A 71,752-nucleotide genomic window follows, 5' to 3' on the forward strand; every position below is an offset into this window, starting at 1 on the left:
GAGCCTCCTGGCTGGTTAACGCGCTCTCCTCGGTCCCTCCTGACACATCCAGGCTGCAATTAGGCCCAGTCGAGGAGAGGGAGAGGCCTCTGTGCATCCGGAGCTGGCGGGGGACCTGCTTGTCTGAGCCAGCCCGGAGGTGAGGTGCACCGTGGAATGTGGAGTGGCGGCGGCCGCAGGAGCGTGCACCTGCCTGGCCCAGCCCAGGTCAGGAGGCTTCAGGCTGCAGGTGTGTTTCCGGGGGCGTCTGGCAGGGGCCCCGGCATTTAAGACACCTGGGGTGAAAGAGGCTCCTACACCAGGGGAAGGCGGAGGGGGAGGGAGGCAGAGATAAGGGCAGTGACGCCAAGGCTGGGAACAGAGCTTCCCTCTTAGCACAAGCCGGGACCCCCAGAAAGGGCTTGGGGCTGTACAGGGTCATAGAGAAGCAAGTGTGCAGGCGGTCCCACCTGGAGGGTCCCTCTCAAAGGCCAGGGCACACCCCTGAGCTGATTTCTTGGTCCTCATGATTTCCTGGTGGCTTCAGGGTTGGACCACTTGGAGTGCCCGGTTCTGCCTCGAAGGGAACTCACGCCCCTCTCTCCTGGAGAGGCTGGAGCGGGAGGAAGACTGCAGCTGGGAGGCAGGGAAGGGCGGCCATGAGGGCCTGTCCGAGAAGATAATGAAAAAGGAGGAAAGCGACACCTCCCTGCTTCTGGTTCCTGGTACCACCCGCCCCCTGCCCCCTGATCCCCCCACCCCGGCCCCGCCATAACCCCAGCCAGGAGGATCCAGAGACACCAGGCTTACTGAGGACCCAGACCCCTTCCTCAAAGACAGGGGTGGGAAAACAAAACTGAAGTGAATAGGTGTTCAATTATACATCTATGAAGCATCCTTCACTCTAATACTTATTGACAAATGTGTTCCAATGTTAGCCAGGGATGAATTTTAATCTGCTTGAGAGAACAGGGAATGCAGTTCCCAAAGCGAGTGCCCGGGGCACCGCAGGCCCCATGGCCTTCGAGGGGTGCCTGGACTGGGCCCGACCCCAACCCGTGAGTTTAACTTTGTCAAGGGGACCCTTCGAGCTCACACCTGACACTGGCAGGTTTCCATGCACCTGCCAGGTTCCAGGGGAGACCTGCGCTGCAGACCTGGGCTTTTTCCTTCCAGAAGCAGGCTGAGGGGGGTGTCGGGGAGCTGGCTTTCTGCTCTACTCGGATCTCCGAGCAGCGGTTCTCTGCCCGGCTTGCTCTCCCGGGTGGAGAACACCCTCTGCCCTGCCTCTGCTTCTGACCCAGGCTGCATCTTGCTTCCACTGCGCAGGGAAGGAGGCCCTGGGCACAAGGGAAGCCGGGGTGAGTAGACACTCCCCGTATTTGTATTTCAAACAAGCATTGACTAGATGCCGACCGCATGCCTGGCAGCTGCCTTTTTTGCGGTGCTCAGAAGCTGGCAGGGAGACGGTTATGGCACCACAGAGAAAGGCCCAGAGCAGGAAATGTACAAAATGCTGTGAGGCTTGGGGAACGTGAGAGTGATTCCCACCAAATGTTGACCGCGAGGAGCCGACTGCCGGCTGCACCTTGGATGATGACGGAATGCTCCTCGGTCTGGCTGTGAGGGGCTGGGAATGAGAGGTCAGGGACTGGGATCTGGGGCAGGGGACTTGGGCTGGAGAGATGGGACCTAGCATGCAGCCCAGAGAAAGTGGGGAGGCCCTGCCTAGTCTCCAGGAACTCCAGAAAGCACCCAATGAGGGAACGTTTTGCGGTTTCTGTGTGGCAAGAGTAGAGGCTGGAAGACAGCAAAGAACCAAGGGAGCCTCTTCCACTGCTCGCTGTGAGCGACGTCATCGCTACTCATGAGCTGCAGCCGCGGATGTGTCACACTGCTGGGCGGGCTGCCTGTCCATTCTACCCCACGGCTCCTGTGTAGCTCTTCTGCCCAGAAACCAGAGACATTTCCACTGAAGTTCTAGCTGGGTTTGGACCTAGATCCAGAGCCCGCCGGAAACCTCCAGGCCTTGAAACCCAAGGTGCGGTCTAGGATCTGGCAGCCTCAGCGTCCCCCGGAAGCTTCTCAGAAATGCAGAATCTCAGGCCCTGCCCCAGACCCACTGGGTCAGATTTCCTAGCTCCCCAGAGCCAGGCACCTCCAGAGGGTTCCTGGACCCGGAGTGGCCCCTGCCTGGGGCACTGTGACCTCTGGGATGGACCCTTCCACTCTCAGACTCGGGCCATGGAATTCAGGGCGGGAACAAAACCAGGAATTCTCTCCAGGTGCTAAGCAAGGCTTCAGCTTCGGGTTTCACTATTCCAGGCGGGAGGCCAGCCAGCAGGGGCTCAGTCCCTCTCAGGCACACGGCGTCAGGAATCAAAACAACCCAGGAATGCAGGTGAGCTCATGCCGACGCCGAGCAGCCATCATTCATGCCACGGCACGTTACATGTGTTGCGTCGAGGCGGCGGCTGCACAGGTGGAGCCATGCGCCCGTACCTGTCAGCACTCACATTATCCACGATTATCTGGATTTTCTTTCCTTTTGGCCCCAGAGGAGGAGCTGCCACACAGAGTTTAGTACAGCAAAGTCGCTGGCCTCGTGCTTGGATAGAACAGTATCCAGAGATGCAAGGACTAACCAGCTAAACGTGCCTGGGTATATGCGTATGTGTGTGCGTATGTGTAGGAGGTGGGGCTGCTGACACACGAGTGCCTTATTAAAGGGGAACTCATGTCGAGGAGTCGCTCTCTGCTTTTCCCCAGGTCACAGCGTGAGAAAAGCTTCTCATCACATGCAGGGCCTTGAGCATTTGAAAATAATAAAAAGGAAAAGTTTTGAATTAAAATTTATGGTTGAGCCTGCCTGTCTGGGGGAAGCTGGCTTAGTGGGCAAAGCTGACGCCAGCCAGGCTGCAGGGGCTGGCAGAAATTGGACACCAGCGTCCCTGGAAGCGGGGCGGGACGACTCTCCCAGTGGCCCGCACGATGGCCCCTACTGGCCAGCCACCGCCTGCTCCTGCGGCACACTGGACCCCCGGGGAACGCTAAAAGTGCGCAAGCCCGGGCCACGTGACCCGCCCAGCCAATCTGGATCTCCGGAGGCGGGGCCCACGCCCAGAATTAGTTTTGAAGCTCTCCAGGTGATTTTAATGTGACACCAGGGCTGAGAAACAGCACCCTCAACCCCAGGCTCCAGAGCTGGAGGACGATGCGGGTGGGGGGGCTATGTTCCTCTTGGTGCCCCTCTCCCTTCCCAGTGCTGGTAGGGGCAGTAGGCCTGACTCAGCGGTGCTGGCGGGGTGATTTGAGCACCCAGCACTTGGGCAGTTTAATGCACCCCTGAGAGGCCCAAAAGAGAGAGGGAGTCGGGGCCGTGGCATCGGTTCAGCGGCCCTCCCCACCCCACCCCAGTGTGCCCCTGAGCAACCGAACGCTTCCGATGTCCACCTAGGCAGCTGTGGCAAAGAACCTGGACATCGGTGGTCTCCTTTAACCTGTGCATTAGTTTCCTATTGATGATGTAACGAATTGTCACAAACGGCGAAACTTGAAACAACACCAAGTTATTATCTTACAGTTCTGTGGCTTAGAAGTCGAACACGGTCTTACAGGCTAAAATCAGGTGTCCCAGGGCCGCGTCTCCTCTGAAGGATAGAGGGACAGTATTTCCCCTACTTTGCTGGCCCCTGGTCCCTTCCTCAAGTCACTCTGATGGCTGCTTGTCTCCTCTCCGCCAACACCTCCCCCCATCTGGCCGTCTGGTCTTCCTCATCGCAGGCCTCCGTATGATGAATTGCGTGCGCCAGGCTCATCCTCCCACCTGAAGACCCTTAACTGAAACCTATCTGCAAAATCCTTTTTGCCAGGGAAGGTCGTGGTCATAGGCTCTGTGGATTAGGACATGGACATCTCTGGGGCAGAATATCTTCCCTTCTCCCACACCCTGACCACAGCCTGATGAGTCAGATGTGCATCGCACCCATTCAGCAGATGAGAAAATTGATGCCTGGAGAGGAAAGGTGAAACTATATTCTCCTCGCTCCCTACCTTGTTGATACAGCATCTAGCAGTCACCTCAGGGAATCATCCCCCATCTTGATCCTCTGGCCACGGTCTCCCTCTTCCCTCCATAAAGCACAAGGTGCCCCTCGCTGCCCACTTTGGGGCTGGTCATTCCCACCTTTCTGTCGGACAGCTTCATGGGCACCCAGCTACTGATACAAAAAGGTGTTAGAGAGGAACCTGTGGCCACAACCGGGTCAGGCGTGTGTCACCCTGCGGCCCAGGAAGCCAGTTCTCTCGGGGGTGGTGCCGATGGCTCTGGGCTTCTCCGATCCCCCTGACGAGGCCGTTCCATTGTACACACAAGTGGCACCCCGTGCCTTTCCTCTGTGGCATTGGTCAGAATTCCACAGTTGGTTATGTACCTCTGTAATTAATCTCGGTCTTTCTCTCTCAGCTGTAAACTCCACAAGGGCAGAAAATGTATTTATTTTAGCTCACCAGGGCCTTGTAGAGTATATGGCATTTAGGGGTGATTTAATAAAAATCTGTTAAATGAAAGAACGTTTTCCAGTAGTGTAAGGCTTACAGACTATTACTGTGTCTCTGCCTTCTGGAAGCTGGGGTTGACTGCATTCATGTTCTCGTCCACTGCCTTCCCTGTAAGAGGACTACACGTCCCCATGCATTGACATGTGGCTCCTAGGGGACACTTGCTGGCTTGGCCGTGTGACTTGCTTTGGCCAATGGACTATGAATGGCCATGACAGAAGCTGTCTCTGAGAAGCTTTAAGAGCAGTTGATGGCATGGCTCTGCCTCTTGTTCTTTCCCTTTGTCGAGAGAACACAGCATCCCTACTGTAGGCCTCTCCTTCAGGACACGTACAGGAAAGAGACGATAAGTGGAGTAGAGCCGCAGGGTCCACCTCATCACAGCCAACACGGGCAAGAATGAAGCTGCTGTTCCTGTAGGCCAATAAGATTTGGGGATTTTTGGTATTGTGACAGAATGTGAACTCGGACCAATACAGTAGTCTTACTGACATCTCAGGACGCCTCCAGCTCACCTCCTCTCAAATGGAGAACATGTTCTGCCACCTAGGAGCTGTGTGATCTTGAGAAAGACACATAACATATTTTGGCTTCAAATTTCTACACCGATAGATAAAGCTTCCTCCCAGCTTTCTCATCATTCTGAAGAACTAGCCTATCATGTGACACTTGACCTCTGTTCTTAATAAGATTTCTTTGCATGTGGTCGTATGGTACCAGGGAAGTCACCCCAGATTTTGTGTCCAAGAGCTATGTGTTCTTAGTTAATATTTTGAAAATCTCACTCCTTATCTGTAAAAGTTTTCTTATCTGTAAAAGGAAATGTATCACACAGCACCAGGGTAAGTCCTGCAGCTCATAGTAGCGCTCTGTAAACTCGCGCCTCCTCCCTTCCTCCCGCCGTCTTGCTCAGACTGAGCCCTGTGAGGCGTGTGCTTCTCCCACGTCACATTCCCTGAGGCTGGGTGCTTCTGCAGGGAGCACCTAGTGAAATCTCCAGATAAAACCCCACAGGGGAGTATGCAGTTGCTCACAACATGATTCACAACAGCCCAGAAATGGAAACAACAAGGTGTCCATCAAACGGACAAGGTGAACAAAATGTAGCGTGTTTACGCAGACCAGTGTTAAGCAACCACCAAAAGGAGCAAAATACTGACTGTAGCAAAAGGAGCTACAACATGGATGAACCTTGAAAACATTATGCTAAATGAAAGAAGGCAGTTACAAACAGCCATGCATCATATGCCTCGGTTCCTATTAAATACCCCAAAGAGTCCATGGAGCCAGAAAGTCGATTATTGGTTGTCTGATCTCCTGGGAGGCTGGAGACGCTGGAGGGGTTGGGTGGTGATAGCTAATGGGTATGGGGTTTTGGGGGGAGTGATGAAAATATTTTGAAGTTACGCAGTGGTGATGGTTGAACAACTTTGTAAACATACTAAAGGACACTGTAGACTTTAAAAGCCAAATTATATCTCAACATAAAAAAAAACAACCTGCAGAGAGATGCCAAGGGAGGGGTAGCCAGGGGGTGACAGCTCGGGGGGAGGACATTGCCACAGCCACCCCTCTTCCCAGTCCTCTCCGTGTTGTTTTGCTTGGGTCTCCGAAATCTCTCTTCTGCTGCTGCCGCGGGCCCACACAAGGGGAAAATTCTGCTTAGCTCAAAGGAAATGGTTGAGATTTTTCAAATATCACTTTATTAAAAATTTTGAAAGGCATCATGGAGCAGGGAATAAAAATGTGAAGGCTCAAAATGTGAAGGAATTAAAGATGGTGGAGTTCTGGAGTTCAGGTCCCTTGCTCTAAAAAAGCCACAAAGACAGGCGAACTCCTGGGTCTCGAGTCCCCCCAGCCATGGAGCCCCCTTCGGAAGCTCTGGACAGCCTTCTCCATCCCTCCTTCCCCTCCGCCTTGGGCCTGAGCCCTAGCTGGTTGCATGTGGTGACAATAACTGGCAATTAGGTTGTTGGGCCTCCCAGTGCAGAAAGGCACCCCCTCCCACTCTGGACCCAGAGACCAAGGCACTGGTGGGTGGGTAGGTGGGAGAGAGCATGCAGGGCCCCTGATCTTCCTTCCACACCCGCACCCTAGGAGGAGACGGCTGTTTCCTTACTGTGCCCCACAACCCCTTGTCCATGGACCTACCACCCAAGGCCCAGGAAATGAAAGCTTCCCGTTGCTTTGCAGGAGACTGGAGGTTTTTTTAATCTTTAGATTCTAAGATGACCAAACGGATGGTTAGTGCACCCTGGCAAAGTGAAGACGCAGAAGTAATTATTCTTCCCTGCGTTTGCTGTGTATTTTTAGATTTCAAGATCAAATAATGACTTGCCAAGCCAAATCTTTGGGTGTGTTTTGGATTGGCCCGAGCTCCGCGGGCCCTCATGACAGGCCAGCCTGAGGCGGCTGGCCGGAAGACGCCCACACACGGGAGAGAGTGGGCCGCTCCAGGGGCGGTTACCCTGACCCGCGTGTGGGTTTCTTTTCTTTGCCAGTCTCCACTTACCTCGGAGGGGGTGCTGGCGTCACCTAGAGAGAGCTTGGAACATGGGAACATGACTTGTCTCTTTGCTCACAGCTTTAGAAGCTTATTTACCAAGCCCTCCAGTTTCTGAGTTGAAAGGCCCACCGAAAGACCTACGATATGCTCAGAATGACTCGGGCCCCAGTCAATATTTATAACCTGGGGTTTCAGTTCATGTGGCTTCATGAGACTATTTGAGCTCCACTTAACTCCTGCTCGTTGATCATCAGTGGGAGACCTTTGACCTGCTGGCCCCTCTCTCTCTATTATACTGCGCAACTGGGAATACACTTGACTTTCAAAGGCTCACCCTGGGCCATTCAAAGAAAAATGTCTACCTCATTTTTAAGCCCTATCTTGTTCCCTTGCAGTCTGAATAAACATTATTCAATACCCAAAGTTACTTAAGCATCAATCACTTCCACCTGAAGGAGGAGGTGAAGGGAACAAAGATGTTACAGCACAAGACGGTTGAAATTTAACCTCCGCTGCTGGGTGCTTTCCAAGCTTCTTCAGATTAGTTCTTTAAAACGAAGCCCCAGAGAACGGACGTTACCTCTAGTTCACCGCAATTCTCTTTCTCTCAAGAATTACACTTGAGCATGAAGCAAGGCATCCCGGAAGCCCCGGGCAGGCGGTAAACTTGGTTAGTGTGTCTGAGTATTTGCTCTCTCTCTCTTCTGGAGAAACTTCCACAGGCCTTTGACATTCCTCTTCTTGCTGCACCCTCCCTTGGGCGGGTTTCTGACCCAGCCCTTCAGCATCTCCCCCTGTAACACATCTCCCAGGTCATGAGCTTCATGTCTTTCTCTTTCTTCTTCCTTCCTTCTTCTCTACCCAACCCCTGAACACCCAATCACTCTCTATAGAAAGATTGGCCTCTGAAATTCCCATTTTCTCTAATGTCACTGACGGATGCCCGTTTTTGGCTCTGAGATGCAGAAGTCCTACTCTGTAGAGCAGAGGACAGTGGTTTTCCAGGTGTGGCCTCAGACCATGTGCATTGGACTCACCTGGTTTCATTGTGCATGGAAGCTCCCTGAACCCCACCGTGTCTACTGAATTGGACTCTGGGGAGTGGGCCAGGAAATCTGTATTTCTTACAAAGATTTTATTTATTTATTTGTAGACAGAGGGGAAGGCAGGGAGAAAGAAAGGGAGAGAAACATCAATGTGTGGTTGTCTCTTGTGCACCCTGTACTGGGGACCTGGCCTGCAATCCAGGCATGTGCCCTGACTGGGAATATGAACTGGCAACCCTTTGGTTCACAAGCTGGTGCTCAGTCCACTGAGCTATTCCTGCCAGGGGAAAATCTGCATGTGAAACAAGCTCACCAGTGATCCATTTTCCTAGTGAAGTTGGGGATCCACTGTTACTGAGAGCAGAGCATAGCTTTGGACTCAGAAAAACCCTGGCTGCATTCTTGCTTTGCTCTTCACCAGTACAGCTTTATTGAGACATAACTATATACCATGCAATTTGCCCATATACTTTGTACATACAATTCAGTAGTGTCTAGTAAACTCACAGAATTGTGCAATCATTACTACAATCAATTTTAGAATATTTTTATTGCCCCAAAAGAGAAACCCTGTATCAATTAGCAGTCTCTCCTACTTACATTTAACCCCTCAGCCCTAAGCAACCCCTAATCTGCTTTCTGTGACTGGATTTGCCCCTTCTGGATATTTCATATCAATGGAAACATAAAATAGGTAGCCATTAAAACTACAAACTCTTAGAATATAACGTATCTTAGATTTATCAATGAATTCTTAGATATGACCAAAAATAGCACAATCAACAAAAGAAACAATAGATAAATGGAATTTCATCAAAATTGCAAACGTTTGTCCCTCAAAGAACCAGCAAGAAAGCAAAAAGACAACCTACAAAGTGGGAGAAAATGTTTGCAAATCATATACCTGATAAGAGTCTAGTATCCAGAATATGTAAAAACCACTCACAACTCAATAACAAAGAGAAAATTAACCAATTAGTAAATTGGTTATTATTAACCAATTAATAAATGGGCAAAGGACTCAACTAGGCATTTCTCCAAAGAAGACATACAAATGGCCAACAAGCACATCCTTAGTTTTAGAGGAATGCAAATCAAAACACAATGCGCTACCACCTCACACCCACTAGGATGCTGTAGTCGAAACCAAAGGCCAATAACAAGTATTGGTGAGGACGTAGAGACCGTGGAACCCTTGTACATTGCTGGTGGGAATATAAAGTGCCACAGCCATTCCCTTATGTAAGCCAGCTTGGCAACTCCTAAGTAAATTAAACAAAGAATTACCATATGACCCAGAAATTCTATTCCTAGGTAGAGAACTAAAAGAATTGAAAGCAGGTGTTCAGATACAAACTTGTTCATGAATGTTCCTAAGTAGTATAATTCACAATAGTCAAAAGGTGGAAACAACTCAAATGTACATCAATAAGTAAATGGATAAACAAAATGTGGTGTATCCATACAGTAGAATATTATTTGGAAATAAAAAGGGATGAAGTTTTGACACATGCTACAACATGGATGAACCTTGAAAAATTATGTAAAGTGAAAGGAATCAGACAGAAATGGCCATATATTGTATGATTTCACCTATAAGAAATGTCCAGAAAGCAGAAGCTGGGGGCAGGGGAGAATTGGGAGTCACTGCTTAATGGGAGCAGGGTTTCTTTTTGGGGTGATGAGATGTTCTAGAACTAGGTAATGGCGATGGTCCCACAATAATGTGAAGGCACCAAAGGCCAATGAATGGTGCAATTTAAAATGGTTTAAACAGTAAGCCTTATGGTACGTGTACAAAAAGTCCTTTTAAAATTACTCGAAGTGTAATTTCAGCGCTGCCAGGACGGCGCCCCGGACTCCACGAGCCCTCCAGGGAGCGGCCACTTCTGCCGCTGGCCCGCGAACCTCGGCCAATCCCACCTGCTGCGGGCACACCTGCTGTTCCCTCCTGGGAGGCTCCTTCCTGCAAGAGCACTTCTTCTGCACATGCAGATACGCCCTGCAGAGGAAGGTGGGCGCATCTCGGCAGCCGCTGCGGACCGCAGCATGGCATGGAGACCAGAGCGGGTGGTTTGAGGCACAGTTTCTAGAAGCTTCTTGAGCAACATCAGGGATAGACCTGAGGCCACCCAGGGGAATTTCTGACACCACCAATGGGGAGCTGAGGACAACCTTCTCTGTATTCTCCTTTGAGGTTGTGGGCAAGTAACCAAGTGACCTCACCTTATCCCAGAAAAACCTGCCCAGAGGAAAGGCTATTGGGCCAGAGATCGGACACTGACAGCAGGTGAGAGGCAGCCCTGTCCCAGAGTCCAGACTAACAAAAACCTCTGCCTTGTCTTCTAAGTTCTGTGGGTGTGTCCACAGCCAGGCTGCTCCCGGGACCCTCTCTCCACCACCTAAGAACAGCAGGCCCTTTCTGGCTGGTTGTCTGGGTGGAGGTGCCGGCGGCAGCCTGACATGGCCCCCCGGGCGACGCCTTCTCAGTCACCCCTCCTTCCTGATTTGCACACGCACTATGTCCAGAAATGCCCTCTCCTTGGCTCAAGCTCAGGCCAGCCTCCCCCGGTCAATAACATCACCTCCTGCCCCTCACGCCATCCTGGCCGCCATTTTCCCCATCGCTGTGATTTCTGACCTTAGCTGCATTTCTATTTCCTTGCTCCCTGGCTCTAGGGCCAGCCCCTCTGTTGGTCACACATGGGTCCTCCCAACCAGCTCCAGTATGTGAGCACCTGCTCTTAGATGTTCTCACAGCAGATAATTCATGTGTACTGCACAAGAGCCAATGAGAGGAGGCTATGGAGGGATTGGTTGTTTATTGTCCAGGACCGTTTATCACAATGTGACACAAAGTTCAAGGTTTCTGCCAGCAGGGCTATTTCCCAATGTGCTGAAGGGGGGGATGTGCATTTCACATGCCTAGGGAGGCCTCCAATTTATGGAGTTTAAGATCAAAACAAGGTCAGAAGAAAAATTGGCTGACCCACTGTGAGTACAAAGTGATTTCAACTAAAGTAGGTAGAGAACATGAAGATCATAGGAAATGGAATTTCAGATTTAGTGTCTGATGTTTCATCTCCCGAAAATGGGCAACCTCCCAGGTTCTAATCTTGGCTTTCTCTCTGTGTCATCTCTTTTGGAACTCACGGTGCAAATGGTTCTGTGCAAAATGGTTACCTGACTGCTACAAATACTCTATTTGGAGTCATAAGCACACTTCAAATGCAGTGCATCTCTAATTTCATTCATTCATTCATTCATTCACTCACTCATTCACTCACTCACTCACTCACTCACTCACTCACTCACTCACTCACTCACTGTGCTCCTCACATCGCCAGCATCTCCAAACCTCTCTGCGTTCTGACTTTCCACCCCTTCCAGTTCCCACTCACAGCGGACCACAGCCCCCACCTGCCTGCCAAACCCAAGAGATCGCTGCTTCTTGGTTCCGCCTGCTCCAGTCTACCCTAGACCCAGTCTAACTTCTCTGAAGCCCAGGTCCAATCTATCGGTCCAAACTATCGGTCCCTGCTAGACGCCTTAATTCCTTATCATGCAAACTCCCGTTCATTCATTCTGCACCTGATATTTCTTGACTGTCTATGATGTACAGGGCATGGGGTTGGGGACAGGGACTGTAACAGTAACTGAGACTCCTGGGCTCATGATCTAAGGAGGGAGACACCATGGAATGGCGTTACAGCGTGAAAAGTGCTCAAATAGGGAGGGAGAAAGAGGGTGCTCGGGGGCCACAAATAAGGACACAGCCCCAGCCTTGATGGCTCAGGGGAGCTCCGCAGCACTCACAGAGTCACATCTAGGGTCCTCAGCAACAGTGCAAGGCTGTCTTTACCAGGCTCGGATTCCCTTTCTGGGCCTCTAGATACCTCGCATGTCCCATGATGCACCCACAAAGGGTTCCTGGATCTTCCAAATAGGCCAGCGCCCTCCTACTTCTATACTTTTTTCGTTCATTCTTCTTTCTCCCTGGATTATCCTTGCTTCTCACCTTTAAATGTCAAATTAATATTGACTCTTCAAGAGCCATAGAAGCGCCACCTTCTTCCTGGAGCCTCCCCTGGTTTCTGATTCACTGCCCTTACCTGTTTCTCCATCTGCACTGGAGCGGTCTGCATGCAGCTTTGTGCCATTGAGCTCAGGGGCAGTCACCACATTTTGTTCATCCTTCAGAGCCCAAGAGGACTGCCCACCATAATGCCCTGCACTGTGGGGAAGCTGAAGGCGAATCAAGGAAGGGGTCCCCGCCGTATTTTTTGTCTCAGCTACATCGAAACACAGACGAACCCCACATGGTACCTTTGGACAGTTCTGTGTGCTCTGCTCCCTTGTACTGAAACCCTCCCAACTCATTTGCTCCAGCCCTGGTCTGGGAAAAAGTCAAGGGCAAATGGCATTCACCCATGTGTCCCTGGGGCCCTAGCACACACCTGTAGGCCCACAGTAAACCTTCCCTGACCATGACCAAGAGCTAATAATTCAAACTCTTTTATTTAACCATCCACTATCTCTAAGGCGCCCACGTTGAGACTGAAGTAAAGCTCTTGCAAATACATATATTCACACCTTTCTCCCTCACACTCTTGGTGAAGGAGAACTCGCTTTTATTCTGGGCTCATCGCTCTCTCTCCACTTTTCAACCCACTGGCCAACCTTCCCCTCCTAACCCAGTTCTGTTTGAACTGGCCACCCGCCCAGCCCACTCGACCTTCCTTCCCGCTCCTCCTCCTGCACTTGGGCCCCTCACCTTGCTTTGCTTTGGAGAAACTTGAAAAGGCTGGTTTCCTCCATCCCCTTTCATCATATTCGGTTATCTGGATCAGCATTTTTATTTTGCATTGTTAAGACACTCTGCCTTGACTTCGGCCTTCGTTCAGGGAGAGGAGAGAGTTGGCACAAGGATCGTTGACGATGACTACGTTTTATTATGTGTGATGGTCGTAGGTTAAACATGCAGTTTGTCAAGCTGGGAGCTGGGGGCGGGGAAGGGGGGAGGAGGACACGAAATACCATAAAGTCACAGTGCAAAATATTTTTCAAGGAGACATCAAAGCCTTTTTCCATGGTGTCTTGCCTTGACCCCATTTCACACTGGCAACACACAAACTCAAATTAAAATAAAAATACCAGGCTGGCTCCATTTCGCCAGTTGGGCTGCTGGGCTAAGTGACCAATTTTATTAAAGTCACCAAACGCAAACATTCCAAGATTTATTTTCCTTGCTTATAATTTTTCTGCCTTTCCACTGGTGGGCTGTTTATTCCTAATAATTTGGTAGGAAAAAACATTCGCTCATACCAGTGGAGGTCTTACATGCCAAGCTGCAAACCAGAGTGCATTTTATTGCGGAATAAAACCCCTGGAAAACAGGCTCCAGGGGGGCCCGCTGACGGCAAGTTTATAAGCGTAGCACAATTGACGCCATTATAATTAGTTCCCCCCCAAAGTCTTATTTTTTAGGGCAGAGATCTGAATCTTTCTCTTTGCACATGAATATCTCCGGACTAGAGCAAAAACATTATGGAGGGTGAGTCATAGACCAGCTCTGGGCTTTAAAGACTAACACAGATCCTATAAATCTAACTCACATTCTTTTACTGGGAATGACTGACTTTTATGAAAACCGAGGACTGTAAATCAGAAACCTAAATAGCTTGCTTTGCAGCGGATAAACACAGATTTATGTAGTGGCTGAGCCCTAACTTAACCCTTTCACGGAGCCACAGAGAACCGTGGGTGGGTGGGGGGCAGTACATGTGCTTTGCAGGGAGGGTTCCATCAGCACTGCTACTCCTTCCTCGAAGCTGGCGTATGGGGAGGAGACATGCCTCTGTCTATCTCCAGCGGCCGGAGGTGGGTGACGCGAGGACCATGTCTTTCTGCGGCCAGGCGTGCTTGCTACTAATCCATTTCAGCTGGGTGCACGCGGAGCCGCCATGAGTTGGCTCCTGGTTACTCCAAAGATCAGTCTCCAGCGTGATGGGCACACACACAGGAGCTAATCTAGAAGGGGTTTCTGTGTGGGTGCTTGTAGGTGAGCCAGTCCCTGCCTGGGCTACTAATCCCTGCAGGTGTGACCTCTTCTAAGGCACCGAATCCCCCCGGGCCTCAGCCTTCTCATCTGCAAAACGATGCATCCATCTGGCATGTCGTAAGTAAGGATTCAACAGAACAGTTACATAAGGTGCTAAGAACAAGGCTGGCTCATGAGAAGCATGCGACACATGTTACCCAGTGTCGGTACTATTGTTACTAGAACCACTGGTCATGCGACCAGGCTTCTTAAACTGTCACGTGCCCACCAGTCACCTGGGCATGTCATTGAAGCTCAGATTTTGATCCAGTGTGCCTGAGAATCTGCATTTCCAACAAGGTCTCAGGTGATGCTGATGCTGCTGGTCCCTGAACAGCACCCCTTCCCCAGCCCCCCCCCCCCCCCGCCACCCCGGACGTCTGAGTAGTGTAGATGCAGAATTCGGAATTTACCAACCACGCCTACCATCCTTCCTCATTCGGTAGAGACAGGTCAAGCGTTTTTCTTGTGGCTGAGAGTTACAGCCATCAATGTGATCCTGAGCAAAGATACCCCGGGTCGCGGTGGCTGCCCGGTTCCGGGTCCGATCCTCCCCGCCACCTCCCCAAATCTCAGCCCCCAACCCGTCCACCCCCTGGCGCTTCTCTCTGCCGGCCTCCAGCTCCCTCATCTCCCCCCACCCTTACCCCCGGCCTCCTGCTTCTGTGTTCCGACTCCACCTGTGAAAGGAAACGGGACCCACTGATCCCGGGAGAGAGGCTGGGGCATCTATCATTTTTATGTGGCATTTCAAAGGAGGAGGCTCCCAGGCAGCCCGGAGACAAAGGCCGGCCGCAGCGGGTTAATGGAGAACCTGCGATTTAATCATTAACGTCTAATACTAAAGCTGCCCCAGGAGGCCCCCCGAGTGGGGCGGAGGGTGGCGGGGGCTCCCACGCCTTTGGGGGCGGTGGGTCCTTCGGGCGGCCGCGGCGCCGGGGCCCTTGGCCCATCCTCGCAGGTGAGGCTTTGTGCTGAAGCCGAGAGTGCGCAGAGGGGTTCCTTTCTGCTTGGAGCCCCAGAGAATCTGGGATGGCAGGACAGAGGTGGCACCACACTGGGGAACTGAGTTCCTTCCGCCGGCTCACCCTGCCGCAGGGAGGCGGAAGATTATCAGCGCACTTTCTAGGCAGAGCTGAGATCCAGGTGAGCAGGCAGCTTGAAGCCACACAGCGGCCGGCTGGGCCAGTCCCCTGCGCAGGGCGAGGCCCCCAAGGCCCAGCTCCAGGAGCGTGCCCCCATCCTCCGACTCTCCCCAGCCCGCGCGGCTCCTGCCAGAGTGAGGGCTCGGCCCTGACATCTGCCGGTCCCCCCTGCCCACCCCCACCCACCTGTCCACCTGACCTTCTGCGCACACACTCAGCGTCCCCCCAGCCCCCCCACCCTTATCTCATTTTAATCATTTACCTGGAACTGGGAACGAGTCGCCTCCTTCAGTGTTTTCCCAAGTGCTTGGACAAAGCCTTGAAATCACACCGCGAAAAAGTCATTTCCTTTCCAATCTTCCTCCAAGCCTCAGACGAGGAGGAGCAGGCCTTTGACCCTCTCGAGCACCTGTTACACCCTCTTTTGAACAAGAGGGAGCAGCCCAGAGTCCTGAGCCCACCGCGGTTTCTCCCCAGAATTTAAGAAGCACCATGGTGTGTTCACTGAGTTTCTGTTTACTTTTAAGTTTTTTTTTAATATTGACGTTTAATACCGTTAAGTGGTGGTACACTGGGTGAACCATCGCAAACTGAATAACCTGTGAAACCAACACTCCGATCAAGAAACAGAATTTGTTAATTCTGAATTCAGAAAACAGACCTTCCTGGGCCCCCAGGAGCCCCCATCCACTGTCCCCTTCGAGTCCCTGGCCCCTCCTCCTCAAAGGGTGACCGCTCTCCTGACTTCTAAAAGCATCGGTTAGATTTGCCTGCTTTTCCATCGGCCACACACGTGGAGTCTTCGTGGCCAGCTGCTTTTTGTGCTCAGCCTTGTCCTCGAAATTCACCCACTGGCACTGCGTGTGGTAGTAGCCTGTCCATTCTCATCGCTGACAAGCATTCGTTGTATTTATTTTTACGGTGACTCGCCGTGTATAACACAAGGATACCGATTTCCCTTTACCTCTGCGGATACTTTTGAGGGTTAGTAAAGAAGAAAATAATAGACCTAATTTACAAATTAAGTAACAGCCGTGGTGGAATTCAGATGTGGCAAAACAGTGAAGACGGTGTGTGAGTTTGGGAGAGGTGGTATTTCAGATCTACTCGTTCAGGGTGATGGCGTTTCTGACCCCGCAGCCCAGCCCAGGGTGGGCCAGCAGGAGCCAAAGGCACTTAATTCTCAGCCGTCTTGCAGGCCAGGCCCCATGGTGGCATGTCCCACTCAGAGCTCCCTAGCAGAAGGACACGGGAGCCCGTGAAGCACGTATGTACACTCTGGGACCTTTGCTGTAGCCCGTCCCTGTGGAAGGGGCTGAACCTGCCCCAAGGCCCCGGCCACGCTGCTGACCCTTCCCACCTCCCTGTGGGAAAGTTCCCGAGGAGGAGGTAAGATCCACGGGGTCAGGGCTTTGTGGGGGGCCTCATGCCTCCCAGCTGGGTCATGGGTAACAGTTCAGAGCTGGTTTAAACTTAGTGTGTCTCCCCCCCTCCCCCCAGGGCTCTGTCTCTCCCTGCACTTCCTGCAGATCCCTGCTGAGGGGGAGAAGCTTCTGGAAATAGTCCCTGCCCCGATCCCCAGGGGCTGGAAGCAAAGGCAGTCCAGGAGAAACCTGAGCCCTGCCTGGGTAGGTGTAGATTTCCACCCTTCTCTCCCAGGGGAGGAAAAGTCATTCATAAACCCTAAGCAGGAGGTGATAGTGACTTGTTTACCCTCAGATGGTGCCTGGGGGGTCCTGTTGACTCATTAATCTTGGAGATCTGATCACCTGCCAGCGTTGATGGCTCACACTTCAGAGGCTGGGAAGGGAGGCCTCTGTTCTCTGCTGACAAACCCGAACTGCGTCCCAGCTCCCCCAGCCCTTCTGCCACATGACCTTTTGCGAATCCTTTAACCTCTCTCAGCCTTAATTTCCTTGTCTGTATTGGGAGGTAGTAATATCCTCTTCTCCGGGAAGTGGTGAGAATTACGTGGCCAGGGCCAGCCAAGCATCTCGCAGCGAAGCTCAGTAACTGGTGTTGGTCTCCATCGGGAAGAAAAGAGGAGTTGGGGGAAAACGTCTAACTTTGAAGCCAGTTGCTTGATTTCTTTTTTTATTGCAGTATAATCGACATACAATGTTATATTCATTTCAGGTGTACAGCATAGTGATTCTGATTCTCTCTTTGTATATATTGAGAAATGATCACCACAATTAGTTAACATATCTGTCACCGTATAGAATCACGGAATTTTCTGGCCTCAGGTCCTCCTTCAGGGGAGCACTGACTGGAGGGCACCGCGGGCTACAGCACCATGCCCCCCTTTCCCAGGTCTCTCCCAGGGTCCTGGGGGGCTGCCACATCTGGCGTGACTACAAGAGGGGGGTCTGATGAGACTGGCTGGGTGTGCAGTTAGGATTGACAAGCGGTCAAATCCGAGGGTAGCCATTGAACCCCTATTTTGCTCCTATATCTATAAAACGAGGCGGCTTTACTCAGTGCCCTGCCTTACCAGGTTATAGAAGATCAAAAAGAGAATGCACAGGAAAGGCCTTGGCAAGCCAGCCAGCTGTAGGCAGAGGGAAGCAGGCTGGTGCCCCTTCATAACTGGCCTTGCGGGGGCTAATTTTTTTTTTAACTGCAGCCTCATTTTTATCAACTTAAATAATTTTACATGCAGCTCAGTGCAATCTTTTTGGTCTGTCCTTCTAGGTGTACAATTGTGAAGCCACCACCACAATCAAGATACGGAACAAGTGCATGAAACATTTCCTCGGGCTCCTTTGTCGCCAGCGCCAGACGCTCTTCCGGTCCTGCGCTCTGGCAACTGCTGGGCTGTGTCATTTCCTTGCAATTTTGCCTTTCCTTCCCTGTTACGTAAATGGGATCAGACAGGAGGGATTGTGTTATACAAATGGAAGAGATGTGGATGTTCTATAAATGGAATCATCTGGTATATGGAGCCTTTGAGACTGGCTGTCTACACTTAGCGCTATGCATTTGACATCCATCCGAGCTGTCACATTATCAACAGTCCATTCCTCTCGCCCAGCAGTGTTCTATTGTATGGACATACCGCAGGATTTTCACCAGATGAAGGACATTTGGGTTATTTCCAGTTTGGGGTGATGACAAGTGAAGCTGCTATAATCTATGTCCTGGGTTTTGTGTGACCAGAAGTTTCATCTAATGGTGGTAAACACCTAGGAATAGAAGTGGTGGGTCACACAGGAATATTTAAATTAATGAGAAGCCGTCCCTTTAGCGATACATGAGAATTCCGGTTGCTCTGCAACCTTTCCAATACTTGGTATTGCCCATAATTTTTCTTCTCAGTTGCTTTAATAGGTTGTGTGTGGTCTTGTAGTGTATGGTTAGGGTGGTATATTAATTTGCTAGGGCAGCCATAACAAAGGGGCTTATAAAATAGAGGTTTGCTTTCTCACACTTCCGTAGCCTAGGCGTCTGAGACCAAGGTGTCAAGAGGTTTGGTATCTCCTGAGGCCTTGCCCCTTGGCCACCTTCTCCCTGCATCTTCACATGAGTTTTTCTCTGTCTGTAAACATTTCTTGTGTCTCTCCATATGTCCAAATTTCTCCTTCTAAGGACATCAGCCATTGGATTGGGGCCCACCTTAAATACCTGATTTTGATGTAGTCACCTCTTTTGAGACCTTATCTCAAACTGTGGTCAAACATTGAAGTCCTGGGGGGTTAGGGTTTCAACGTGGAAATTTGAGAGGGACATTGTTCAGCCCTTACAAGGGGCGTAGACACATCTCAGCCCAGGCACACAGAATGAAAACCCAGTGAGCAAGTGGCCTTTGTATGGGGAAGGTAGAGGTAATTCCTCAAGTCGATGTGGCTCAGGGTGGGACCCATTGCCTTGGGACACAATGCTGGACGCATCCTTCCATTGGAAATGTGAGAAGGGCATAGGCTTGAGAATTAGACCCCAGCCCTGGTCCCAACTCTGCTGTTTCCTGGCCATATGATCTTGAGTGGGTCACCTCTTGTCTAAGCCACACTTTTATCATCTGTCCCAGATGGAAAATTGTAACTGTCTCACAGCCTGACGGTGAGGAGTTAAGAGGACAATTCATGTGTAGGAGTTCCACAAGCCGAGATGTGTGAGAACTACAACTTCCTTCATTATTTTTTTTCTGATTCATTTTTGCTTGTCTTAACTGAGCTATAGGGAAACTTTTGGCATTTTCCCTACCTCCTGGGGTTGTGTTAAGGTCCAAGTGCTTAATAAATGTCAGCAGTTGGATTTAAAGATTCTTGGTAAAATTGGCTACTGGAGACTCGAAAGTGCTGGTAGATTTGTACAGGATTAGAAAACGGGCAGGTGCTGTGGAAAGTCAGCCTTTGGGATCATTTGCCAAAGGTCCCAGATGTCTCCACCTCATGCCCTTTCCGTGGACTACCCAGGTTCACACTCTCCCCCTGCATTTCTCAGGGACATGTGTACTTGCAGTAAAGACCTACACGTGCCCTGAGAGTCAGCATGGACCAGGGGGACAGGATGGGGACAGGGGGACAGGGGGACAGGGGGACAGTAGGGGAAAAAGCAAATGACAAGGCGGAACAGTCTTCTCAGCTGCTAAAAGCCAGGTCAGGGAGTGAGCAGTCTCAGAGGACAGCGATTTTAAGCCTTATTCCCAAGCAGGGACACTTGGAAGAAGAGGTGCTGCTTGAGTATCTCCAAACTGGGGGTGGGGAGTGGGTGGGAGCAGGCGAGGTGATGGAGGCAACACAGGTCACCTGGGGGAGGTGCAGAAGGGCAGGGCGTACCCAGAACCTTAGGCTGGCACGTGGCGAAGTGGGAGGTGGTGGAGAGGAAGACCAAGAAGTAGACTGTGGGAGACCTTGCATGCCAGGTGGAGGCTTCTGGGCATACTGCCTTAGGCAACGAGAAACAGTGTAAAAAAGTTTTAAGTAGGAATTTTCCTCATCTAAGTAAAGTCTTTGAAGAACTCCAGCATCCAGGAGGATGGACTAAAATGGGACCAGCTTTAGGCAGGTGGCCCAGGTGGAGCTGATACCAGCAGATCAGAGAAGAGGAAGGAAGGGCAGGTCTGGGTGCGGGGTAGGGATGGAGCAGGAGAGAAGCACAGAGACCCTGGGGGCGGGGGTGGGGGGGAGTGGGGGTGGGCGGAAGAGGGCAGAGCCTGAGAGGTTCCTTTGTCATTATATTAGCTATCAATTGCTGTTGTTACTAAGGACCACAGATGTGATGGCTTATGACAACACAAACTTATTACCTTATATTTCTGTAGGTTAGGAGTCTAATACGGTCTTACTGGGCTACATACAAGGTGTCCATTTCCCTGGTTTTTCCCCAGCTTCTAGAAGTCACCCAGGTTCCCTGGCCCATGACCCATTCCTCCGTCTTCAAGGCCAATAGCTCCCTGCCCCGTCTGCAGTCCCATCTGGCTCTGACCACCATGGCTGGGAAGGGTGCCCTGGTGTTAAGGACTCTCACGATTAGATTGAGTCCACCTGGATCATCCAGGCTAATCTTCCTACCTCAAGGTTCTTAATTCAGTCACATCTGCAAAGCCCTTTGGCCTGGTAAGGTGACATGTCACAGGCTCCAGGTATTAGGCTGTGAACGAGTTTGGGGGCCACTATTCTGCCTGCCACATTCATGCGGCCCCGAGCTCTGAAACGGGGTAGGAACTTCCGTCTGGTGTGGCTGGTTGGTGCTGCCATGCTGAGCTCTCCGCCCTCCACAGGGGTTAGACTCAGAATTTCCCTAATGGTCCCCTTTTCTCAGGCTTCAGCCCAAGTCCTCTCCTCTGCATCCATCTCTCTAGCTCCTTCCAGACCCCTCTGTTCCTGACTACATTTCCTGTGCCCCAGATTGGCAGCTGGCTATAACCCCTACCCCCCAATCTCTTGCCTCCAGCGATTAGCCTTCAGACTTCAGGGAACTGGAACGCAGAATGTTTGGCAAGCTAGCGGGGACAGCCATGAGGGGACAATCTCCCTGCAGCAGGAACCTCCCCCTGCACGGAGGAGGCCCTTTCTCCATCCTGCATGGCGGCCGCCACCTCCTGGGCTTGGAGGACTCAGTGTCAGCCCCAGAATTCACTGGCGTGTGAAGAGTTTGTAACTAAGGAGTCTATTTCCTTAGACAGAGACCAGAACTTCTGTCTGTCCTTCAAGCAAGCCAAGGCAGAGAGCGTTTCACTCCGCCAAGCTGCAGGAGCAAGAGGTGTGAGCCAGAGCCAAGAGCTCAGCCCCCACTGCCCTCTCAGACCGTGTGCCCACTGACTCCACACAAAACCCCCACACCTTACACCCCCCGCCTGCCAGCGCTGCATACCCGGACCTGCAGTCAGCTCAGGCCGAGGTGGCCGAGTGACCACACACTGTGGCCCTGCAGGAAGGAGCTGCCTGGGACACGTGGGCTCAGACTTAATGTTTGAAGAAATGAGGGAAAAGCCGTGGCACCTTCCCCAAGATTCCTGCAACCACAGCCGTCATGGCTGCGAGGTCTAGGACAGGGACAAGCCCCTTCGGGGCCACCAGGCCCCTTGCTCCATACAACCAGGCACTGTTGTCACCCACGAGCCTGGCCTCCTCCCTCCTCCCTGGCTCTGCTCATCCCTTCCCTCCGTACAACTCAACCGGCCTCCCCCAGGCTGGGTGACAAGTCCTGAGCTGAGTAAGGTTCAGGCACAGCACTCCTCACAGTCCAGGGCGGGGGACAGGGCCTTACACATCCAAGTGCACTAAGGGCTAAGGTGGCTGGGGCACAGGCCCTGTGAGGGAGCTGTGCCCAACCCCGGTGGGGGGAGAGGCAATCAGGGAAGGCTTCCTGAAGGAGGAGAGCTCTGAGCAGAATGGGAGGTTGGCCAAGCACAGGGAGTTGAGGCCCTCGTGGGCGGAGGGGATGGGATGGCTGAGGGGATGTTCTCCTCTACCTAGAGGAGGCCATTCTTCCCTGGACCTTCTTACGCTCCAGCCTAACCCACGTCACACTTACTACCCGCTGCTCTGCATAGCAGCTCACTCTTCAGTGTGTGGAGAGACCAAGAAGTGGGTCAGGAGGCCCCTTCTACCCTGTGCACCCCGCTTCTGCCCCAGGGCCTCTCTATTAAAGCCCAAATGGCCGCCCTGCGGCACAGCCCTCAAGACTCTGCCCCGCCCCCACCGCAGCTGCGCTTCTCCGCTTCTCCGCTTCTCCGACTGCAAATACGCTGCCCGGAGGAGGGGTTCTCAGGCGACTGTGTAAAATAACAGGTACACGCAAAGCATTTAGCAAGTGCCTGGCACCCAGAAGGTGCTCAACAAGTGGCTGCGATTATCATTCTTGGTGGCGCTCTGGAGGTCCGACCGAGCGGTGCTGAGGCGCTGGCTGGCTTTCTGGAGCTCCCCGGGCCCAGCGAGAAAAGCTCCCTTTTGAGGGCCAAGTCCTGGGCGTGTCCCGCTCAGCTGTGCCAGCCCACACTGGTGCCCAGGGGGACCTGGGTCTGCTGTGACGTGGCCTTGCAGGCCCCAGGCTCTGGGAGCTCTCCCAGGACAGGGACCTGTGTCACGGCCGCCTGCCCTGCACAGCCGCCATCAGCTCCCTGCCCTGGAGGCCCGGACCCCGGGCCCTCTGAGGCCGCCCGTGGGCCGCAGGAGCCACCTCCTCACAGGCCAGCGGCCTCCCCGCCTCCTCCACGCTGCAGCATTCACACCTGGGTCCGCCCTCCTGGCAGGTGGGGGCAGCCCCGCGCCGCAGGGCGTTCTCGGGCACCTCCCACTTGGCTGCTGAGCATCTCTGCAGACCCACCCCGTGGAAGCGCTGCCAAGCCCTCCAGGAGAGGCTGCAGCAGGTGGCACCTGGGAGGTGGTGTGGCGTGGGGGTGGGCACATGCGCCCGGGGCCGCATCCCAGCATGGCCCCTCCCAGTCCTGAGACCTCGAGCAAGTCTCTCAGCCCCTCAGAGCCTCCGTTTCCCACGTGTAAAATTGGGAAGTAAAAGTACTGGCTTCCCGCCATCCCCCACCCCCAAGCTGTGATGGTGCAGAGCTGTTTGCTTAGCCCCCAGCCCCCTGGCTGGCCTGTGTTGGGGAGCAACAAATCCTTTCTTAAGAGGACCCTGCGATTAGACCCAAGTCACCAGCCAAGGGCCAGGAGCAGAGTGCTCAAGGCGGCCCATCTTCTGAATCGGGGTGCAGAGCTGTCCTTGCAGCTTGGCCTGGGGCCGCGGAAGGTGGGAGAAGTGAAACAAGTCAGAGGAGGTGCGACCTGGGCGGGGCTGTAGGAGGAAGAAGGGGTGCAGACGTGGGGCACAGGAGGGGATGGGGGCGCCCACACCAGGGCAGAGCCTGGAGAGGAGGGGTGTGCCCTTGGCATGGAGAAGGGGTCTGGCTGGAGTCTCCCTTGGGTGGGAGGGGGGGCGCCCTGTCGGTCAGCCTGGCAACACTACAGAGTGGAGGGGAGCTGGAGGTCAAGGTCGGGGGAAGCTGGCCCAAGCAAAGCTTAGGAACGGCCGGCCAGAACCCGCCCCCCATATTGGAAGCCCCGTGGGCTTGAGCGGCAACTCAGCTCAACACGTCTAAGGACCCACTGTGTTCCTGCATTTGGTGTCCCTGGGGAGACGGGGCAAAGGTGGGCTGTGTTCATCATCGGGGCAGGGAGATGGGGCCACAAGTGCTCCAGTGTTGGGACAGGATGGGAGTCTGAGGACAGTGTTGGCCACAGAGGGTGCGGGAGCCCCCAGCCCCAGCCTAGGGCCAGACAGAGAGGGTGAGCCCACCGCGGGTTCCGGTGCTGGGAGCGAGGCCATGTGGTGGCCTCACAGGTGAGGTGAGAACCGCTAACCCCACGATGGGGCTGCTCCGTGCCTCTCTCCTGGGATTTCTGGGGGTGGGAGAGCCTGGCCATCGGAACGTGCCTGGGAAAGCCAGGGAAGAACAAGCCTCAGCACAAGGGGACAAAGGAGGCTCCAGTCGGCGGGGCTGCACAGGGCTTTAGGGTGCACTCCCTGGGGCGCCTGCCCCGCCCCTTCTGGATCCAGGACCTTGGGGGAATGGGAACTGGCCGGGGATTCAGGGCCTCACATCCAGAGGCCTGTCAGTTTGCTTCTGCCACACACACAGCTCAGAGTGAAATAAAGCGTTGGTGACAGAGGAGGCAGAGATGAGGTCCAAGAGGGTGGGAAGCTTTAAGGGTGACAGAGTGTTTGCCATCCCATACTCTGGGTCACTGCCGAAATGTCACCTCCTTAAGGAAGCCTTTCCAGGGGCTGGTTTTCTCTATCACTGAGCATGGTCTGTTTCTTCCAAGGCACTGATAACCATTTGTCCTGATGCTTTTATTCGCTCGTTTGTTCCGCAGAACAGAAGCTCCGTGAAGCCAGGGCCTGGTGTACTTTCTCTCTGTTGTGACCTGAATAAACCACCAGACAATGCATGGGACACCAGGTTTCAAAGACAGGGACAGGCCTTTGGGTAAACCAAATTTGACATCGGGAGACAGGGAGATACATGGACAGAAGCAGGTTCTATGAACTTGAACTTGAACTTCTGTGGTCTTCCAGACCACAGATTCCAAAATGGGAGCACGCATTTTGGTGTGTGGGTGGGGAGAGGGGTCAGTGGTTAGAGAGGGGGCTGCTGGTTCCCATTCGTAGGCCGGGATGCACCGTGTCCCAGGAGGGCGGGGACGGGGCTGACCGGCACTCGGCGGAAGCACTCAGGCTAAGGAACCGCATGTGCCTTAAGCTACTGCAATTCTAAAAAGACTCGGGGACGCAGATTTGCACCCCTGAGTTTCACCCTGAGGCTCTGGGGTTGCAACGTGCTTCCAAATTCTGGGGCTTTGCCCAGGCCTGTCTGAAATACCAAAGCAGAAGGGCGAGAGGCGAGGAACACTTGCCAAATGCCTTCTAGCCTTTGAGGCGGGGGATGGTTAATTTCCCCTCAGCGGTTGTGTTTGCTGCCAGCGGTGCCTGTGGCCCTGCTACCAACATGATGCAGCAGCAGGTCCCTGCAAGGTGCCCAAAAGCTGAAAGTCGTTCGTGTTACGTTCCTACCAGCACCTCCAAGCAAGCCTGTCAGGGTGGGAGCGTGTCTGTGCCCCTGGGCTGCTTCCTGCTGCTGTTGACATCACAGCGGCCCAGCCCTGTCCCCACCGGGTCCCAAGAGTGACGACCCAGGGAAAGGAGCCAGAGGAGTGAGGATGGAGATAGGGAATAGCCAGGGGTGTCCATTGCCCACAGGGCCACTGAACCCACTCAGAGGGGAACCCGCACTCCTCAGGCCCCCCCGGTCCTAGACCTTCAATGTGGCTCCCCCCGCCCCCTCCCCACAGGGCAGCGGCCCGGCCTCGGAGCCTGGAACCATGACCAGTGCGACCAGTGCCTGCACAGCCTCCCAGCACTCGCAGCCTCAGCGCTTCCCAGCCGTTTTTATAGCTTGAGCTGACTAAAGCCTTGCCTGGGTCCAAGCGAAATGCCAAGGAGCTGGGTCTTAAACAAGTCCCCTTTGTGCCTGGGCGGCCACTGTCACTTCCACCTCTGCGCACACCTCAGGCCTGCCTGCTGGCCCCTAGCGCCTCGCCCCCCCTTCCCGCCCTCCCTCCCAGCCCTGGGGAAAATGCAAACCTTCTGTGTGGGTCAGTGTGTAACAGGCAGGCAGAAAAAGTGCCGCTGTGGGTGGCTTCAGGAGAGTGGCTGCCAGAGCTGCCTGAGCTGACCCCGACGGCGGCGGCCAACTTGTGCTGGGTGGGGATCGCCGCTGCCTGGGCCGCTGCTCTGGCCGCGTGGGTGAGGAGCGAGGGACCGCCGTGGAGCACCTACTCCGCACCTGTCTGCGTGCCAGGCATTAACACACCTCCCGCATGGGCTCCCCGCCCAAGTCCTGAGGGGTGGGCCTCATGACCCCCGCGGCACAGGGGAGCCAGCAGAGGCGCACACCTTTCCCGACCCCACCCCGCTGAGCAGGGCCAGTGCCAGGGTTTGAACGCGAGTTTGCCCAGCGCTTCTCCTGTCCGAGAATTTGAGCTGCCCCACAGACTGTTCTCCACCCGAGGTGGCAGCTATTGACTCCATCAGGATACACCATCTAATAAGGGGACAAAATCTGACCCGGAGCCTTTCGCTGGTGCCGGTCCTGGCCCTCCCATGTGACTCCTGGGGCGAGCTGCCGCCTCCTGGGCGGGGCGGATTTCCACCCTTGGGGATGCTGCTATCTGCCTCTCCTTCATCCCTGTCTCACCCCCACCCATTCATGCCAACTTCACATCTCTGCTCCCTCCCCTCCCGGCTCCTTGCGAAGCACATGGGTGATTCTGGACCCTCTTTTGACTGCCCTGGCTCTGCACAAGCTGAGGCTCCATCTTTGGCACCGCCTGCTGCCGCCCAGGGGCTTCTCGGGGCCTGGGAGGACTGAGTACAGGTGTCCGTGCCTCCAGAGCGTGTTTGCGATGCCGTCTGCCGGGCCTGCAGAGGCTCCGGTCCCATAAAACTACATCAGAGTCCAGGAATTCGAATCTTAACGGGCTCCCCAGGTGACTGATGCTGGTGGTCTGGGCACCGCACTCCGGGAGCGCTGAGTGACACCCAGGCGAACTTTCCGAAGGCTTTCGTGAGGGAGGAGAGAACAGGCTTTGGAAAAGGAGGTGGAGGAAACCGCTTCGACATGTGGCAGAGGCGGGCAGCGGTGCTGGGAACCGACACACATGGAGCCCCTAGTCGGCGCTGGTTGTTTCAGGTATTTCATCATTTTGGGGCCTCACAAGAGGTCCCAAATATACACCTGATGAGCCCTTTTCACTGGGAGAGGAACTGGGGTTCCAGGAGGTTAAGAAACATATCCAAGGCTGTACAGGCTGCCAGGAAAGGCCCAGCATTTGAAGCCATGTCCTGCTGATTCTGCAAGACTTCCTTACAAATAGGCTCTGCCAGGGACTGAGCAGGTACAGGGCCAGACACCTGTATGCAGTGCCAGGCACACATACGGGGTCGCACTGAAGTTACAGGCGCATGGAATTCACAAACGCATACCTGTCAAATAAGCGAAGCATGGATGAATGAATGAAAGGATCAATGAATGAACAAAACTGCCTTGAGACGAGGGGGCCTAGCCCAAGAAGCTCCGTCTGTGACCTCATGCTGAAACTCCCCTCCCGCTGTTTCTTTCATCTGAAAGGTGACCCTGCGAAAGTTTGCCCAGCTGATAAGGCCGTGCGATACACCTGTACGTTTTATCTGCAACCCGAACCTGAACAGGAAGCCGGGGCTGAGATAAGGCCCAGGAAGGCAATGCTGGGAATTAGCCGCTGGATTTGGGGTCTCTAATATCTGGTGAGCTCCTCCTAAGTGCCGAGCTCCGGGCTAGGCCCTGAGGACAAAGCAGGAAACCAGACAGTCCTGCCCTTGGCAGGCTTGCAGTTTACTGGGAATCTGGAGGTAAAAGCTGTTGTGCAGGCGGGGTGAGCCATGGGGAAAGGGCTTCACAGCAAACCTCCCGGGGCCGTGACCATAGAGACGAGAGGGAGGAGCCAGGAGGTGGATGGGGAAGGATGCAACCCCTTCCTGCCGTAAGCAGCCCAGGGCAAGGAGGTGCTTATTGTTTCTGGTTTCCCTGTTCCTGGCCCACAGTGGCTTTCCACCAGCCACTGCTCAGCGCTGGAACTTAACTCTCTCTGCGCCCACTCTGCCTTGACCTCAGCTTTGCCTCCTGGAGCAACGGCCCAGCCTCTGACTCTCACTCAGGCCCCCGGCCTCCGTTCCCCTCACTGGGTTAAACCTCCTTGTACCAGCCTGCCAGTTGGTTCTAAATTTTCCAAGATTTTTGCGAGCTGGCTAAAGAAAGTCCTATTAAAAATTACGTTTTATATGTACAATTTAGTCTAGCATAGTCCAAGGGAATGAATACTCAGAACTCATTACTCCGTCGCTATTTCACATGTCCTTCGCATTCACGCTATTGGGGATATTTACAGATCACATCAGTGTGGTGGGAACACCCCTTAGCTTCTCCTCCTACCCTGGTGTTCAGAGACACCACCTTGGTGGCCTGAAATGGCCATGGTAGGAGGATTTGCACCCCAGAAGTGGGTGTGAGTTATTGTTTTGTTTTGTTTATTGTCTTGATTTAAGAAAGTGATGGAGAAATGTTAATAATACAGCTAACTATAAAAATGTGTTTTATATAGCAGTTACATTGGGAATAGTGCCAAAACGTTGAGGAAATATCCTTACAGTATTACAAAGCTATTATCTGATTCAGCAAAGAAGTCACTCACATCATTGACAGATGAAGTTCTGACATACATCTTCCTTGTTCCATTTTTGTCTTAGAAAAATACCAACCCACACATGTTTGTTAGAAGTACACTCTTTGATCAATGATGTGAGCAACATTCCTGATTTGAATTGTATTCAAGCATTTATTCAGAGTCTGATATTCTGACACTATTGAGTTGCAAACGATGAAAACAGTGGATTTTGCAAGAAATAGGAAATCACACTGAAGTTAAAGGTGCATGAAACTTACAATCAAGATGACGCGAATATTTTATTATTTGTAAATCACGGGCCGCCACCCTTTATAGTCACTGATAATACAGTGCTGTGCCCATGCAGCTCTTTGGGAGAGCTGGGCCGGCGTCAGCCCTGGGTTTCTCTGCCACAGCTTGCGGCGTTTGGAGAGCTCCGCCCATTTATTATCTTGCTCGAGAAGCAACTGCTCTGCCCAGCGGCTCTGCATCCCTTTCCAATCTTTCCTTCATGGAGTCACAAAACAAGTTTTCATCTTAAAGTAAGCCTTCCCTTTCCCCTGCTTATAACATTTAAAAAGAGAAAACAAGAAACATAACTAACGCCTTCAGGAGAAGCCCATTCCAGGAGGCCTTTGGGGAAGGGTGGTCATACATGCCGAACTCTGATGTACGCTGGACATGTGCTTTTGATGGCCATCCTTTGTCCCTGACCCGAGGGACTCTGGCCTGACTGCTGGGACTGTAACCCAGGCCCTGTGCCTGGGCCTCCACATTTGCCACATTGTTGCAGACTTTGGTCCAGAAAGGCTGAGGTGGCCATTCTTCTGCAGTGCTTGCATCAAGGTCCAGCTCACTTCTTTTAGGGGTTCCTAGAACCTTCTAGAAAGGACCAAGAGGATCCAATAAGCCTAGGCTCAATGATACCATTGTGTAGCTCAATCTGCACGCCCTCCATCACTTCTGTTGCTCTGGGTGTCACAGGCTTTTCCCGTTGTGATGTAGTTTATGTAACTCGGTCTACAGAAATTGATAGAAGTTGCCCTAAGACTTACATGGGTCAGGAGTCCATAGATTCTGAGGTGAGGCTTTTAGCTCTTAGTTCAGGAACTTGGGGCAGCAGGGGGTAGAGCTGAGCTATGATAATGCCCAAGACCCTCACTGTGCTAAGACATTTAATGCCTTCCCTCTTAATCTTCACAAAAACCTCATGAGATGGATCCTCCTCATATCCCGTAAGTGGATGAGGACAATGGGGCTCAGAGACGTCACACAACTTGCTTGGCTCCCACGGCTGATACGTGGAGACTCAGGAGACAAACCTGCCTGCTCTCCCTGTCCTGCTGACTTGCTGCCCTCCTGGCCTGTCCCCCCTGCTCTCCCTCTCCCCCCAGAGAGTGCATCTGCAGGTACGGGGCCCAGATGGGCCCGCTGCTGGGAGGGAATCGCCCACCAGGCAACGGAAAATATGATCGCAACACAAACATGAAAACAAATTAACCAACTTCTTTTCGTTGTGTCTGTAAAACAGGTTTTAAGAAGACTAAATGAGAAAACCTGTGAGAAGTGCCTGACCCGTAGAGCTTGGTAAGGTCCACTCTAATTAATAACACCCGCGGGGACACAGGTAAACCACCCAGAGGGGAGCCTGGCATACACAGTGTGCTCAGTAAGTGACGTCATTGTCACTCACCTTTTCTGTCCTTTCCCAGGGCCACAGAGAGCCTCCAGCTTCTAGAACACCCATTTGCAGTGGGCATTCTACCATCTGTCCTGGTTTGCCCAGGACACTGTGGGCAACAACCCGGCTACTGCGGACGAGTTTGGGATCCTACCTACAATCTCCCATATTATTATGTCGGGGGAGAAAAAAATGTGCTCTGCGTTTCAAGTAACTGACTTACACATTGTTTGAAAACAGCCATTTGTTGTGGCAGATGGATGGGCTACTCATGGTTTTCAAATGCTTTTTTTTTGAAGCCACAGAACCTCGGTTCAGATAACATCCTTGAGATACAAAACAGGTTTTACCATCAGCAGTTGCAGGTGAGACAGAGGGGGCCTAGAGCCTGCCCCTGACGCCAAGCATGGCATAAACCTGGCCCGGACGGTCGTCAGCAGGGACTCCTGAAGACCAGGTGGGCCACCTGGTGATTGGCAGTGACTCTGTGCCCACCACATGGGGCTGTTCTGGGGGCATGGGATGCCTTTGGTTGAAGGCTTCTGTCTCATTTTAAATATGCCTCTGTTTAAGCAGCAGTAATCATTCATGGCGATGGCAGGTTAATGGGGTTCTCTGCTCGCCCTGAAATATTGCCGATATTACTTCCCATGGATCAAACAAGGCAGATCAAAGTCAAGATTTTCAAAATTCTCTTGTAGGAGGAAATTCCTCCAGGCAAAACTTTGAGGTTTTCACAGTCCTGAAAACCAGCCTTGACTTTCTTCTGGCAACAGAAAAGATCCTTTTATTTGTGCCAAGCAGGGATCTATTTCTTCTCAGAAACTATTTTATAGATTGTGTGTCATTTCCTACTTTCCTTTTCATTCTTGCAGTAATTATCTTCCTTTAAGAAAATGTCTGCACAGCGTACAGGAGGCATGTTTAGGCAGATAAGCACTGCAGCTGGCCCAGCGGGGAGCGTGTTGCTTCTGTAACCCTTCGAAGTCCCAGAACCCACGTGGGCAGCATCGCAGTCAAAGAACCATAGTCTTGCAGCCAAAAAAGTAATTAAAAGGGAATTCCAAACCTTAGCCGGGCTGCTTAAAACTGTGAAGGGGATCCAAACTCAGAGCCTACAGCAACAATTTCTTCTGCTGGCGCGTATCCCGCCTGTCCCCTGTGTCCACCCGGCTGGGCCTTGGACACGTCTCCCCGCAGTGGCCTCCTAAGCCTTTGCCTGCACCAGATGCGCACTTGGCCGGTGAGTACAGGATTACCTTGGGTGGGCAGGGAGGAGGTGGGAGTGGAAAACCTGAATATTCCCTCTTCATCTTAACCACTGGGGGTCTGAGGTTTGCTGTGCTCTAAATTCTGTTCTTGTTATTGTCTGATTTTGTGCAAAGTGCAGATAGGTTATTCAACTTGATGTATTGTACCATGGCGCCTGAGCCAACTGGCTCAATGGAGGAGTTTTTAGTCCTGTTATTTTCCGAGTGCCCAGTAGTCCACATGGCAAAGAAAATCTGACCCCTGTATCAACAAAAGAGTTATGGGGGCCACTCTTTCTTATAAATGAGAAACTCCATGCATGCTCGTATTTGCACATGGTTCATCTGTTATAATTAAGGTTAAGTGAAGCAGAGGAAGTTTTTATTCTAAAAATCCAATGACAGGGAGAGGCTAGATATTAAAATTCAAAGTCCCTCCCTTTGCCCTGATGATGGGAAATCAGTGAAATTGTGGGAAATTCACAAGGATTGGTGTAAGAAAAATCTCCTGGACTTGTTAAAGACAGGCCTCTAAAAATCAGAAAAGTTTTGAGACAGCAGCCTAACTGAAAAGCAAACCCCCGTGAGCAACTTCCCAGGCCATACTGTTATTTTATGGTGATCATGCTCTTACTTGCTTTAAAGTGAGACTTTACATGGGTTGGCATTGGTGATATGAAAGCACTGATGAAATGGTCCCTGCCTTCAAGAACCATCTACTCTGGAGGGGGTCACAGTCAAGGACAGGTTCATGCTGACCAGATGCAGTGTTGTAAGTGGTCTAGAAAACTACTAGTCTGGAAAAAGCAAGGAGGACCAAGCCTTCCTGTGGGTAGTGAGGGCCAGGGAAAGCCACTCCAAGCAAACAGGACCAGGAGGAACATTCCAGACTAAGGGAGAAGCATGCGCACACAAAGGCTTGGAGGTATGTGTGCATGGAGGTGAGGATTTACCAGGTGTCTCTGGAGGACAGGAGCGGAGGAGAGACCTGGCTGGAAGGAAACTAAACAAACAAGGAAAACTAATGCTGGCACATGACCTATGTAAGACCCAGTTAGTTGATGGGGCTCAGCCACAACCCCCCAGAGTGTGGCCTCCTAGGCCTGTCGGCTGGCTTCCACCTCCCAGAGCCCTCCCTATGTGTTATTCATGAGGGACCTCGGCTATCTGGACTTGACTATCAGCAGAGGCCTTGGGTTTCTAGGAAACCAAAACTAATACCTTCTAATCAAAGACGGGAAGCTTTGGGAAGACAGTGTGGAAGAGGCACAAAGTTGCACGTGCAGCTCCGACCAGAGTGGGAACAGAGGCGGCAAGAGGAGAGGCTAAGGAGAGAAGCCCGTGAGAAATCCAACTTCTTTGGATAGATGGATACATAGGTGATAGAGGTAGATCGATTGATCGATAGATCGGTGCAATTTGTACCGTCTCCTCGTCCCTTAGAATCTGAATTCGAGAACGTCTTGTGTTTCGTTTCTGTTGTGCAGTTAAAAACAAAAGTGTGCGTATCCCAACAAACACTTCTAGTTCCTTCCAAGGAGGTGCTGGATCCCATTTAGACTGAGAGGCACATGAACAATTCAGAGCAGAATGGCTTTCATGTGTGAGTAAGGGGCCCATGGAGCCCCCCACCCCTCACGAACACGCAGCATGGACATACGGGGAGGTGATGACCAGGGATTCTCCTCAGGGTCCCGAGTGACAGCGCCTCCTGGCTGGGACCCTCGGACCGCAAGGAGTGTCCCATTTCCAAGTGTCAGAGGGGCCACCAACGGGGCACAGGCCTCTCGCAGATTGAATTCTGTGATATTTCTAAGGTTCCCCTTACCCTTCAAATAGGTAAGATGTGAAAAGGTAAATACTCAAGTCTGTGTACACGGAATATCCTTTTCAATTGAACAACAATCTCCACAGGACGTTTCATGAGGAACTGGGGTCATACAAAGTACTATTTATTAAAAAATTGCCGCTACCTTTTTACTAACTGAATTGTTTTCTTTTTCATATCAGGTTACCTTTTATTCCACTGCACTTTCTGAACACAAGACTAGAATAAGTGCAATGAAATAAACCCCATGCACCAAAGCTCAAGGGCGTGAAGAGCCCTGGGTTTGGGTTCCGGTGTGTGACCTCGGCAAGGCTCTTGACAGCGCTGAGCTTGTGTGTCTCTCTTGCCGCTGATGAAGGTGAAGCGCTTCACTAAGGTCCTCCCTGCCTGACACCCTGTGGCCTTACCCGCCTCTCCTCCCCTCTGACGAGCACTGTGCTTGAAGTGCATCAGGTGCTTAATAAGTATCTGGGGTGGGGAAGTGCGAAGTGACCCTCTACCACGCACAACAGAGATGGCAGGGTCGGAGGTGCTTTGCTCCCGCCGATGCTGGCGCGCGGTGGTTCGGGCGAGCTCGCGTCCTGCAAAGCAGGCAGTCACTACCGTGGCCTTGCAGGCTCTTGTGCCTGATATTCCAACAAATTAAAATCTTTTTAAAAAGCACCACGTGGGTCAAGCAACATATTTCTATGACTTGTATTCGGTCTAGAGGTCGAACCTGTCCTGGGAGATGTGTGACCGTCTTCCACGTTAGGTGTCGACTGTACGGTTTGGGTTCGGAGACGGGGATATGGACACAGGCGCTCCACGCTGCTTTACCCAGATCCGCGTGCGCACATGTGGGTCCTCGCCTGACATGGACCAAGCGCAACACCCAAACGGGCAGCAACGATCCCCTGGGAACACCGCAATCTGGAGGAATGGAGCCACAGAATGGTTATAGAAGATGCCAGCAGAACGTTCCAGTGCAAAGGGACTCCGTTCGGTAGAGTGCGCTGTGGGTGGCAGAGCTCCCCTCAGACCACACAGACCGGAGTCCCCGTGAGCGCAGCTGTGGCTGTTTCAATTGCAGTAGTGACCAGAAAGATGGAGCGACAGGGGCAAGTGATAGCAATTCCGAGACTCGACACAGGAACTCAGCAGTCGAGACGAGGGATGATAGGACAGCCAGGTGATAGAAAATATGCAAAGGGACTTGTTAAAGATGTCAGGACTTATATCTTAAGTGTATGGAAATACAGAATAAGCGAGAGCCAATTCCTTAGAAGAGTAAGGGTTTTTCTTTTACGTTTTAAAACTTAAGAGAAGTCAAAGAATAAATATGATACAATGGGTCATTTCAAGCTGAAGACTCATGTCTTTCTCGAGCCCTGGGAAATTTAAAATCTTATCTTTGATTATTTTTCTCCTTTGTCTTCTCCTTGGTGGAACTCTTACTAGAAAGAGAATGGGACCTTAGAATCTGTCCCCGAAGACTCTTTCCTTTCTCAGACCTTCCACCTTTTTGCCTTTTTGAACTGTGTTCTGGGACAAAGAAATCCTTTGATTTGATTCTCTAGCTCACTGGTTCAATCTTGGGGTGCACCTGCCAGTGGGACCTTTTAATTCTGAGTATCATAGTTTAACTTCCAAGGTTACATTATACCAGTGGGCTCTTCCATTAGATATGTGATGTGCAACCCTCTCTTAAGCCTCTGAAGATTAGACATTTTTAAAAAGCCTTGTTTCCTCCATTAATGCAATTTACCTTTTTCTGTTGTTGTGTTTGTGGTCCCGCTCCCAAGGCGCGGGCTTTCTTCAGGTGTTGCGGGTCCCTGGGTGGCACAGGAAGCTTTGCATTTGCAATCCCCTGCGTCCCTATGCCTGGGTGCCTCTCCTGGGAACCGGGGCCTGCCTCAGGGGTGGGGTGTCTCCTCTCTCGGTGGGCTTACCCTGCCAGCAGCTTTCTGTCCCAATTTGGAAATTCTCTGTCCTTCCTGATTTCATTTTTTTTTTCCATTGAAATTTTATCTATAGGAGTATGAAGACTTAAACAAGACTGGGAAGCTTGTTATAAAGATAACTGTGCCTAATTCCCCACCTTCCATTCTTTTGCCCGAGAAGGGGCAACAACCACTGTTAATCAGTTTATGATGATTCTTTGAGTATTTTTCACTCTGAGGGGCTGAGTGAGTTGCCCGAGGTCTCAGGACTGGGAGGGGCCGTGCTGGGATGCGGCCCCGGGCGCATGTGCCCACCCCCACGCCACACTGCCTCCCAGGTGCCACCTGCTGCAGCCTCTCCTGGAGGGCTTGGCAGCTCTTCCACGGGGTGGGTCTGCAGAGATGCTCAGCAGCCAAGTGGGAGGTGCCCGAGAACGCCCCGGGGCGCGGGGCTGCCCCCACCTGCCAGGAGGGCGGACCCAGGTGTGAATGCTGCAGCATGGAGGAGGCAGGGAGGCCGCTGGCCTGTGAGGAGGTGGCTCCTGCGGCCCACGGGCAGCCTCAGAGGGCCCGGGGTCCAGGCCTCCAGGGCAGGGAGCTGACGGGGTCTGGGAGCTGTGCCTGATGCAGGCACGGGACAGGGGCAGAGAGAGTGGGGGAGGCAGCCCTGAGATAGATCTCTATCCTGGGAATAGGAAAAGTAAGTTGATTGGAAACTCCAAGTCCGAGGGTGAGACGTGAAAACCATGGGCTTCTTGCAGGATAATCGGTTCTTTCCTCTTGGGCCATCACGTGTCCTAGAGGAGGGGTCTTCTGTCTCCTGCCTCGAGGATATCCCAGTCCTTCTGCCTCAGTGCTGGGGACTGATCTCAATCCAGCTTTCCATGCGGTCAAAGTCCTCCTGTCCCCAGCCCCCACCTGTCTCTGGCTCCCGACTTTCCATCGCTCCGGGCAGGGCTCTACATTTCTGTCTGGGTGGCAGTGGTGGTGGTGGCCAACTAGGGAACCAACTCCTTCAATCCCTGTTTTCATTTGCTTATTTATTTAGCACTACCTTCATTCCTACCCCAGAGACACCCAGAGCTGCGGAGCCCGGGCCTTGCAGGGGTCTTGCCGGGGACGCAGGCTGCTTCCTGGCTCCTCCACGCCTCACAGCAGCGGCCAGCTTGCTCTAGTCCATTACCAGCGGTTTGTCTGCTCTCCAGCAACCCAAATTTAGTTAGTTTTTCTTTTTACAGTGTGTTTGTCCTTGTGGGTTTATGTGTTAACAAAAAACAAAGAATCTCTTGACAATAATTTCAGACGGGTTTGGAAGGAAGAATGAGAAGAGGCCTGAGTTGGATCCAGCGTCTTCACGGGGACATCGCTCCCTCTCCTCTGGGGCCAGAAGCTACCTGGACAGTGTTCTGGGCTCTGGACCCCGCGTCCATGTGCCGCCTCTGTCCGGAGGTCAGCCCTTGAGAGCAGCCCTGTGTTAACCACCCCTGTGAGGAGCCCCGGTTTCCCTTCCTCATGTCCCTTCCTATGGGCTCCCCGCACAGTCCAACTGTGCCCCCCCATCCTGTGGCCCCTGACAGCCACCGGAAGCTCCGCCCGCAATCAGCAGAAGCCTGGGACTCTATGGGCTCTTTTCTTTTTCCCTGGGTTGATCTGACCCACTTGGCTTTTTCAGTAGTTTTTCAGAATTTCTTGCCTACCAATGGCCCTCTTTCTTATTATTTAATCCAGTTGTGATTTTACTGTTGAAGTTTATATTTTTTTCTATATGTCATGGAATTCGGGGTGGAACTGGGAATAGCTGCAAGTCCTGAGCCAGCGATCTTATCCAGCGCTGAGGTCTGAGCACACAGGCGGTCCCCTTTCCCCTTCCTGGTGGCTAGGAGCAAACCGGAGGCCATGTCCGACCGAGAGCTCTTTGCCACACCAAGATGATTCATCCACATTTTCTCTGGGTACTTTTCTGTTATGTTTTTCCATATCTAAATTTTTTGGTTCATTTGAAATTTTATTTGATGTTAGATGTATAGAGATCTAGAATTTTTAAAAAATGTTTACCCTTTTGTTCAAACATTAGTTATTGATTAGTTTTCTGATTTGAAATATGCCAGGTCTAACATAAATAATGCCCTTTTTAATTACAAAATCTTTTATTACAGAATCATAAGCATGTACCTCTGAAACATAACAGTATCACACTCAAGGACACCATATGACATTTTAGGTGAAATGTTCAAATTAAAACTATAAATTATTACACCCATATTATTGCTCTACCAATCACACTCAAGCAACCGTTACTTCTGCTGGACCCTGTAGACTATGTTAACTTGTGCGGCTTCATAACAAGTATTATTATCTCACGGGTTAAGTTCTCCTTCATAATTCTTTTTTAGCTTTGTTGGCAATCTGTATAAGTTTGTTCTATTAAATAAATTTAGAAATTCCATTAGAATTTTGGAGTGCTTGCCCTGGCTAGGTAGCTCAGTTGGTTAGAGCGTTGTCCCCATAGGCCAAGGTTGCAGGTTTGATCTCTGGTCAGGGCACATACAAGACACAATCAATGAGTGCATAAATAAGTGGAACAACAAATCAATCTTTCAATCTCTCTCTCTCTCTGATAATCAATAAATTTTAGAAAATTAAAAAAAATTTGGGTGTGCTTGAATTTATTTTTATGGATTCATTTAAGGAGCACTGGCATTTTAATAATTATAAGCTATATTTAAGCCTCTTGGATAAATCTAAGTTATCCAGACAGCTGAAGTAATAGTTTATTTTAAGACGTAATAAAATTGTCTCAACATCCATCTCACACCTGATAGAAGTCCCGACACGTTCTCAGTTTCCCTGGGGTTTCATGGCAGAGAAGGGGCTGGGTGTTTATTTTTCCCCGGGCCAGGCCCACTCTCCTGCTTCCAGGGTGTTCTTGATCTCCGCTCTGGCTCTGACCCCTGCACATCTGTCCGTCCTCCGGTCCACACACTCCACGAGGCCATCTGATCTTTTCACTGGCACTAACTCAAGGCCATGAGCACACTAGATAGTGACTTTGGGGTGGCGTAACAGTCTGGGCCCTGGAGTCAGAATGTCTACATCAACAGTGAGATTGCGTTTGCAAGCTGTGCACTTGGTCAAGTTACTTAACTTCTCTTTGCCTGAATTTTTTATCTGTAATGGGAAGCAAGATTTTTGCGATAATTGAATGACATAACCAGTTGAAATGCTTTGTGTGTTGCCTAGAAAGTAGGTGCTCAATAAATATGAGCTCTTAACATCATCATCATCTTCTTCATCACTACCACCACCATCTTTGAAGGTCTGGAGGCTACTCAGACGTGTTACCTTATGACAGAACATGACAAATGACTTTAAACTGAGTAACGTATGCATATGTGTCTACCCTTAGAAGTCCCTCTTCTCACCCTCTTACTGGAAGAAGGTCCCCGCTTCCTCTTTAAGCTCCAGCTGGACCACTTACTTTGATCTCTTCCCTTCTTCTTCCTGGTTTACTCACCTCCAGCCCAATCTCACTATCTTAATTCTAGGCCATTACAAGCAAGGCACAGGAATTATCTTTTCAAAACTAAACCAGCCCAACCAGGTGTTCGGCTTAACTGACAAACAAACAAGCAAACAGTTTTCTCCTGAGAGGGATTCATAGTCAAATCTTACAGCTCAAAAAACTATCAATTATTTTTTATCTACTTCACAAAGTTAAGGTAGCATATCTAAAACGTACATCTCTCCATTTTATCAACTCTCATTTATTGTCCATATAGAGCATTGTTTTCCACATACAGCATATGTCTGATAATTATTATATATAAATTGTTACTATGAATTGAATTTTATTCATTATACTTTCTAACTGGTCATTGTTAGCATGAAAGTTATTACTTTTTTGTATATTTGTTTTGGAAGTGGAGTACAGTACCATTGTTTCAAACAGCTTTCTCAGTTTATTCTCCTGAGTTTTCTCTGGTATCCAATCATTTCATCTTCAAATAATAAAAATCTTGCTTGTTTCTTTCCAATATTATACCTTTTGTTTTGGCTTATTGTGCTGGTGTGGACAGATGTTATATATCAGAGATGACAATGTCCCACTGGTATGGATGGATTCGGCCTGCTAATGTTTTGTTTAGGGTTTATAAGTGAAATGAGATCTACATTTTTCTTTTTGGTCTCTATTTGATAGGTTTTGTTATAGTGGCTTTTTTTTTGTTGTTGTTTTCTTGGCTTCATAAAACCAATAAAAGCATGGAGAAGCACTCCTTTCTCTGAGTTCTGGAATAATTTAAAACATTTTGTGTTCTCTGTTCTTTGATGGTTTGCGCCATGCAGGCTGCCTAGTGAACAGCTCCTTCGTAACTGTCTCAGAGCCTATTTTAGGTTTCCTATTTCTTCTTGAGATATAACATTTATTATTTCTACAGTAATTGTCCATATCATCTGAGTTTTTAAGTTTCCTTCCACACTTTTACGAAGTATTCTTTAATACTTAAAAAACTTCCCCTGTATCTGTGGTTATTTGCCCTTTCTCTTGTCTAATTTTGGGTCTTCGTATTTCCCTGCTTTTTTCTCCTTTAATTAGGGTAGATCATGACTTATCTTTTTCAATTTTTCCTATGTCTTTAACTAGTTAATGAATTATACTGCTTTTAGATTCCCCGGTTTAAATGTAGTTTCATGCTTTTACTCTTTATTTCCTTCCGCTTTAGGTCTGATATTTTTTCCTAAATTTTTCAGTTTTGCAGTTGCTTTTACTCTTCCTTTTTAGTCATTAGAGAATTCGAAGCTGTACATCTTCCCCCAAGGACAAGCTGAGCTTCAGCTCATACATGTTGGCGTGCAGCGGTCTCCTGACTGTTCTTCTAGCAAAGAGGCATGGGGAGAGTGTGGTGTAGTTCTCGAGCTGTTGGAAAGTTACCGCTTATCTGTTTCTACTTAATTATTTCTAGCTTTATTGTCATTTGTTCAGAAAATGTGATCTATCCCTCTCCCTGCTACTGAAAATATGTTGAAGTTGCCTTTTGACATAATGTGGAGTTCATGCCTAGTACACATTTATGATCTATAATTATTTCATGAATACTTGAAAATAACATTCTCTAATGTGATGTGTAACATGTAATATGTTATATATGTCTAGAAATATACTCTGCATACTATACAATATATTCTACACATACTATACATTTCTAGACATATATAGCATATATAGAAATTATTAATTATACTATTGAGATCATCTATATCCATATGTTTTATGTCCTTGATCTATCAAGGTCTGAGAGAGACATGGAAGTAATTTTTTTCAGTCACCCCTCTCATTTTCCTGGAGTTTATCACACAGGCAAATGTTTTTCAAAGTCTGGTCCCAGGAGCAGTGGCATCAGCAGTGCCTGCTGTAACCTTAGTAGAAACACAAAATCTTGAGCCCCATCCCAGACCTACTGGATCAGAAACTGGGGCTGGACCAGGATCCATGTTTGTAGACACCCCTGGGGGCCTGGGACATGCACCCAGGTCTGAGGGCCACTGCGGAGGGAGAAGATGTGGGTCTCACACTGTCTCACTTTGTCCAGAGCAATTATTCCTCTTTCTCACCAGTTTGGGATGCCGCCTGTTTCAATAACTTATTCTTTCTGAAGTATTCATTCTCTACCATGAACCTGCATGATTCAGTTAATAATCAAAGACAGGCAAATTTGAATTAGGTACCATGTTTTCTTAGTAAATTTACAAAGACTTAAGAACTCAATAACTTTCAGGGTTGATGAGACTCTGCTGAACTAGACATGTCAACCAGCACATTTTTTCCTGGAAAGAAATTATGGCAATACATCTAAAATATCTTAACCTTTGTTTCAGTAATTCCACCCCTAGGTATTTATTGTAAGAAAATAATCAGAACCAGAGAAAAATTTCTATTTAAATAGCTTTTTGTTTGCTTGTTTATTTATACTGTCAATCAATCAATTAATTATATCTAATGAATAGAATATTTTTTGGAGAAGTTATAGGTTAAATGTATGACATGTACCCACCATGATAGTATCATACAGAATAGTTCCACTACCCTCGAATTCTTGTTCCACCTACTTGCTTTTTTAAATAAAGAATATAGATCAACTAATGGTCCAACAATGCAAGAATGTTTAAATAAATTATGATATAATATAGTCAAAAGGAGTATTATGTAGCCACTAAAAATAACGTTCCTGACCCTGACTGGTGTGTCTCAGTTGGTTGGACATTACCCCACAGAACTAAGGGTTGCTGGTTCAATTCCTGGTCAGGACACATGCCTGGGTTGGGGGTTCAGTCTCTGGTCAGGGCTCGTGCTGAGGGCAACCGATCAATGACTCTCTCTCACGTCAATGTTTCTCTCCCTCTTTTTCTCTCTCCCTCCCCCTCTCTCTAAAAATAAATAAATAAAAACTTTAAAAAATAAAATAGAAATAAAATTCCTGTAAAATACTTAATGACTTGGGGAAATGTTCATGATATATTACTAAGTAAAAAAAGTATACAGGGGGGAATCAAGATGGCGGAGGAGTGAGTGAAAGTCCCACTGGCCTCCTCCTAGGACCAATCTGGAATTACAGCTAAATTGTGGAGAAATCACCTGGAACAAACAACTGAACAATAGCTAGAGAGGAGCCTTAAAACCTCCGACATACAGAAGAATCAGCTTTAGCACAACCTAACTGCCACTTACCCTGGTATCCAGCAAAGGCTGGGGCAGAGTGGTCTAGAGATGCCTGAGGAGAGACTGGGGAAGGAGGCTTTGGGGAAAGAACTGAGAGAGTAGCCGGCGGGATCCCTGTGCTGACTCATCCCCCATACAGCAGCAGCCATCTTGCTCAGGCAGACCACTCCCCTGAGCGGCAACAGCATGAGAGGAAACAATAGCCCCGCCCCCAGGGAATCTGCCCCGTCCTGTGGTGTCTAAGCCGGCCTGCTGAATGCAGAGTCACTAGATTAACAACTGAAGGAGACAACCACAGACAGTAGATTCCTGGAAGTCTCAAACAAACTGCCTAAGTTCAGACAGTGTCAACATCTGACATCATCAGAGGCAGATCCAGAAAGAAAAAATGTGGTCTCCTACCGTAGAAATTCACAGTACAAAGTCAGGAAATCAAGACAGATCAATTTAAGAAGCAAAAGCAAAAAAGAAGAGTCTTGCAAATAATGGGAAGACAAAGAAACACCCGTCAAAGGGAAAGGAAGACTCCTCAGAAAGAGAACTAAATGAAATAGAGGCAAGTAAACTATCAGATATTGAGTTCAAAACAATGATTCTAAGGAAGCTCAATGAGCTCAGTGAGCTCAGAGAGACTTAGAAAAAACTACAGGGAAACTATGAGGAACTTACTGCAAACTATATCAGCATGCAAAAGGACATAGAAACTATCAATAAGAGGCAAGAGGAAATGAAAAATACAATTTCTGAATTGAAGAACACAGGAGGAGGAATCAAAAGCAGGCTAGATGAAGCTGAGGACTGAATCAGCAAGCTGGAGGACAAGGTAGAAAAATGCTCCCAGAAAGAGCAAGAAAATGAAAAAAGATTCAAAAAGAATGAAGAGGTATTTAGGGAAATGCACGGCAACTTGAAACTTAATAATATCCGTATTATAGACATACCAGAAGGAGAAGAAGAGGAGGAAAGGATAGAGAACCTGCTTGAAAAAGTAATGATGGGAAACTTCCCTAATTGGAGGAGAGAAAAAGTCACACCAGTCCAGGAAGCACAGAGGGTCCCATTCAAGAGGAGCCCAATGAGGTCCACTCCAAGACACATCATCATTAAAATGGCAAATATCAAAGATAAACAGAGAACACTGAAGGCAACAAGGGAGAAAGAGGTAGTAACATATGAGGGAGCCCCCGCATGGCTAGCAGCTGACTTCTCAACAGAAACACTGCTAGTCAGAAGATATTCCAAGTTATGAAAAGCAAAGTCCTGCAACCAAGACTGCTCTACCCAGCAAGGCTCTCAATTAAAGTAGAAGGTAAAATAAGGAGTTTCCCAGACAAAAGAAGGCCAAAAGAATACATCTCCACCAAACCAGCATTGCAAAATATGCTAAAGGGACTGCTTTAAGATGAAGAAAAAGAGTCTATGAATATCCAGTTCCTTTTACAGTCACCAATACTGGATATTACCAATATTTTTAATACTTATTAATCTGGCTGTGACAGTGATGTTATTTTAATTGTTACTTTATTATTTGTTGAAACTAAACCTGCTTTTGTATATTTCTTGCCTATTTCTATTATTTTTTAAAAGCTTTCAATGACTTTTTGGTATTCTTTATCCATTTTTTGACTAAATGTTTGTAGAATTTTTCCCCTAAAAAATCCCCCCAAAATTATTAACCCTGTTTTAGATGTATTGCAAATACTTTCCTATTCTATTACTTACTCTTTAATTTTTTATACATATATCACTATATAGTCTTAAATGTTTAATACAGTCATACTGTCAATATTTTCATTTATAGCTTCTGGGTTTGAATATTTTACTTCAGGGCAAGAAAAATATTATTTTGTATTTTCTCCTAAAACTCCTTAGGTTTTACATATTGATTTTTAACTCAGCTGAATATTTTTTGTATAATGTGTGTGAAATAGGGCTCTGTATTTGTTTTATTTCAAGTAATAGTGGTCCATGCACCTTATTTGTTAAATAAGCATTATTTTCCCCATTGATTCGAAATATCAATTTAAGCATATACTACATTGTTAGACAGATATATATACGTTTGTTTCTAGAATGCTCATTTTATTTCATTGATCTACTTGATTATTTCTGTGCTGGTGTCATGTTGTTTAAATTGCTGAGATTTTATAATGGATTTAAATTTTTTAATATTTCATAATGGATTTTGATATTTAAAAAATAAATAAAATCAATCTGTATTAAAAAAAAAGAAAGAAAGAAGGAACTCCTACCTTTTGCGAGAACATGGAGAACATTATGCTAAGTGAAATAAACCAGTCGGTGAAAGACAAATACCATATGATCTCACCTATAAATGGAATCTATTCAACAAAATAAACTAATAAACAAAATAAACCACAGGCACGGAAACATGGAGCAGACTGAAAGTGACCAGAGGGGATGGGGAAGGAGGACAATGGGGGAAAGAAGGGGAAGGGACTAGACAAAGAACATGTATGAATGACCCATGGACACGGATAACAGAGTGGGAATTGACTGTGGGAGAGGGGCGCGGGGTGGGATGGGCGAAGGAGGGCAAAGGGGGGAAAATTGAGACACCTGTAATAGAATAAACATGATTTAAAAACAAAAAATTAAAAATATATACAAACTATATTTGTAATATCATCCCACCTTTGCAAAAAAATAATTATGTCTGCTCGCGATAAAAAAATACTCCACAGAGAGAAAAAGACTGAAGGCCCCCCATCAAAACGCCGAGAAGGCCTGCGAGAGGCCAGTCTAGATGGCTCTGTGAGGAACGAGGCCTCTGGCCAAGCCCGCGGGGTCAGGGTCAAGGCTCAGCCGCCTGGAGCTGTGTGGTCTTGGGAAAGTTTCTTCTCTTTTTTGTGTTTATGAAATTGCCTAAAACAAGTCCATATAGCTTTTAAAATGAGGAAAAAAGAAAGAAAGAGGAAGTGATGGAGAAACAAGACTAGAGGTAATGGGGTAGGAACGAAGTGTAAGTGGAAAAATTCCCCACCCAACGTGTCTGAAGTAGGAAAGGGAAGTTGTTGACTCACAGAATTGAAAAGTTCGCACAAGGGTTGGTTGGAGCGGAGCTCAAATGTTGGCCCTCAGACCCCATTTCCTCTGCCTCTCAGTTCACTGCTTGGCTCTCCCAGGCCATGGACTGCCTCCTTGCAGTAGCCCCAGGCCTCACATGGTTTTCAACATCCCTCTCACTTCACAGCCAGTGAGAGTTTCCCAGAATTCTCCCCAAAGAGCCCATCGGCTTTGTTGGAGTCACATGCCCATCTTTAACCAATCAGGGTGGCCAAGGAAAAAGACCATGCACTGATTGGCTGAAGCGTGGATCACACACCATTCTGAATTAAGCATGGAGTCCAGGCCCCCAGAACCACAGGGACTGACAGCAAGTGAAGGGGGAATTCTCTAATGCGAAATACTGGGTAGCAACAAACAAAAGATGCTCTTTGTCTCTGAAAGGAGGTGGCTGCACAACGCTGCCGCTGCTTTGAGGGCATCTTTGCAACATCCTCGCCCATCTTTGAGTATAGTTTTTGGGGTCTTTGTTTTTATGCTCAGAGTGGCGGTGGCTGTACTGATTTTTCCTGAACCAAGACACAGCCAGGCGGTGAACCGCAGGCTTCCTGTTAATAGGCCTCAGTTTGTGCTTTCAGCATTTCATATAAAAAGGACTTCATTAAGTGCCCTTTCCAAACTGTCCAAGACTCTTAACTGTCTGAGTGAAACCGGGAGGTAGAGAGACGGTGCCCCCGAGGCAGCGATCAGGGGACAGGGCTCTCCGCTTTACTATACCTCAAACACAGTGTCTTCACCGTCTCTTAGGACCTCCCAGGGGAGACAGGTCTAACAATAGTCCTGCCAATTTGCTGAAAAGTTTATCATTCTTAATTTTACAGCTGGAGCTCCTCACCCCAAATCACGATCCTTGAGCTAAACAGAGCCCTCATTTTATGGCTGCTATGAAACTGTTTTCTTGGAAGAATGACAAACTCTGCCTCCTCTAAAATCATGGCTGTTGGGACCCACTGTGTCACTGGGCCTGGCAATAAATGCAGGTTGGACATTAAGCAGATACACCTGCTTCTCAGGCAGCCCTCAGGTGCCAGAAGACAGACTGAGTGTGTGGACCAAGCTCCGTGCACTGGGGGTGGGGGGAAGAAATGGAACGGAGGTCCCTTGGGAAGCCGGGGCCTCGGGGAACACGGATCAAGTAAACCTCCCTTCCGAGCAGGCTGTCCTTCCTTCTGACAGTGAAATGATCCAGTCTTCTTGGACTGTGGATATGAAGAGACCTTTAGCCCCACCTTAGTCAACACATGAAGAAGTAGATGATCCTGGCAGGGGGCCCATGAAGAAGAAGGTACTAGACCAGGCCATATGCACCTTGTCATTTCCTTAATAAAACGGGATTTCGTTAGCTTGGCCCTGTCATCGCGGTTGTCACGCCTGCTACCTCTTTCTCTGTTTCTCCAACGTGCAGCAGGTTGCCGGGTTACTTGAGAGAGACCGTTTTTCAAAGCACCAGACGACTGACGCCACACGGTATGACGGGTGTTTGCGCTGTATCTTCGCTGTGCTAGTTCCCGTGCTGAGTGAATTTACGTTATCCCGCATCATCGCAACGGTCTCGCATAGTTTTCATAGGTACCGTTGTAAACAGGAGGCCACTAAGGCTCTGTCTGCTTAACCAACTTGCCCAAAGTCATTCAGCTCTATTGATGCTGGAGTTTTGAAACAAAACTTGCCAATACTAAAGACAGTCTTCCTTCCCTCATGATCAATGGCTGACGAGAAGGGTGTTTATTTCCTTTAAATTGATTTTGGCAAAATTTAGCTTGATTGCATTCTTATCTCTCTTTTTTAAATCTAGGGGCCCTGTGACATTATAAGCCTAGTTCTTGGGGTGACTAGTTGTCTGAGGGAACCCAGTCTTCTCAATCATAAGCATTCCACAGCAGTCTTCCAGAACCTTCCATGGGAGTTCTTGCCCTGAGGTGTTGGCAATACTTACTGAGAGCAATGTCTTTCCCTTCCTCCATTAAAGTATCTCTGCCTCACCTTTGGTCTCTTGGCTTCAGTGCTGATGACCAGAGCAACATAGGCCCTGTGGCTTGACCCCTGTTTTGGCACCTAATCCGATGTGATATGCTTATAAACTACTTTGCAATTTTATATTTAGATGCAAGTACAAGGTTGGAACCAGCTGTTTAAAAAACAAGTAGCTTTAAAACCCATTGTGGAGTAATGACCCACACAGGAGACTGGTTGGGCTTGCGCCCTTGGAGGGGGCAGGTGTGGGTTCTCATTAGGCAAGCCGCTCCTTGTAAGCCAGGCACAGGCTGGCTCTGGGACAGCGGCTGTGGATGTGCCCTGGGAGCCACATCTGTGTGTAAATCTTAGGAGGAGTGGGGTTGGGTTTTCCATTCTTTAACTATAGAGAAAAAGGAAGAAAAGCAAAGAAACCACTTCCTGTCAGCGAAGTCCTGTGCTTCTAGCTCTGTTAGCTTCTCTCTCCCTGAAAAAAGAAATGCTTTTCAAGAACCATTCTAAAGAGGCTGTACCTAGGATTTGGAATGGGCATTTGGAAGTGTTGCCTCCAGGGATCAACTCATAAAACCACTCATTACTCTGGTGACAAATTTTGGCTCTGTCCCTTCTTCACACATTGAGCCCATTCCCACCACCCTGGGCTCTCACAGTCTGGATACGTCTCTCACTCCCTCATTTACGTCCTGCAAGAGGCGATGTGTGGACTGAGGTCTATCACCTCAACAGGACACTTGAAACTCTGAAAAAGAACCTGATGAACACCGACAATTTCCTCATAGTGACGGGGTCTTCCAAATTGATTCAGTGACTGGGTCATTCAGGCAACCAACAACTTTGTGAGTGCCTACTGTACGTCAAATCCTGCCACAGGTTCTGGGGCCTTGATGATGATATAAGACCCGTTACCCGGGTTCAAGCCTGCTGTCCCCCCGCGGGAGTAGGGAAGGAAAGGACCTCGAAGGCCCCGTGGCAAAGGAAGGCCTCCCATGCTTAGGCTGCCGGCGGGCCAGCCCGGGGGCGCTGGGCGTGGGGAAGTGGAGGAAATGGTGACCAAAGGTGGCTTCCTGGAAGAGGTAACCCAATCTGCAATTGGAAGGACACAAAGGAGTTAGCAAAAGTGGTTAAGACAGAAACAGCAGCCTGTGCCACGGTGCAGGAGTGAGAAGGGGGTGCACCCGAGGGGAGGGGCGCTACGTGGAGGGGACAGAAGGAGGAGGGGCTGTGGGAGAGCGGGTGCAGGGCAGGTCACAGTGCGGGCCGCTGTCATAGCTGCCCCGGTGACGAGTCCTCAACACGATGCGTTTTCAGAGTTTTTGATCTGTGGTAACCGCAGTGTAATTATAATGTCCGTTTTTCTTCCTATGAGAACTTATTTACTTCTCAGGAATCCAGCTTAATGTTAAACCATAATTCTCATGATGCCAAAGACACTGAAAACCACAGGTTTTGTGTTCATCCTGAAACTAGAAAGGTATTTAGTGTTCAAAATTACATTTTTGCATCGCTGATCATCCCAAAATGAATTTGAGGCAGTTTAATTAAAAAACCAACAACAACAAAACAATGAGAGAGAAGGAGAGAGGGGGAGTTTTTGTTTGTTTTTTATCAAGAGAAAGGAAAATAGTGGAAAAGAGCTAAGAGGAAAAAAAAAGGAAAATTTAGTATAAAAAAATGCATATGTCCAGTTCAAAAAATTTACTAATTTGAGTCCACAATTTTGGCCCTAAGCTTGCTGGAGGTCAAGGCAAAAAGGAAAATATAATCAGTTAACAAATGTACCTTATTCATAAGGAAAAAACCTTTAGAAAAGTCAAAGGTTTAGGGATTTTAAATCTAAGAGAAATTCACACAATTTATCCCAAAAGTGATAGTGTAACAGGTAACATCCTCAACAAGATCCGTAAGGCAAAGAAAAAGCAAGTGGCCGGCTGTACAGAACTACTATTTTATCAGGCCAGAATGCTTTCTTTGGGGCTTTTGTCTGGAAAGAGCACCGCCTTCCTCTGGGCATCAAGCTCCCGACTCTCCAAGGCCCTGGCACCACGAGTGCGCTCCATCCCTTCCACTGTGAATGCTGCCGCACTCCAAACCACAGCGGAAACACAGAAGCGTAGGCCATCGCTTTTCCCCATGGGTCTGCAGGTTGATGATTTAGTCTGGGCTCAGCCGAGCAGCACTTCTGGACTTGGCTGGGTTCTCTCATGGGCCTGGGCAGCCTGGCTGTTTGCAGAGGCCCTGGGCCATCCTGGCTCTGCTCCGCAGGTCTCTTGGCCGTCAGCGTGCCAGCCTGGCCTTTCTCATGGGACAGCAGAGCCCCAGAGGTAGAAGCAGAAGTGCGAGAGTACTTTCTTCACCTCCTCATACCTCCTATCTATTCACATTCCATTGGCAAAACAATCACATGCGGCCAAACTTAGAATCCAGGCATGCAGACGTGGACTGCAATCTACCACCGGAGGCCTAGGCTTGGCCAGACAACGGCGAACCCAAGTGGTCCTCACCGAGCCCAGTGAGGTATTGATACATCAGTCCTAGGAGGAAGAAGCTCGTATTTCCACCGCCTTGCTCATCTGAGGCTTCAAGCACCCATGTTTCAAGAGGGTCTGCTTACTGCAGCAGGAACTGGACCAGCATTCAAAGAGACGCAGAGACGAGAGAGGATTGGCCACGTGGTGTGACGTCCCTGCAACGTTTGCTGTGTCTGCTGATCACTCTGGTATCCAAACCAGTCCCCGAGCTGACCCCTTCTCCCATCTGTTCTCAGGCACCTGGATGCTGGAGCCAGTCCGCCTGGGTTCCAATCCCAGCTCAGGCGCTGCAGAGCTGTGGGACTCGGAGGCCAGGTGCTTCAGTTCTTTGCGCCCCTGTTTCTTTACCTCCCAAGTGAGGATAACGACAGTCTTACCTCGCAGAGCTGTTGTGAGGATTGAATGTGTGTTAGTATAGGAAAGGACTGGGGACAGTGCCTGGCCCATAAATGTGCGATAGTTATTTTTCGTTGAGGTTCGTCGGCTTTGCGTGTCTGTCATTTGCCACAGAAAGATTCCTGGCCACCAGAGTGACTTTAGTGGGTGGGATATCATTTGGATGTAACGGCAAGACAAGGCTCCCTCACGTGGTAGCAGAGCCTCTAACTTCACCCAAAGCCATTGACAAGCAAGAGAAAGCAAGCTGGGTACAGTCAGCTCGCATTAGCCTGATCCGTGACTGGCCCGGTGGTGCATCATTTATAGAGTCAGCGGAATTAGAGGACTTCACACATGAAGGCAGTGCTCGCGGGCATCAGGTAACCTCATCCTGACCGCCCCTCCCAGATGTTGGCGAGGTTTGCCCAGACCCAGGAGGAGGTTTGGGGGCCCCGCTGCTGCGTGAGCTTGTAGACAGGAGGGTGGATGATTGGCTTCTAGATTCTCTCTGGGCAGCAACCACCAACCTGCACCCAGCCAATATGGAGTCCCCAAAAGGAAACACTAGGCCGCTGATGCCCAGACTTGCAGAGACCATACCACCGTCAGGGCTCCGGGCGCCCAACTGGAGCCCCTGTCCCTGCAGGTTTGCCTTCCTGCTCAGGGAGCAGCAGGTCCCAGTTTGACTGCCTCCAGCCTGCCTCCACATGGCGAATAAAGGCAAGCATTGTGCTGGGCTTGCAACATCCTTCTCTTCCCAGAGTTCCCGATATGTTTGTTCCCCTGGATCTGCTCTGAATGTTCCCTTTGTCGTGGACCTTCACGTGCCGAGGTGGGCTTGCCTTCTCGGTGGCAGTCCTGGGTTAAATAAATACATTAAGGCGACACGCACGCTCGGCCCCGGAGCCAGCCTCCATAACTCAGAGCTCCTGTGGCCGACAGCGGAGCCGCTGCGATTTCGAATCGGCTTACAGATGTATTTCTTTGTTCAGTTCCTTCGCAGGAGGACAGTGCGGTACCGACCTGGGAGGGGCAGCCGTGCGCTCCGGTTCCGCTGGCTGCTCTCCGGCAAGACCGCCTGCGAGTTTCTAAATCCCGTGCACATGAACACAGAACATGACCTTCCGCCCAGTTGCAGGAGACCGTGCTGACATCACCACACAAATACACCCTCCAAAGAAAGCCATGATTAAGCTCAGCGCTGATTTTTATCACTTTTCCAGTGAGCCGGCCGGCAGTCTGCTTGGTCGTCATGCACCTTTACAAAACCCATAATATTTAGTAATGTGCTGTGTGGGTCCCAGAGGCTTAAATAAACTCAAGCCTGTGAATGTTTTAATGTAACAGATTACCTTCACATGGGAAGTTACAACTCTGTAGGATACTCAGTGCTGCCAACACTGTCTACACTCCACTCACTAGGGCCGGACAATATTCCTTTTGAAATCTCTAGTTCAGACAGTCTTTCAAGAGTATAAAATATTGCTATTCCAGTGCTGCTGCATATGTTCAAAACATTTAAAAAAATAGGTGAAACTGTACATTAAAAAAAAAAAATCCAGCATGTCTACTCAAGGACTTGGTGCTTTAAGGCTAACAGAAGGATGAAGGGGAAGGTGCTGTCCTTGTAATGTATAAAAATCTATAAAATTGCATTTTCTCTTAAAAGGAGAAACAAACAATTTGTTTTCTAGGTGTCGCAGAGATTCTCAGTTGCGGCACTTTTGCTCTCCCTGGGGACAGTTAGCAATGTCTGGAGATAATTTTCACTGTCACAAGTGCAGGCGTGTATGTGTGGATGTGGCATCTGGTGGGTAGAAATTACGATGTTCTAAAATCCTTCAGTGCCCAGGATGGCTTCTTCCAGCAAAGACTTGTCCCTTCTCAAATGCTAACAGCGCCAGAGCCGGGGACCTTGAAGTAGAAGACACGTGTGGGTTGGGCTGCGCATCACCAGGGTGTTCTCCACTGGGTGACTGGAAAGTCCTTACGATGTTCTCTTTCGTAAGTGCTAACCTCACCTTCCAGCAAATTTGTTGGCTGCTAGATATTGTTTCAAAACTCCCATTCCCACCTTGGCCAGGTAGCTGAGTTGATTAGAGCATCGTTCCAACATCCTAGGATTGTGGGTTCAATACCTGATCAGGGCACTTGCAGGCGTCAACTGGTAGGTACACAGATAAGTAAAACAACAAAATGAGGTCTCTCTCTCATCAATAAATAAAAATTAAAAAAAAAAAATTCCCATTCCCTCCTTACCCTAAGCACATTTATAAAGTGTCCACTGATAATGTTTGCCTGGCTCAAAATCCAGAGAGCAAAGAAAGCTGCCCACATTTTTCTTTTTCACTTTTTACTTTGCAATAATTTTGAACCCACGTAGATATTTCTAAAAGAGTAGACAGTGCCCCTCCCCCAGCCTCCCCCCTTGACACCTTGCCTGACTACAGGACGGTGTCCAGACCAGAAAACAGACAGCGGTACCATCTTATTAAATGGCAATCTTACCAGTTTCTCAAGTTTTAAATAATGGAACATTTAAAAATGCATTTCCCTCCACACCCCAGATAGGAGACTTTATTCCCCTAGGAGTGCTTTCGATGAAAAGCAGCACAATAATAAACTTTCTGTTCTACACATTCCCCATTGTCAGGACGCCCAGAAAGGAAGTAACTGGGAGAAATAATTGGCTTCTAGTTTTCCTAACCACCCCCATCCTCTTCAAAACTAAACCCAAACGATATACCTTGTTTCTAGTCCCTTATTGTTTTCCAGTTTGTCAGTTTACAAGTCCCCCCAAATTCAAGTATTAAACATAATGACAAAATGTCACTGTCTCCTCAGCCATTGTGGCCCTTCAAGGTGAGTGAATGGCAGCCACCTGGACGCGCTCTCCTGACACGACACGCACACACCCGCACACACAAGGTCATGCACACTCACACAAGCTCCCTCACACCCACTCACGTTCACACACACGAGCATTCACACGCACTCACACATACACATACACAAACATTCACACATCCATACACCTACACACGCATACACACGAGCAGTCACACTCACACATACATACTTACAATCAGTTCACACACTCACACACAAGCACACACTCATGGACACACAGAGTCACAAACACACATTCACAAACATTCACACACTGACACACACGTTCCTTTTAACAGTCTTTTACAAATAAAAATAGAAAGGAAGTGTACTGTTCCCCCCCCGCCGCCTGACCCCTGGCCCCGGGCCTACCTGAGGGAAGACACTGTCTTTTGGCCCTCGCTGCACAGTTCCCGCGGCCTTCAGGGGGAGTCAGCGGTGAGCGTAAGACACCCGGCGCAGCCTTCTTTCCCACTCAGCTTCCTCCCAGAGCTTCCAAGAAGAGGGCGCCGGGTAGGGGGCTGGGCCCAGGTAAAGTCTGAGATATCCTAGCCTCAAAAGGAAAAATAGAAGAGCAAATGACGGCCAGGACAGGCGCCAGCAGACGCAACTTCAGCACAGACTTTCGGAGTGCCACCCGAGAGGCCTAGCGCCCAGCGGGAGAGAAAGCCCCAGATCATATGTCAGCAGACCTGAGTTCAAATGTTGGCCCTGCCCCTTTCTGGCTGTGTGTCTGCAGTGAACGGAATGTTCGTGCCCCTGCCCCCAAATCCTTCTGTGGACGCCCTGACCCCCAAGGCGATGGTGTTAGGAGGTGGGGCCTTTGGAGGGTGATCAGGTCCTGAGGTGGAGCCCTTGGGAATGGGATTCATGTGGAATAAGAGGGACCCGGGGGAGCGCCCTCTCTCTGCTGTGTGAGAATACGAGTCGCCAGCTGCCTGCAATCTGGGAGTGGGCCCCTACCTGAACCAGATGGTGCCCGCACCCTGACCTCAGGCTTCCAGCCTCCAGAGCTGGGAGAAGTAGGCACCCGCTACTTATAGCCCCCCAGCGTACGGTGTGCTGGAATAGCAGCCCGAATGAGGACAGGCCTGGGGGAAGCACTGAGCCGAGCCACAGTTTCTTCATCAGTAAAACGATGAGATCAGTACCAACCCTGCTAAACAGAGAAGGTGGTTGTGGAGGCCACAGACATGCGTGATGGGGAGATGCCCGTTAAAAGGAGGGCAAACCAACACACAGGCTAGGCTCACACAGTGAAAGTGAACAGAGCTACGCCACCCAATCGACACACACAAATCCCAGTCACAGAAGAACACGTAAGGCGTGATATCCCATTTTAGCCAACAGGCCAGACCAAGCAAATGTGTGGGAACGAGAAGTGTCCAGTCCAGGGCAGGAGCCACCCGTGGGGGTGGGAAGCACAGGAGGGAATTGGGTCTGGCTGTGCTGGCAACGTGACCCCTTAAGCTCGGAGAGAAGGCGAGGTGTATCCTGGCATTATTCTTAATACACCCTTGTATGTCTTTAATATTTCAAATGCACAAGATTTTAAAAAGGTTTCTATCATTGCCAAAAAGAAGCCATAAGTGTGGAGTACAGTCTGGGGTCCAGTCTGAATGGGGCTCCCTCCCTTTGTGACTGTGGGCAATGCGCTTCCCTGCTCTGCGCTCCAGTTCTCATCAGGTAAGGGCGTCTCCTTCATGATGCTCAGGAGCCTTCAGCAAGATAATGTGCTCGGTGCATAAGCACCTCTCAATTCATGTTAGATTGTAGCCATGGCACAGAACGCACAGGACTGTACGGTCATCACGATGACTCAGCGATTGACAAGGGAGCTGCGCTCTGTGTAAATAATACAGATGCCTCCATCTTCTGGCCACTGGAATGGAATATTCAGAACACAGAATGATGTTGTTATTCCAGCCCCAGATTTACGAGCCAGATTCGTACTTGAATAACGTGGGTCACTGCACTGCAATATCTTGTGGAGAGATAGTTGAATCTTTGTTTGGAGGCTTGCCAGGAGCCATAAAAATTCTTTACCACTCAGGAAGGTTATGTATTATGGCCGCGGAGGCATGCTGGCCATCAGAACTCTCACTCCTCGGGCTGTGCCAGATAAACTTGAACATAAGACACCGTCAACAGTTTCAAGATTTATAGCAACAAATTCCAACCTCCTGGCCCGAGGCCCATGCAAGTCATGTTACTTACCACCGTGTCATGTCACCTGGTGTAGCCAACTCACAAAGCAAGGTGCCTAGAACAAGGTTAGGCTTCATTGCCAAAATACCAGTGAGATGGACTTGACTTTAATAACCGTAAACTACATTTATATCTCTGTGTTCTCCAGCATTTGAGTCAACGCGGAGGGTTTTTTGTTGGTTTTTTTTTTTTCCCCACAGTGCCCTCAAGTTATTCTGTTAAAATTTAAGAGAGGCTTGCTATCTTAAAACATTCCAGTCCCCTGGAGTTGGCCAGCCAATTGCTGGCATTTCTACTCTAGAAAAGGAGCAGAGAAGAGTGGATAATCCCCTAAAACCTCCAAGTGGCCTAAGAAAGGTAGAAGTCACCTAGATGTGCCATCCGCACGGCTGGACATCCTGTGTGGAACTTGTTTTAAGGATGAAAGTGGCTCTGTGTCCTGAAAGAGCCCAATCCTCCCGGCCTTTTCTTGGGCCTATAAATTTGCTTTTTACATGTAGGTCTGTAAAGTACGGCCTTGTTGAGTCGACATCTGGAACTACTCAGGTGGTGTGTCTCTGCCGACTTTATGAACAATAAAAGCAAACCACTGGATGATTCCTGGGTACTTAGACTCGGGGCACCGGCATCCTGGCCTCGCTGCTGACAAACACAAGATTTTAATTTTCCCTGCTGGGTCCAAATGCAACAAATGTGGTTGTGAATAGAAGGCTAAGTGTTCTCCTCAAAAATGAACTACTTGTCTAAGATATAATTTTATAACTGTGGGCGCATACCTCAGAATTTCCAAAGTTCCTGCAAATCCCTGGTTTGCCCCCAAACCTGAGCCCAATCCCATTTTAAAGAAATGGAGTACAGCTGATGACTTCCTAGCCACAGTTTCTGCCCAAACTGAGCAGAAACCTGTCACACTGCTTAGAGACCCCAGGATCGACCTCACTCCTGGAACTTTTTAATCAGCACCACTTTTTTTTTAATTACTTCTCTGAAGTGATCTCGGAGCCATTTGCAGCGTATGTTCAAATTTATGTATACCTTAGAAATGTCATCAGAATCGAAGAGAATGAGTCCTTGAAGCCAAGTGTGAGAGAAGAAACCAATTGCACAGATTACATTGGGAAAGACAGAAAAATACGTTATTTCCCTCTGAAAATATCCTCAGTGGTCACAAGGGATTATAAGCCCATGTAAAGAATGCAACGTCATAATATCATAATATCCCTCTAAGGAGTCATTTTTGTTAGTCATCTCTGGATTCTCAATGCCAAGTACCATACCTGGTACTTAATACGTGTTTAGTTTTGGGATGCAAGTGTTAATAATAGTTTTATGACTTTATTGTGCAGGACAGAACCAAGACTGCAAAATAATTCTAATGAAACATCTTGACACATGCCTATTCCATGGAGACCCCAAAATGCAAAAAAGATACTGTGACACTTCTTACAACTTACTGAGACATAAATAGCCCCTCTTCCATACACAAATGGTGGGCGCAGAGGTGACTTTGGAAAACAGTTGTTTGGAAGAGGATCCCCCTCCACTTCACTCTGCTGAGTAGCCAGGGTGACCTTTGGAAAACATAGATAATGAGACACCTTCAGAGCCTCACTACAGCCCCTTTACAAGGTGGAAACGTTCCCCCAGGACCTGCCTCCTGTCTCATCCTTGGCTGTTCCTGCATCGCCCCCACCCTCACCGGGCTCCAGGTATTCTCCAGCGTTCTCCTCAAAGGTCAACTCCGTCTTCCCACACGGCCTTTGTATTTGAACCTCCGTAGGCCAGTTTTTGTTCTTTCCTGCTTCTCCGTACGGTCAACTTCCCAAGGTCCTAACGTGGATCCCACCCCCTCAAAGAGGTCTTCTCTGACCACTCAACCTAAAGAAGCCCTGGCCACCCTCCACATAGTCTTTACTATCCCATCATCTTGTTTACTTCCTTCACAGAGTTGCAGCGGGGTGGGGAAGCGGGTGACGGTTAGGGAAAGAACAGAGATGGTGGGAAACATGGCTGACAAAATGTTTGGTTTGGGCCAAGGTCAGCAAAGAAGTTCTCATGGTGTCTGGGGAACAACATGGCACCCGACGGGGGAGTCCCAGGACTAGGTCATGCTGCACTGTGGCTAAAAGGCAACGCTGAGAAGATCGGAGGCAAGGAGTTCTTCTAGAAGCCGCAGAAACGGTCCAGTTAGAGAAGGTGGTGGATACAAGACACTTGAGACTCAATGAAAAACAGGAGATAAAGATGAATAAGACAATGCCTGATCTCAAGGAACACATCCAGCAGGGGGTGAAGGCCAACACTGAAATGACTAGACTGCGGAGCCCCCTCGGGGGCCTCCAAGAGAGACCCATCTCAGAAGCACGGCTCTCCCTGCCTGGTCCCACCTAACTGGCGCCCTCCCTCCCTCCCTCCCTCCCGTCTGCTGTTACAGCAATGGTCTCATCCATTCCCCCTTCAGCCTCTGGACTTGTCCTTTCAATGTCAATAAAGTACGATTTGATTTCCCCTCCCCCAGCCCCATTTTCCTTTTGAAATGAAATCAGTCATTCAAATTGTTCGAATAAGAGTTCAAAGTGAAGCTTATGGAGGGCTAAGTTTCAAGCCTCTTAAGAATCTAGCACCAACTTGAAAGAATCTACTTTTTTAAAACACTATGCTGTGCCTCAGCTGCTGAATCTGATAGGAAACTGAAAAAGAAAAACAAATAGTTATCATGAGTGCCCTTTCTTTTACTAGATAAATATGGGAACATAGCTTGCTCTGCAGATTAAGTCAATGCACACACAGATGGCAAAGGGAAAACTGAAAAGGCAACAGAACAAATATCATTGTAGATAATGATTATATATGCACAAGGGGCAAATGGCCAGTTGGTGCTATTACAGCACATGGTTGAAATATTTGCCCCCCTCCAATTTTTTTCCCCCTTTGGATCTAGCACTTAACTCATTACCACGATAGAGCTTGAGAACTCTTAAGTAACCACTCCCCGGAGAGTTTTATTAACAGGAGCTCTGTTAGATTCAATTGCCAACTGCTTTCCACTCAAGGACAATCGTATTGCCACCAGCACTATGAACCCGGGGCCCTTGTGAATGGATTTCAGCTGACAAAGGAGGTGGTGAGACACGCGCATTGGCTGAGTCAGGCAGGGCTGAGGTCTGATCTTCGGATCTGCTATTTATTAGTCACACAACTCTGGACAAGTTATTTACCCTCTGCAAGCCTCAGCTGCCTTATCTGTAAGATGCTGTGGGAATCCAATGAAATTTATGCCATGAGCCTTGTACATAAAGCTCCTCGATAAATTAGAGTCTCCTTTCCCTTCAGGACCCGAACAAGACAATGGAGCCCGGGGCCTCAGTTTCCCTCTGTGCAGGAGAACTGTACGCAGAGAGGTGCTGCGGTTACAGCGGAAGGTATGCCGTGACAGTGGGCAAAATGAGGGCCAGGTTATAGCTTCTTTCCTTGCCCTCTGTTAGTGAATATTGCCGTTGCCAAAGAATTTTCTGGCTGTCATTCTCAGGGCCGTGTCATTTTCTATCTTTTCCAAAAACGAAGGGTAAGTCAAGTAAGTTCAAGAGGGCTTAAACATATTACTGCTGTGGGTAATGAGAAAACAAGAGAGAGAGAGAGAGTCGTTAATTCAAAATTTTGGTTTAATTAAGATTACCTGACATCCACAGAGACTATTGTGGGACAAGAGAAATTTTTCTTGAGCCTCATAAGCCAAAAAGACTTTTTTGGCTTCACAAATCATTGATACTTAACACCCATTTAATGGGTTGGCAACTGCCTTTTAATAAGTATAAAGTGTGAAATGTAATGGGAGAGTTTGAAAAATGTGAGTCCATAGACCTGCAGAGGAACACCTCACTTTTCCTGTGGTCCTTTGCAGTTCTAGCACTTTCCTTGGCAGGATTTCATTGAATCCTCACCATTTCCCTTTAAGCCCATTTAATGGATGAGAAAACCGAGGTCTAAGATGTTAAACACCTTGTCCAGCTGGTAAGTAGCAGGGCCTGGGCCCCAAATCAGGTCTTCTGAAACCAAGATCTTGTCCCGATCATGAAATTACTTCATAGGATATCTAATACTAAAGGTAGAAAGTGCAAATGAGTATGTTATTGGCTGAGCTGTGTCCCCCCTCCCCACCAAATTTATAGGTTGAAGGTACTCCCCAGCACTTCAGACTGTGACTGCATTTGAAGATAGGGCTTTCAAAGAGGTGATTAAGTTAAAATCAGGCTATAAACTGTAAGGGCCAGCCCTAATCCAATGTAACAGATGTTCTTATAAGAAGAGGAAATTTGCACACTCGCGCAGAGACACCTGGGATACGCTCACATGGAGGAAAGGCCACATGAGGAAGAAGAGAGAGGACAGCCATCTGACAGCCAAGGAGGGAGGCCTCCGGAGAAACCAAACCTGCCAACACCTTGGACTTTGAGCCTCCAGAGCCGTAAATAAGCAAATTTCTGTTATTTAAGCCCCAGTCTGTGGCAGCCCTAGTCAACTGATAAATACACAGTAATTCAAGAGGAAAGAAAGATTACACCCAAACGAACCTCCCAACATTAATAAATGAACAGTGAATTTAACTATACTTGTTCCAGGTTAAAATCAATATCTATCTATTGAACTCTCTCTCTCCATAAATACATGTAAATTTTCACCTTTGTATACGTATCACTCAGGGTGCAATTAGGATAAAACAACCACACCGTAATTTGAACAAGAACAGTTTAACCTAGAGTTACTAACTACAAAAGAGGGTTGGAATAGTGGGGGTGGGGGCCCAGTGGATACACAGAGCTCTGAGGAATACAGGAATAGCTGGTGTAAGGGCAGTCATGGGCCCCAGGGCTGGGGTGGAGAGCCTGAGGAGGACCGGCCCCACCCCCAGCCCACCCTCCGGGCTCTGCGTGGCTCCCGGGAGGTGGGCCACAGGAACTTGCCAGAAATCTGCCTTTTATGGTGCCAGGGGAAGTACTTCTCAGGTAGTACCTCCCTGGAGGTACCATGTCACAAGATCGTTCCCTGGGACATAGGGATAACTGCTGGCCACGGCCACATACAAGGCAAGAGCTGGGCCTGGGGAAACCGCAGACACCTGATGTTGGAGAAGTTGCAGGCGGGTGCAAGACAGAACCAACTCCTTCCTCCTGCAATGTCTCTCTGGCGCCCTCTCTTGACAGAGCTTATTGGGCCAGCTGACAAAGAAAAAAAAATGTGAAGGGCTCTACCTTTTCCCAGAGCAGGCAATGAAGGGTGAGTTTGGAGCTGAGAAGCAATAAAATTGTCACTGGCACAGGACTCCCAGGTGCATGTGATCTGAGATTTCTGTCATACTCAGGGAGCTGAAGTACCTATGCCAATGCTCTATGCCTAGCTGAAGGTGGAACCGAAGAATCTGTTGCTATTTTGTAGCCTCTCCGAAAAGTCACAGAATTTTCAAAAAGCAAAGGAAGGAAAAACTGACGGAGGCGATCCGAGGAAGCAGGCCACCACCATTCAAAGCTCTGTGTCCTTAACTGGGATCTCTTTCCCTAAACAATGAATATGCACGCATGTGGTTGCACAATCTATAACGTGACCCAACTGTGGAATGGTGTTCCTGGATTTTAATCTCTTGAACTTCCTTGTCCATAAAGTTATGTTTGTTTGAATCACAATATTTACAAGTTAAATATTTAAAACCTCAATCATCTTGGACTGATCATGCACAAACTTAGTGCCAATGTGTTTCCTTCTTAACTAGTTCAATAATTAACTTTAAATGAGCATTATCTCTAAAGATTTTTAATTATTGAGAGCAGAGATAGGCCAAAAATTGTTCCAAACTTACAGTTTCAGACAATATGAAATTAACATCCTTTTTCCTCCCTTCTACAAAGTTCTGTTGCTTCAAACAAGTTAAGATACATCTCTGAGAAACTTGCCAAACTTGCAAAGATGATGACCTGGAGCCACGGAATGTTAGCGCTGGAGGAACGACCCCTTAGAGACCACACTGCTATTTCTACCTTGCCTTTCTCGGGCGGGGAAACTGAGTCCCAGAACCCTTACCCCAAATCACATGAATGGTGACCTTGGAACTAGATCCAAGGTCTTACAACTTTCTCTAAATTTTCTACATGGCTGCCTTCGAAAAGAGATCATGCCGCACAGCCTGCAGAGAAGAAGGGGAAGGAGAAAGAACCAAAAAAAGCCTGCTCCTTGCTGAAACTCTACCAAGCACCCAGCTGGGACCGCCTCAGGAAGCAGGAAGAGGTGAGTTGGAGAGAAACCGTTTTTCCCCTTCCCTGTCCTCCCTAGTGGCCAGCGTCAGCAGTGCTCATGTGCAAGGCACTGGGAGTGTCTGACTTCTAACAGGAAACATCTGAAGGTATAGTCTTGATTTAGTATGATGTAAGAGGCAAAAATTCGGACCATATTTTTTTTCCTTGTCTTATTTTCTTATTGTTTGTTTCTCCTTTGTATTCGGTTACTCTGGTTTATTTGGGACATTTAGAAAGTTGGACTGTTTAGGCAAGATAATCACTCACACCTAAGGAAAGAACACACTAATGGTGAGAATTATAAACTGGCAATCAGAATATGATTTTCTCATCTCTTCAAGTTACCCAGGAATTTGATTACAACCGGGATGCTCACTGGCTATTCCTATTTTTTAAACCATTGCAAATATTTTTTTTTCGAGAATGATGAGTTTTGATTTAGCCCTCTTAAAAGCAATTAAAGTATCCAATTTATAAACACAGATGGGCTAGAAATTAGGATATTCCACAAACATGAGCCTTAACCTTAATCTAAGAAAAAAAATAAGTTTTTATGAACTCCTTGACTAGTAGATATTGGAGGAGGAGGACTCGGATGAACTTTCTTAGATTCCCGGTCCCAGTTCAGTCCATTTAATTTATGAGGGAATTAGACCTAGCCCAGGCCACCTGACTTGTCTTCGGTCATTCAACCATCTAGGGGACCGCTGTCCAGCTGAAACTTGTTCGTTGGGTTTCATTCTCTCCCAGTCATGACTGCTGCCCCCGGACCACAGACTTCTAACTTTAGCCTTGAGAGCTTTCGGGGAAGAGTAGGAGCTCGTCGGCATGGAGTCTGAGGATGCTGTGTTCTCCTGAGAAGTGCTGAGGTCTATTTGCTTTGGGCTCTGTGAGCAGACGTGTCCAACCTGCGGCCCACAGGCCGCATGCAGCGCAGGAGGGCTGGGAATGCTGCCCAATGCAAAATCATACATTTATTTAAAACATTATGAGGCTTTGTTTTTTTGTTGTTTTTTTTTTTGTGCTTGTGTGTTGCAATATATTTAATGTGTGGCCCAAGACAACTTTTCTTCTTCCATTGTGGCCCAGAGACACCAAAAGGCTGGACACCCCTGTAGAGCAATGCTGTTTGGGTACTACAATCTTACTTAAAGAAAGGACTTACCTGGGTCATACATGCTCTGATTATAAACTGGAGATAGAAATATCCTGCGTTTTACGCACGTAGGATGGTGATGAATAATAACCGGGGTGCTGAAGGGCACAGGGTGGGGGAAGGAAACAAAATTTGTGCAGGAATGCCTCTGAGATTCGCTGATGACACTCTTCATATCTTGGGATATTGTGAGAGGCAAGTCTAAGAATTTCATAGTTTTATAAGTGTTAAACTTGACAATTAGGCAAAAAGGGCAATCAGTGAGTTGCCCCACCGTTCCTCTGCTTCACCTATTTAAATATTTTTAGTATTTTTCCTCATTTCTTAAGGTGGGGAATCTTTTGGAGGCTAGAGTTTTATTTCCCCTTTTCCTACCGTGCCTTCCCCCCAACCCTCGACTCCTGTTTTGCACTTGAGATAACAGCATAGGATGGCATCTAGGGAAAAGAAGCCTTATTCCTGGTAGCCGGTGACATCGCAGTATCTGAGTGGCCCTCTGACAGACCCAGGCCTCCCTGCATCGGGCCATGTAAACAGGCCGGGGCGCTGACGGACCGCAGACGCGCCCTCTCGTCCCGCAGAACTGGGCACAGGACCCAGCCTGAAAATGGACCTGAGAACCCTGTCCATCCAGACGCCACGCCAGAAGCACCAACTAAATCGAAAAACCACAGGTTCAATTAACTAATCCTGCTCTCTGAAGTGCCAAGATGAAATAATCTTGTCACTACTCCCTTTGCCATGAGCCCTGATCCAAAGCTCAGTATGTTTTTGATTTTCCTAGCGCCTTCAGAGAAAGAAATGTTATTTCAAGACCACACCCCGTTTTCCACATTCTTGACAGAGGTATGTTTTTCATGCTCTCTGCAACACTTTACTGATGGGACAGTATTTGTTTTTAATTTCTGGAGTATTTTAGTTGGTCTCATCTGTGTTTTCCTAATTAATTGAACGTACAGAGCCAGATTCATCGTAGAGGGCTCTGTGGGTAATAATGCCCCAGGAATTTTTTTTTTTTTCCTGCGGCAAATATGTCAGATTCATCTTCCTGTTCTTTTCTGGTCACCTGAGGTCTCAGCAGCAGAGAGATTAAATTCCGTCTTGTGAAGTAACACCAAAACTATTTAGCGACATTCCCTCCTGACCAATGCTGTCGGCACGAGACTGTGCTTCTTCACAAACCTTCTCCGGGGATCGCTCGGGAGGGATCACAGCTCTAAGCGCACGTCCTCAGACACATGGGATCTACAAAGGGATTTCCTATCCTTTTCACTTTTCTGTTTTCTTTTCACTTTCCTGTCACATACAAATTGGATCCTGGGCTGATTTATCACAGGGGCAACAGGGTATATCTTATGTCACATCTAAAGTGGTTTCATGCGACTTCTATCAACAGCAGCCAAGGACAGAAGAGAGCGTCTTATTATGAAATCACTTTATCACCTTGAGAGTGACGAAGAGTTTTATTGGCTAGAAAACTTTTAGTGTGAAAATCACACTGCAACGTTGCTACAAACAGATATTCTCTTTAGAAGTTTCAGAGTATTAAATTGATGTGGTGCTAACAAAACAGAATTGGAGGCTGGATTCAGGGTATTATTTTCTTGGTAAAAATGCTCCTTATTTGAAGAGAGGTACAGAACGATTTTCAGGTCGAATGTGAGGACAAAGGGTTTAAGGTCAGGATGAACCAGGCACTGAAGGTCGTCTGACTATATTCATCTCAAATCAAGAGCTGACCCGCTGGCTTATTGACCCCTGATCTCTGGGCTGAGATTTCCAGAATGTTCTCCTATGTGGTGGCCACGACTGCAGCTTTTGTTTATCTTTAAGTAGGATGTTTGGAGACCCTATGGAAAAATAATTCTAATATGTGGGGAAAACTTTCAAGTTGAAATGGTCTGTGGGTTTTCTGCTGCTTCCAGAAACCTGAGCTAAAAGCAAGGCCTCCGCTCCCTGCCACTTGGGTTTAATAACAAAAAACAAAGCAACCATATAAACAGACCCCTTTTATTGACTATAGGCCCCAACTTCTCCCTTCTTGAAACATGAGTCACTGGGGCACAGAACTCACACAAGCAGAAACCAGATCCCTCAGAATCAGGAGTATCTCCAACACTAATTGGATTAAAAATCGTGAAGCATACTCTCAGACCGGAGCGTTCAAATCAAATTAGCCAGCACCTTATTTTTTAAAAATAAAGAATTAGTGCCTTGTGTGTACATTATCATCCCAAGTTAATGACCGAGGGAGCATGACCACAGCCTCTCGCGTTACCGGAACCCAGATTCCGCAAAACGCCCTCTTCATTTCTTTTTCGTGAAAAGGCTGAGCCAGAATCTTAAAGTGCTACAGCTCAATTCTCCACTCAGGGAGGAAAGCAGAGACTCCTCATTTTCCAAATGAGAAACTGGAAATCCAGCAGGGCGGCGACACGCACAAGACCTCACTGCAGTTTGGCAGCAGCACCTATGGGCAGGACCCCGGTGGCCCCACCGGCAGGGCTGTCGTGGCCTGGGTACCTCCCCGGTGTCTCCCTTAGATGGAGGGCCATGCGGTGGTCACTCCAGGTAGCAGTGGAGCCATGGAGCATCCCGGGCACTGGCGGGGGGTCATGGGGGCTCTGGGTCATCCCGCCCTGGTTATGTAGAGTGTCCCACCTCAGCTCCTCACAGCGAATGGCTGATAAAGAAGAGAGAACAGAACCCCAGCAAATGGGCTTCTGCCTCCAGTTCTACTGGGGGAGAATACGAAAGGCCTTTCCTTTTGGGATCACAACAAGAGAAACGTGGGCAAAAGAAAAAGCGTGCTTTTCTCTCTCAGAGCAGTGGGATGCAAGAAACCCTTGATGAACAACATTCCAGAGAGAGGTGAGCCCTTCGTGGGGGAGCGCTTCCCTGCGGGGAAGGGGCCGGGTCCTGGTAGGCAAAGGTGGAGGCGCGCCCTGCCAGAGCTGGGGAGGCCGTGCAGGGATGAGGAGAGCTCAGGGAGCCTCAGAGGGCCATGTGGGCTGGCGACGTGGATGGAATCTGGAAGTGCCACAGACAAATCACTCAGCCAGTAACTCTCCCCACCTAATCACAACGCCAGCACCCCCTTTTCCTGGAGAGGTGGCAGCGGAAGGGGAGCTGGAAAGCAGGCCCGGGGGGGCCTGGGTTCAGGAGCCCAGATGGAGTTTAACCTGGAAGGACCCACCAGCCTTGGGATCCACCGCCAAACCCCTTCTTTGCTCAAATACTGACACAATAAGAAAGACAGAACTGTGGAGAGAAATAAAGATCGCCGGAACGAGTAAACAAGTGTGTCAATAAGAAAGGCTATTTTTATCTACGTTTAATTTATTTAAAAGTTGATTCTCCAAAGCAACCCAATAACCAGGATTCTTGGCAAGCGAACTCTTCTCAGTCTCGTGTTCTTAATCTGTAAAATGGAAGCCCGACTAGCTCTCTCACAGAGTTGTTTTCATAGTTGAAAGAAACTGAGTGGTAACCCCTTAGTCCCTGGGACCTTGTTACTATGGAGGAGGAACGGGAGGGCCCCCGTGGGTTCTGACAGAGGGATCTCGCAAGGCCTGCTGAGCACAGCGACCCGGGCCCCGGTTGCAGAAGCCGGCGCTGTTGCACAGAAACGACACCTGTAGAGAGACCTTCGGAAACAATGGGAGACGGAACTCAACAGGAGACATAGAAAAATGTCACATGGCCCTTGGGCCACAACAGATGTCAAAACAGCAAAAAGTCTGCTTTAGTTTTGTTCAGAGCAAAAAGCTCAAGGAAAGCTGGGATCACATTCTGTAGAACTTTCCCAGTTCTTTCACGCATCTATTTTACTTGCTCGAATGATCTTGAGCGTAAAGACAAAAGATAAAACAGGAGACTCATGACTTCAACAGCCGGAGCAGACCTCGGGGAATCAGGTAGCTTTGGGGGTGACTGACGCTGGAACGCTTCAGTTATTCAGAACCCTGCAGTCTAGCAATCTCTTGTGCCCTGTGTGTTTTAGAATATTTAGAAGTTCACAGAGCAGCTCAGGAGTTAAAAGAGAAATACCAAAGTTGACTTGCAGCTGCTGGAGGGGATAGAAGAGGCCCTTTCTCTGGCCCTTTGTCCAAGACTTATCTGTCCCCATTTTACCCAAAGCTGTGTGACTGCTTCCTCACCCCCACCGCACGGCAGCTTCATTGAGAGGTGTGGACAGCAGAAAGCAAAAGAGGGAAGAGAAAACGAGCACAGAGCAGACATCAGAGATCAAATACAGCAGCCTGGGTACTTCCACAGGGAGACATCTGTCCCTTTCTAGGAACGTAGTCCTGAAATATTCGCCTTACAGCGGATGGCTTGGCCTTTTTCATGGGAAACAAATGGAAATGATCTTTGGCTGTCCACCACTGGTTTCCAAAAGATCCCAGCAAGGTCTCTGTACCCCTGCCTCCCAAAGATGAATTCCATAGTCGCAACACACAGCAACGATGCGTGCCACGTTCCTACGAGAAATTTTTGGCCAAAATCCAGGCCAGCTGGTGAGTTAAAGTTATAGGAGCGAAAGGCCAGAGAGAGACCCGCCTGTTCCATGCGCCACCAGCATGATTTCGGACTTACACTTGGATGTCATTACCCCTGTGGTGGCCTGAATAATGGCCCCCAAAGACATCCGGGCTCTGATCCCTGGAACCCGAGGTTGTTACTTTTTATGGCCAAGGGGCTTTGCAGATGTGACTAAGTTAAGGACCGTGAGATGGGGAGATTACCTGGGTTTATCTCCATGGACCCTAACTGTAATCACAAGGACCCTTATCAGACACTTCAAAGGGACGCCTACAAATCTTAGAGAGATGCGAATCCAGAAGAGGAAAAGGTGACGTGTGACAGCAGCAGTGGGCGAGGCGGAGGGACACCGGAGGAGGCTGAGCTGCTGGCTTTGGAGACGGAGGGAGCAGCCAGGACCCAAGAGACATGGGTGGCGGCTGGAACTGCTTCTTCCTTGGTTTTGAGTGTTCGGTGATTTTCCTAAAAAGCTATGCCCCGCCTAGAGTGGTGTGGACTTCTGAGTTCGTGAAACAGCCTGTGCTCTCCAGCAGCATTATCCCACCTGATGCCCAGAGTGACCACTTCAAGGCAAAAGGACAAATCATTGTGTTACAGCCCATGTTTCAGGGGGCACAGAAGGGTATAAGACACTCTGAAATATTTCTGTCTGAAACAGGTTAAGCAGAGTAAGAGTATTACTGCTCCAAAGGCTAACTCCTCTGTCTGTTCCGTTTCCCGGCTGAGCTCTGAGAGGCCACTTTCTGTTTATGTCCATCTGTCAGTTCAAAGCCACCTACCTATTCGCTCTCTCATCTTCCCAGGGAACACTTAAATCTCCGGCCTCCTCCTGGTTTTCTCCCCAAACCCTAGTCCACTTCTTTCCCCCATATCTGCAGCAGCCCCTCCATTATCTTCTTATTCCCATATTTTTCAGTTCTGGTGGGAGACAACGCCTGGGGCTTGGGGAAGAGCAGACAAAGGAATGAACCCACAGCTTTCACAGTGTTTCCGGGGGTTGCTTGTAACAGCGGTGACACCTGTACCCCCGTCCCTGCTGGAGCAGCGGAGTCCTCGTGCAGGCGGCTGGGTGCCTACTGCATGACACAGAAGTGGGACTCTGGCTTCAGACCACCCCTGCGCGGTGAGCCAGGGTGGCACCTGAAGGCGCTGCCTCTCCGCCCCTGAGGCAACTGTCCCCTTTCTCAGCATCCTCTGTGCCCAGGGAGCGGCTGCTTCGGCCTCAGTCAGTGGCACGGGCCCCCGGTCCACTCCTCAGCCCAGCCTGCCATGTGGCCAAAAACTCTGAAGACACACTGCCCTGGGGTTCCTGTCTCCTGACTCCCTCTCTGGGTGACTCATCCTCTCCAGGAGCCGGAACAATCCAGCTGTCTCAAGCCCCCAGGCTCGGATGTGGGCACTGGGCAACTGGCTTCTCCTCAGGGGGTCCTGGGGAGCCCTGGCTGAACCAGGCAAGGCCCTCCTTGGCCGCCCTGGCAGAACTCTCGGAGCTCGGTAAGTAGGCTCCCCAGGCTGGAGGGAGAGTCTCTGCTCAGCAGAATCTCTTTGCTGTGGACTTCCGCTCCCGCACGGCCTGCTGCGAGCAGGACAAGCCAAGCCCTTGTTACGTCCAGTCTCTGCGGAAGCCCTATCCTGCAGGCTTGCTCTGGGCGCCGATGCACCCCTGCTCTGGCAAGAGAACCCCAAATTTCCTTTGAATAACAGCCACTCCCCTTCTCCTGGAGCATGTGACTCCAGCTGGTCCATTAGCTTCCTGTCAATCCCTGGTGACAGTGATTGCTTTAGGGGTTGGCTCGTATCCCAGGACTGTCCCATCAGAGTAAATCCCGATACTTGCTCGGAAGTGAACAGGATGAGATGCGTTCTTTTCTCCACCACCTCTAACCTGAAAGACTTCAGGCCTTGGAGCTGCTGGCCACCATCTTGATCCACCAAGTGTGGCCTGAGAATGGAGTCCACATGAAGAAGAACAGAACTGAGGGATAAAGGTATGTTTGATATTTTATGCACTCCTGGGTCAAGCCATGCCTGAACTCAGTTTATGCACTGAACTTTTTAATTGCACAAATACATAAAATCCCTTTTTGTCAAAGCCGGTTTGGGCTAGATTTCCTATCATTTGCATCCAAAATATTCCTAAAGCATGCAGTTGCTGTGCACATGGACCTGCAGAAGCTCCGGGCCCTGTTCCGCCCCACTTCCTTCCTCCAGACAAGTCTTTCCCCTCCAAGACCTGAATCTTCCTGAGCCTTTGCTCAAAGTCATCTGGAGTTTTCCATGACTTCTGTTCTCACTAATAGGTTCCTTCTGGTGATGTAACCATGAGTTAATATTTGGTCTGGGTCCCCAGTTCCTGACCCAGGTGTCCTGAGTCCTTTCAGATTTCCTAAGTGACAGGAGCATCTTTTGTTCTAATAAGGCAATTCTTGGGGGGCTCCTAGGTAACATCAGGGTGAAGGCTGATGACCAGAAAGACCGTGTCAGATTTAAATGCCTGGGACTCCCAGCTGCCGTGTACACCGTCCAAGGAGAGGAGGGGGGCTGGGGATTGCGCTCATACTTGACCTCACCTACGTGACGGGGCCTCTGTAAAATCCCTCCACTGGGGGGTTTGGGGAGTTTCCAGGTTGGTGAACCTGGGACAGTGGGGCACACCAACTCCACGGGGACAGAAGCTCCTGTGCTTAGGACTTTCCAGATCTTGCCCTATGTACTTCTTCATCCAGCCATTCATCTGTCTCCTCAATAATAAACTGGTGAACCTCAGTAACTATTTCCTGGAGTTCTGTGAGCCACTCTAGCAAATTACCAAACCTGAGCAGGGAGCCCTCGATTTATAGCCAATCAGAAGCACAGGTGACAACTGGGACCGGTGATGGATGTCTGAAGTGGGGGTGGGCTTGTGGGACTAAGCTCTTAGCCTGTGAGGTCTGCACTGAATCTGGGTAGGCCGTGTCAGAATTGAATCGTAGGATACCCGATGGTGTCTGCGAGATTGGAGAGTTGGTTGGTCTGCGAAAAATCTCCGCACCTTTGGTGTCAGAAGAGTTGTGAGTGGAGGACATGGAGGTTTCCCTTTTGCTTCTCTGAACAGATGTGGTTATCACCTATAACTTACCCACCTTACCCATCAATTCAAGCTCTCCTTAGAAATTTCTTAGAGATCGTCTTAACCCAAAATCTCAGAAGTTTGTCTGCCTTGTATCTGCACCCCCACCTTTGGTCCTTAGAATCCCTTCTGAAGGGCTGTGGGCTCTACAAGGTCAGAGGTCAGGCCAAATTGTACGTGGTGGTATCACTTGGAAGGAACTGGGGAAAGACAACGGGAAGGACGTCTGCATTTTACTTCTGTATTACTATTTGTCTCCAGAATATGGCTATTTATTTCAAAGCATTTGTTTTGCAAAGGAGACCCTCAGTGTGACCGCCTGGGGGTGTGGTATACTGGTCAGCCCCTCTCCACGGCTTTCTGAAGCCCCCTGAACCCGTGCCTCCTGTGGGATCCCCACACTTGCTGCTTCAAGCAGGGACCCGCGCACCGATCCAGGACCTTGACCTTGTGTGGGAGTAAACTATCACCAAGATGCCAGCACGGACAAACTGCTGCTTAGAGCATTTTATCCTCCAGAAAATCCCCAGCCCCCGCATCCTGGGCGCTGCCCAGACTCTTCAAATACAAGGGCAAATAAAATAAATAAAAGTAAATATTGTACTCATAAGCAATGGAATGCCTAGCAACCAAGAACAAAAGAGGGCTCAAGGAAGAGGGTTGACTTTTGCAGGCCCTTGTGTACAAACTGCAGTAAAGATCTTTTCTGTGTTAATAATACACTTTTGAGAGTTAAATTACAGAAGGGGCATGGGGCGCCAAGGCTGGGGACCACCAGGGAGCTGACATGCTGAGGCCCCACCTTTGAGGAGAGGTCAGGGGTCACTTTGGCCTTTGTTCCACTGATTGGCACTGGGGGAGGGGAGGTGTCCCCTGTAGCTTTGGGACTGGGGCATTGAGACCGGAGCTCTTTATGGGTCCTGAGCCCTGAAATGATGACGGTGCAACCCCACGTGCAATTCAAAAGAAAACGTTAAGTCACAGATTCAGTGTGAGATCTGATGTTTTTCTGCGATGACCATTCCAATGTTTTGCTAAAAATGAGCATAAAACACATTACCGTGTTCTTATTAAATTTTTTTTTGATATGAAAGCTTTAAAACATACTCGGCATAGAATAGTATGATTTTTTAACCTATCATTGAAGTTCAGCATTACTAACGTTTGGCCACATTTTCCCAACTGATCTTCTGTTTTTCTTTTTTCTTTGCTAAATGATTTGAAAGCAAATCTAAGACATCATATCATTTCCTCTGCGCAAACTTTAGTACGTGCACCTTAAAAAATTATGGTCATGTTCTTATATAACCACGAGGCCATTGTCATACCTGAAGGAGTTAATGTGTGTGTGTGTGTGTGTGTGTGTGTGAGAGTGTGTGTGAGTGTGAGTGTGAGTCCTGTGATACTTAAGCCATAATCAAATCTCCCTGAGTGTCTCAAAGGGCCCTGTTTTTAATGCCCCTTCTTTGTCGGTGACCTAGGCACATGTCTAGATGACTTTTGGAAATCAGGGATTATTTGGAATGTACGGAAAACAGGGGGAAGCAAGGAAAAAGCAATAAAAAAGAAACCATAGTGGTATTTTTCTAATATGCATTTTGCTGGTAATTACTTTTGCCCACAGGGGAACCCCAGTTGGGTGGATTATGATTAAACT

The 71,752-nt window shown here is 49.2% G+C and overlaps 1 long non-coding RNA gene across 1 annotated transcript; it reads right to left on the reverse strand.

The window, feature by feature from the left end:
• Positions 1-4,514: 4,514 nt before the first annotated feature.
• Positions 4,515-14,916, reverse strand: LOC129077341 (uncharacterized). The gene is made up of 3 exons (XR_008529814.1): positions 14,839-14,916; positions 12,866-13,091; positions 4,515-4,953 (listed from the first exon to the last, which is right to left on the reverse strand). It is a non-coding gene; the product is annotated as an uncharacterized LOC129077341 (long non-coding RNA).
• Between the last annotated feature and the right edge of the window lie 56,836 nt (positions 14,917-71,752).

The sequence above is a fragment of the Pteronotus mesoamericanus genome, unplaced genomic scaffold, assembly GCF_021234165.1.
Source record: "Pteronotus mesoamericanus isolate MK-2021 breed Mesoamerican mustached bat unplaced genomic scaffold, CSHL_Meso_final contig_657, whole genome shotgun sequence".
Taxonomy (NCBI): domain Eukaryota; kingdom Metazoa; phylum Chordata; class Mammalia; order Chiroptera; family Mormoopidae; genus Pteronotus; species Pteronotus mesoamericanus.